General features: G+C 36.9%; 1 long non-coding RNA gene across 1 annotated transcript; it reads right to left on the bottom strand.

The window, feature by feature from the left end:
- Positions 1-17,166: 17,166 nt before the first annotated feature.
- LOC103099041 (uncharacterized) lies at positions 17,167-43,944 on the bottom strand. Its single transcript, XR_470506.3, has 3 exons — positions 43,746-43,944; positions 42,385-42,473; positions 17,167-17,848 (listed from the first exon to the last, which is right to left on the bottom strand). It is a non-coding gene; the product is annotated as an uncharacterized LOC103099041 (long non-coding RNA).
- Positions 43,945-72,089: the final 28,145 nt, after the last annotated feature.

The raw sequence follows: 72,089 nt of genomic DNA, 5'->3' as shown, positions 1-72,089 counted from the left end.
GCAAGTACTGTGGAGCACCTAGAGCTTAGTCAGACATCAAAGATGCATTAGATAATCTTGGCCTGCTAGTCATCTTGACTTTTGTCCTACAACTGAACTTAAATAACTCTGGAGGAGAGAGTGAAGCTGAAGACTTTGCAAAACTCTGCCTCACTTAAATTCAACAAGCTAGCAAGTTAAAACATCACTCTCATCACTCTCATGTCAATGGTTCCCTTCAGAATCAAAGGATGAACAATGACAGTTTCCTAATGGATAAATGAGAATGAAAATGCTTCCACTATCTACTTCTTCAGGTTTTTGAGGCTTTGTAAAGTTCAACCAATCATAGAAATATGAGGTGTTATTTCCCTACCCTTACCACTCTGATAGTGTCTCCTTCTGTGTACAAAAATATTCTCCTTCATTTCCCAGGAGCCTGCATTCTATCTCTCAGAGGACACACCTCAAGTACCATCTCCCATGCAAGAAAGACCTTTTCAGATTTCCTTGGTAACTAATGTTATCTTTCTCTCCATATTATTTCCTGTTTAAATATTTTATCTTCCCCCAATAGAATTGGAACTCTTTGAAAGCAGAAAATGGTTTGTTTGGGGGCTTGCTCTTGTGGTTGTTGCCATTGTTATCTATTCTCCATTACTAGGTTAGTTGGTTTGGGTTTTATTGTTGTTGGTTGATTTTGGAGGTGGTGATGGTATTGGTAGTGGTTGGTTATCGGTTGTTGAGTGTTGGTGGTTGGTGGTTGTTGGTGGTTGTTATTTTCTCATTTATTCCCTTTACATAGAACAAAGTCGAATATGCCCTGAATGCTGCCCCAAACAGGTTAAAATGCAAATGGGAAGTATAAAAATACAATTAGCATAGATAATGTTAATTTTTATTTTTAAATTAATATGTAGTTCTGAGAGATCTGTTTCTTTCTGAGTTTGATGGTATTGCCCTAGAAAAGTATTTTTTCAAATCCTTCATCTAATGTTTCCCAAATGTGATTATAGATAAGTGACTTAACCTTTCTGGTCCCAGCTTCCTAATCTGTAAAATGGGGATAATAGTGCTTTTAGTGTCTACACTACACTAGATTGCTATGAAAAATCCATAGAGATAATGTACATGAAGTGCTATGGGAACATTAAGAAGCCACATAAATATCAGCTTTTATTATTACAATGCTCTATTTTATTATTATTATTATTATACTCCATTGCATATTTATAGAATATAATTTTTAAATCCTCTTTCACAATTCATTGGCCAAAACTCAAAGCAATGTTCTGTAGTCAGCAGTTCATATGGCAATCTATTAAGGCCTTCTGTTTGACAACTCTGTTTTCCCTGGCAGTAACCCAATGAGCATTTTCTAAAGCTACACCAACTCTTCTACCAGGGAAGAGAGTTAAAAATGTACATCTTGCTCCCATGGTGAAGGGCACCTGCCAAACTTTGGTGCCATATTCTAAATATTGATTTTCTGTGATGTGCTCCCAGCTAGGACTCAGCACTCTCAATCCCTCCATGTGCTCAGCAATATGTGTGCTGTTCCTGTGTATCAAGCAGCAATCAATCAATAGGTCCTTTTCTTCCTGTATAATTCAAAGATCAAAATCTACAAGGACTAGCCAAGCACGGAGAAACAAACTGGTTGCCTGACATCTGTATAAGCTAGATGGGTAATCTATTGTTCTGCAAGACAGAAAATTAACCCCTGCCCTGTTTCAAGCTCAAGTTTGGTGATATTAATAAAACTCAATGGTCTTTATTAGGCTCTAATCAGGAAGATGACCTAATGCACAGTCAAACCTCATTAAGCTAATAGCAATTTATTCAAAAAAGCACAGAGTTCAACACAACTGCTCTTTCCCAGAGCTGACTGATATCCAAGTCTCTCTGGAGAATTTGATGGGACATTTCTCCAGCATAACTGGCTAGGATTGGCTGGAGGTGGGAGTGGGGGATGAGGAAGTTGGATGTTAGTCTACAGGCATGAAAATTTTTTCTCATGACAAAAATACCTAGACTGTGTGGGGATTGAATCTGTGGTTTTCTGCTATGTTAGTAAAAGGAAATGAGAAAGTGGCTTAGACCTGTTTCATTCTGTATATTCTTCATTATCAAACATAATCATATTATAGGCATTTACTAAATTCAATGAATTAATGTTTTGATTAAACATGAAAATCCTATGCTCTAAACCCATGTTGCCAAACCTATGGCACATTGCCAGAGGGAACTGCTCCCTTTCCCCCTCTCCACTATGCCTGAAGACATGTTTTAAATGACCCACCCCTCTGCCCAGCAGCACAATGGGAGCACTTCCTCCCTCCTCTGTCTGGAATAAGGAGACAGCTCACATGCAGCATGAGGGTACAGTTTTGGCACTCAATCTCTAAAAGGTTCACCATCACTACTCTAAACCATATTATCCTAAGGTATGCAGTAGGTAACTTCTTATATCAAATATGAATTAAAGGTATTTAGGATCTCATTCTCTTTCCACTAAATTGTTTTCCCTCGTACTTTTGAATAGTCGATGAATGTGGTTTACCAATACACTTCCCAAACATATTTAGAGAATCACAGATTTAGCTAGAAATGAAAAGGATCTTTGAGATCATCTAGATCAATTTCCTCATTTTACATATTAAGAAACTGAGGTCTAAAAATATTAACTACTTTGCCTAAGGTTTAACAGCACCAGAGCCAGAGTTACCCAAGTTGTCTGACTTTCAGGGAAGTGTTGCTTCCTCATTTTCTCAACTAATAGCAGAAAGCTTGATTAAAATCACTTGGGGGAAAAACATGTGTCAGCAAAACTCTTGTGAGGCCAAGCATGTGCTGATTAAGCAGCCAGTCTCATGCAGAAGAGACCTCATTATCTTCAGACTGAAGCTGACTCTCTTCTGTGTCATGAATAATAGTTTTACTCTCCTTGGATGAATTTTTATGGGTTTTCAGAAAACTCTTCTAATTGCTTAATGAATGGCAGGAAGGGTACTGGAACAATGAATTGTCTTCATTTCATTTGGGAGAAATTGTGATTTTATGCTTCAACTAAAACATAACAGACCATGACATGAATGTGACATTTTGTGTCTTCCTCAAGTTCTATTGGCAAACTACAGACACAGGTTGGGTCAAAGACCTTTAAGGCTCATGTAAAATCTGAAACAAAATCATAGAATATTTTAGAGTTCACATGACTTCATCAGTCATATAGTCTAAGCCATGCCTGAAAAAAAAAATCCCCACTCCAGTATATCCAACAAATAGTCATCAAATCTCTCATTGAATAATCTAGGGATATGGAAACTCAGTACTTTCCAAGGTAGCCTTTTCCACTTATAAATATCAAAGTTTTTCCTGACATTTGAGCAAAATGTTCAACTTGCACCCATTGTTCCTGATTCTGACTTTTAAGGCAAGTCAAAACAAGTCTGATCCCTCTTCCATGATAACCCTTCAAATAACTGAAGAAACCTATCTAGCCCCTCTGAATCTTCTTCCCAAACTAAACAACTATATTTCTTTCAACCAGTTCCCATATGAGATGGACTCATGGTCTTTACTATCCTGGCTGCCCTCTTCTGAATTCTATCCAGTTTTTCTATATTCTTTCTAAATTATGGTGTCCAGAATTTAATATATTTTGTATGTTTTCTAACCAAAGCAGAATGTCACTTTTTCTATTCCTAGATTCTATTCTCAATAAAACCCAAGATCATGTTAGTTTTTCTTTAAATTGTCCCAATATTGACTCAAATTTGGATTGCAATCCACTAAAGCTCTCCAAAACCTGTATACATTTAATATCACAAATTCCTTTTTTCATATCCTGACCCCAGAGATACTTTCACTTGTCCCACAGAGAGGCACAGAAAAAGTCCTTTCTTTGATGGTGCAAACAAAACATGGACCACTCTAATGAGCAGCACCAAGAAAAAGACATTGGCATAGATGGACTCCTCATTACAATAAAAATATTAAAGGCTGGCTACCAAACAAGGTCAGGTAAAGATTTCCAGAAAGCATCAGTCATCTGCTTCTAGCCAATGCACTCAGAATCTTCTCTGGGAAGTCTTCTTGCATTACAGGAGCATGGTCAATATCAAGATAATCAATGAAACTCCCTGCTCTTCTTTGATTTTTATAGCTATGACTATATGCCAGATCTTAAAGAAAGTACTACAGTGATAACTTTGTCACCTTGACTGCATTAGAATAATTTCAGGATCTGCACAGCACCTTTTGGCTCTGCCTGAACTGATATGGCAGAACCTTACTTTGAATCCAATAAAGGATGCTTACCTATGACACTGCACATTAAAATAAGGACTGTTCTGCTTGACACTAAAGTGCAATTGTTCTTAGGTCACCCTGCCATTAATTTTAAAAAAGGATTAATATTGTTTCATGACTCATCTAATTAATATGGAAAATATATTTAACCAAAGTACAGGGACTCATTTTAAAATGCAACTTTAATTAATACTCTGCAAATACTGCATATTAACCTTTCCAATGACTTTTAGAACTTAACCAGCAATGAAAATTCTTTTTAACCTACAGAATTTGCCATCATCATTTACCCTAGTTTTCTTAAATCAATAACACCTCCTCTTCTAATATCTGGGTATACAGATATAAGATAGATAGCATTATAAATTAAGTGCTATTCTATTATTATATCATGTCATTTCATATTGTTAAGTTGTGTTATGCTATATTATATTTTGTTATTATGATTATTAACAACTGGAATGAAATTTAGTGATCATTTAATCCAACCTCTTCATTTTACAAATGAAAAAATTAAGTTTAGAAAAGGGAAATTATTTGCCTCAGACCACAAAACTTGGACCAGAACTTGAAAGTCTTTTGACTTCAAACCCATTGCCTCTTCCACTCTACCACAAGGTCTTCCACTAAATAGTTGCCTATAACAGAGATGATCATAGATTAAGTCACAAGAAAATCAAAATGCAAAGGAAAGACTGAATATGTTTGACAGTTGAATTAATTGAGATGAAATTATATATAATAATGAAAAGAACTTGGATTGGGAGCTGAGACCTGGATCTAGTCCCAACTCTGCCATTAACTAGCCATGTGACCTTGGAAAGTTCCCTTTATCTATGTGGGGTTGGCTTCAATTTCTTCATCCATGAACTGAGAGTGGAATACTACCTCCCAGGATTTTTGATAATGAAGAACTTTTTACACCTTAAAATTTTCTAGAAGTCGGAGTTGTTTCTAGTTCTGAAATCCAATGAATCTAACCAAGACCTCCTATCTAATTTCCGTTAGGCTCCCACTTTTAGGTCTTTAGATATAGAAGTATATAATTGAATAGTCACATTAAAAACTATCACTCTACTAAGAGAAACAGAGGCAGACCTACTTTCACAGAGCCCTGACTTAACAAATGCCTCTGCTCTATCGCCTCACCTCTTCTCCACCTCCTGCAATCACACTGCATACCATTTCTGGCCCCCTCTAGATGCCCAGGGAAATCCCCTGTCACTGCCCCCATAGAAGATATTGCCAATGGGGAGATGTTTCTTTCCAACAGACCAAGAATATGTATACATTAGGGAAGAATTTTCATCTTCTGAAACATTCCCTTTTTCATTATCAAGTTAATTTTTCAGTAAGCAATGTTTTTAGTAAGTAATCTGAATTATGTCACTATATCAAGTGTATGTGATTTCATTAGTGAAACACCATTCAAATCACAACCCATCTAGCACTAAGTGCATAATTCTCAGAGTTGCTGAAGACTCAGAGGGGTTAAGCTAATGAATGTCAACTTGTGTCACAGCAAGGATCTGAATCCAGATTTTCTTGATGCCAAGCCCAGCCATTCTGCTAGGCTACTCTCTCTGAGTTATTGCTGAAAAATAAGCCTATAGATGAATATTTCATATGCAATTCAGTGAATAACAAGTAAATCCATATTTACTCCAAATGACAAGAAATGAGTGTAAATTTACATAAGCCTATCATTAGATTCTTCATGAAGATGAGGTTTAAATCAAGTAGGTGAGGGGAAAAAGAAGAACATTTCATGCTTTAAACAAATTACATGTTTTTATTAATTAAGAAATATTTTATTTCATTACTATCACATGGAGCATAAATATATTTTCAAGTCTTCATAAGAGTTATTGAATGAAGTTTTCATCCTTTCATCTTCACTAATTTTCTTAAAGCTATCTTTTAAGTCCATTATGATAGATTGGAAATAGATATCAATGCCTTATTATCAGTTCCATAAGAGGCATCATGGCACAGTGAATAGGGGTTCAACCTTGTGCTTCTGGAACCTACTAGCTGGGTAACTTGGGCAAGTCCTTTAACTTCTCCAGAACCTGGGCAACTCTTTAAGTCTATTCATTACAATTGTAATGGTAGACATAAGAAGCAATGATACCAAGTCTTAGCTCAAATTTAACCTTCTGCTTCAAGATTTTCCTGTTTTCATCTCTTCTTATAGTTCCTCCTCCACTTCCTTCTCTCTGAGATTACCTTTTATCTACATTGTTTATATCTTGAATAATGGAGTCTTTTTACATAGTCTCCCCATTAGATCAGGAACTCCTTTAAAAAAAATTTTAGCCCTACCTTCTCTTAGTATCAATTCTAAGACAAAAAAGCAGCAAAGGCTAGATAATCAGGATTAATTGACTTGCCCAGGATCACAGAGCTAGGAAGTTTCTGAGGCCACATTGGAACCCAGGACCTCCCAAATTGAAGCCTAGTACTCTATCCACTGTTCTACCTAGCTGCCCCTTAACTCCTTAAATGTGCAGACCATGTTTTTGCCTTTCTTACCATTTAGTAGAGTGTCCAGAATATAGAGCTTAAAAACTCCTATTGACTGACCAAAAAAAAAAATCAGTTCTATATATAAGCCTGTTACAGTATAAAAGGTCCTGGAATTAGTGTCAGAGAACCTGCACTCAAATCCTGCCTGTGCTACTTAACCAACCATGTGACTTTGATGAAGATATTAACTTCCCTTGGCCCTAGATTTCTCATCTGGAAATGAGAGGCTAGGACTAGATAGTCTTTAAGATTCCTTACAATTATAACTTTGTGATCCTGTGATAATGTAATCATATTTTCTAAATAAAAACTACTTCTTCATAATTACACCTATCCTAAAGTGGAATAGGCTGCCTTTTGGGAGATAATGATTTCCCTACCATGAATATGTATACCAGCACAAGGCATCTTCCTCCTCCTGCTGCCAGTCCAGTTCCTAACTGGGCTGTGAACTTCCAGTGCAAGAAGATCAACTCTCTCTTGGACTTCAAGCCTCCTATCTCCTGCAGAGCCTGTCCTTTGAGAAGAGAGGAGTGGTCGTTCTCCATTCATTGATGGACATTTTCACACTGGGTCATACTCTTTACATCCCAAAACTCCTACTCTCCAAACCCTAGTCCTCTCCCCCTACCACTTAATTCCTCATTCCCATCCCCTTCAACCATCCCATCCCAGATAGCATCCTAACTTTACCCAAACCTTCCACTGTCCCTTCCAGAATGCCTATTCCATAGGCACCAAACTTCCTTTCATCTGAAATCTTTTCCTCTCCCATTCCATCTATCTACTAGCTCTTCTTGAAACCTCACTTCCCCTGATGACACAACTTCCTTGGCCATCCTTTCCAGTACTGGCCGCATCTTCACTCATTCTCCTCAGATGACTGGAAGGGGATTGAATACTCAGTACTCCCCATTGCTACTTCCAGGATCTCCTCCTTCCTCCATTACTTAATAACTCTCTTCCTTTGAAGTTCATGCTCTTTATATCTACCACCCAATCAAAACCCAGGAGTAGCTATTGTCTACAGATTCCCTGTCTTCCTTCCTTCTTCAATGACTTTAATATCTTACTTAAAATTTTTACAACTCCCCAAATCCCTCACTCACTAGGGAGACTTCCCAAATCCTGTACTTACTAGGGAAACTTCAACATACATTTTGATTCTCCCTCCATTATACTAACCATTCAGTTTCTAAAATGATTCACCTTGGAACTACTCTTCCACCCCACCTCAGTTGGATGCAAAGATGAAACATATGGGTTCTATTCCTTTTTCCCCTGCTCTCCTTGGGAAACAGAGCCGGCAGTAGTATTGCTGGATCTAAGGGTATACACAGTTTCATAATTCTCTGGGTTTAATTCCAAATTGCTCTCTAAAATGTCTAAAAAATCAGTTCACAGATACACCAGCAGAGTATTAGTGTCCCCATTTTCCCACATCCTTTCCAATATTTGTCATTTTAGTCAATCTGAAGTGTATATAAGGGAAAAAATGAAAAGTGTATGTGGTTATATCACAGAGCTATATTGTTTGGCATGTCTCGAATCAGTAGTGATTTGGAGCATTTTTTTCATGTATATGGCTTTGATTTCTTTGTCTGAAAATTATCCATTCCTATCTTGTACCTATTTATCAGCTGGGGCATGGCTCTTATTCTTATAAATGGACAAAGTTCCCATATATTTTAGATATGAGACTTCTGAGAAGATGTCTATAAAAATTTTTTTCCACTTTTTCTGTACCTTGACTTATATTTTTCATAAAAAAAAGTGAAGCCATTCACCATGAATTCCTTCTTCCCTCTTTCTCATCTCTAATCTTTCAAGTGCTTTCTGCCACTTTAATCTTACATCTATTTGTTCAAGTTCTCCCATTGCCTCCCAACTCTTTCATCAGATGACCTCCTCTGCGATCCCCACTCTTCCACTTATTTTCAATCTCTCCCTCTCTAATGGCTCATTGCCTACTGCCTCCATACATCCCCATGTCTCCCCTATCCAGAAAAAACCCTCACTTGATCCTTCCTTACCCATTAATAAGAGTTCTATATCTCTTCTTCCCTTTGCAGCTAAACTCCTCAAAAAAGAGTCATCATTTATAATAGATGCCTCCACTTTTTCTCCTCTCTCTATGTAACCTCTTACAATCTGACTTCCAACCTTATTGATCCACTAAAACTGCTCTTTCCAAAGTACTAATTATCTCTTGGTTGCCAGATCCAGTTGCCTTTTCTCAGTCTTCATTCTCCTTGCACTCTCTGCAACATTTGGCACTGCTGGTCATTTTCTCTTCCTTGATACTCCAAGTTGTGGGGCACCACTTTCTCCTCATTTTCCTCCTAACTATCTAACTCCTTCTCTATTTCCTTTGTTGGAGCATCCAGATAAAGCCCTCTAACAGTTAAGTGTTCCTCAGAGATCTGCTCTGGGCTCTCATCTCTTTTCAATCTATACTAGTCAACTTGATTATTTCATGAGTCCCCACAGATTTAATTAATATCGCTATGCCAGTGATTCACAAATCTACCTTTCCTGCTCCAATCTCTCTCCTAATCTCCAGTCTCACATCTCCAACTGCCTTCAGATACCTCAAACTGGATTCCAATAAACATCTAAACACAACATATCCAAAACAGAATTCATTATCTTTCTCCAAGCCCCTCCTCCACTCCTAAATTTCAGATTATTATAGAGAATAACACCATCCTCTTAGTCCTTCAGGTTCACAATCTTAACAGTCATCCTGGATTCCTCACAATCTCACATATCCATGTTCATATCCCCCCATATCCAAGCTGCTGTCTAGATTTTTTTTTTACCTTTCCAACATCTCCCAAATTTGATCCCTTCTTATCTCTAACCCTACCATCACCCTAGTGGAATCCCTCATGCCGTGATTATTTCAATAGCCAGTTGATAGGTCAGCCTACCCTGACTGCCCCCTCTCCAAACTACCCTCCAGATAACTATGAGTTATTTTCCTAAAACACAGGTCCAATCACGTCACCCTCAATAAATTCCAATGGTTTCCTATTGCCTACAGTAATAAATAAAATTCTCTGTTTGGCATTCAAAGCCTTTCATACCCTGCCCTCCTCCTACCTTTCTTCTACCAGGATTCTTATATCTTACTCTCCAACACATACCCTTTGGTCCAGTGACATTACTCTCCTGACTTTTCCACAAACATCTCTTAGCTCCAGACATTCTCTCTGGCAATCTGCCATGGCTGAAATATTCTCCCTCTTCTGCTCTAACTACTGACCCCTCTGACTTCCTTTAAGTCCCTGCTTTTGACAGGAAATATATTCTGTTCTTGGAGCCTCAATCTGGCCACTTTTTCTGAGATATACCCTTAACTTCCTAGTAAGAAGGAGACTCCTTACCGGGGTAACTTAGACTGGGGCATGTGGGATTTTTCTGTAGGTCAGTCAGTGTTTCTTTAACTACATAAGCAATAAGGTCTCAATAAAGTGTTTCTGGAAGTAGGGATTTCCTACCAAAAAATATCCCCACCAAGGAAGCCTTCCCCAAGCTCTCAGCTCCAGTGCCATCCCCAGAAATTATTTTCTATTTTTCCTGTATATAGTTTATTTTGTATATATTTGCTTGCAGTGTCTCTGTCATTAGATGGTGTGCTCCTTCAGGGCAGAAACTCTTTTACCTCTTTCTATATCCCAAGTACTTAGCACTATCCCTGGCAAATTGTAGGCAATTCATAAATGTTTATCAATTGATTGACTATCTGCAGTGCCATAGAAAGGATTCCTGGTCAGGTTCAAAGTTGAGTTAATGGCCTCTAAAATCCCTTCCAGCTCTGTGCAATGCTGATAATAAATGCTGATAATAAAATTGATGTCCAGGAAAAATCTCAGAGGAGCACGACAGGACAGCTTTGAAAGAAAAGAGTGGTCCTAAAGAAGGGGTTTTCAACAAGGAGTCTCCTGCTGTGGAGAAGTTGAGGAGGGGCAGGGACATGCAGAGAAAATAGTGGGAATTATTACAACTGAAACAAAGGAATTGTAAATTCTCTGATACCAAAGACTGTTTGCCAGTTCATTTTTGTAGCCCTAGCACTGAAGTTAGACATACAGTAGGTACTTAATAGACATTTGTTGAATTGACTTGAGTTATTATACAGAGTTAGGAGCCATACTAATTTGAGCTTCCTGTGGAAAACATAGAAGGAAGTTGAGTCCAAAAAAATTAGTCTTCAAGCCCATTTAAAGAGCACTATGGTCTCCACGTTGGAGCAGCTAGATGGGGCAGTAGATAGAGTACTAGGCTTGGAATTAGGAAGACTCTGGGACTCTGGACAAATCACTTAACCCTATTTGCCTCAGTTTTCCTCATCTGTAAAATACGCTGGAAAAGGAAATGGTCAACTATTCCAGTATCATTGCCAAGAAACCAAAAAATCGGGTCACAAAGAGTCAGACAACTAAAACAATTAAGCAGCAACAAATACTCTCTACCTTACTGCTGCTTCATGTTTTCTCACTTTGATGCCTCCATTTTAAAGGCAAATAAATTTTCCTCTACAGTGCCTGAGTCATTTGCAAAAAGAAAAAAATGCCTGAGGATGTTCTATCACATCAAGTGGCTTTCCAGCTAGTGGCATTTGGATTGTCAAAAAAGGTACTTCCTTCAAAGGAAGAAGAAAGAAAAGGTATAAAAGGGCATGAATGAGAGCTAAAAATTCAGGTGAACAGGATTGGACTCAGGAAGCCAATTCTTGTTATGACCAATGCAGGAAATGCCCATAAATGGCTTGTCCTGAATTGGCAATTATTGTAACCATTATCTCCCAGCAACCGCAGGGAAGTTGTTTGCTACTTTTTGAAAGCAACAACAATAATTTGTGGCTCAAATATGACATAAAGTTAATAAAGTGTTTTGAAGGAAAAATCAATAGGGGGGGAAAGCCAGCAATACCAGGGCTTCTCAAGGGGTACCAGGACCCTGCAGAGCTAACTATTTCCACAGGAAATAAAAGCTCATTTATCTTTCCATTGAGACGAGAATAAAAATCAATTGCATGGCAAACTCTTGCAAGGAAAGAAATGGCCAGCAGAGGCAAGAGCACATGGGGATTCCTAGGCAATGATTTCCTTTCACCCAGTATATTCTGCTGGAGGCACAGGCACGGACTGAAAATGAGAAAGGATGTGTTCATAAAAAGGCACTTCTCAGTTGAGCTAGTGATAACTCATGTTCTACCGACACCATGCCAAGAGAAGGGAAAATGAAATATCTATGTTGGGAAAGGATATTTTTGAAGTGCTACATTAATCAAAAGGAAAGAGGCAAAGAGGCAGGAGGTGCATTTCCCCAATATTGCCCAAAGTGGATTTTCTTTGGGCTTGTGGTTTTGTGTGTGTGTGTGTGTGTGTGTGTGTGTGTGTGTGTGTGTGTGTGTGTGTGTGTGCTTGTCAGATTATTCAGCAAGGCTCATAACAGCCATTTTTGGCTATGACGTGCAATCAATGAACTCTAAGTCATGTCTGCAGGACACATTAAACACTGAAGTTATTCAGAAGAGGAACCAGGAGAATGAAGTGAATCATCAACCATGAGATACTGATCATTTTGTTCGTGAGCTTTGACTGCCATTGGGAGGATTCTTATAGATATTAATGTTGGTGTATTGATTTAGTTATAAGAATCCTTGGGGAGTGATCTTGCCTCACTCCTTTCCTCTGGCAGGATTACAGACTGTGACTAAGCCATTCAGAACTGATGGCTACCTGTCCAAATCTTGATGATATCCAGGGATAAAGCTTTCCTAATCCTCCTTGGTTGCTCAATCCCTGTGATTTAAACACCTTTCTGTGAGTATCAGGCTCAGAGAAAAATAAAGGGTCTTGACAGAGAAGGGATCTCTTTTTGTTACTTCCACCTAAGGATTTAGTCAAGTTCCACTTGAATTATTTCTTATAATTATAGCCAGGCCCCCTAGAAAACATTTATAGAGGACATAATCAGAAATACTCTGCCATTTATTAGTTCTTTCAAAGGAATAAGAATTAGACCCGTGATTTCATTGGTATAAGGAACTCACAGGTGAGGAAATTCCCCTACCACTATACACTGGGGCTTACAGTCCTGGAGTGTTGCCTAGAGAGCTGAGGAATAAGAAAATTACTTTCCCAGGATAACATAACCAGTATGCTTCAGAAGTAGGACCTGAACCCAGAACCTCCTGACTTTAAGGCTATTCATTATACCACAACATTTCTTTCCTTTGAAAATGAAGTTAAATTTTATTTTTTTTAATCAATAAAAATCTGCCTTCTCTTCATCCCATCTTCCCCCATTTGAGAAACCCCAGTTATAAACATGTAGTCAAGCCAAAAAAAAAAGTCCTCATTGGCAATGTCCAAAACAATATATATCCATTTGTATTCTGAGTCCATCATCTCTCAGAGGAAAGAAGTAGCAGGTTTCATCATAGAATCATAGTAGGTCATTCCATTGATTAGAGTTCTTGTTTCTTAATGTTACTTATCTTTGTAATATTGCTTTCACTCTATGAACCATTCTGTTTCTTTTTACTTCACTTGCTCAACTCATACAAGATCTTCCCCAGGCTTCTTTGAAACCATCACTTTTACCTCTTCTTACGGCACAGTTGTATTCCATCATATTTATATATCACCTTATTTAGTCATCCCCAATTGGTGGCTACCCCTCAGTTTCCAATTCTTTACCACAGTAAAAAGAACTACTATAAATATTTTTGTGCATCTGTGATTAGATTATTTTACTGAGAATGATTCCCTCCATTAATCTACCTTCTCTCTAATTTCCCTCTCTCCTCTTTTCCTTCTATTTATTTCCCTGTTGGGTAAGATGTATTCTGTAACCAACTGTATGTATCAATCAGTCAGGGAGGCAATAAGCATTTATTAAGCTCCTACTACTATTGTCAGGCACTGTGACAAATTCTGGAGATACAAATAAAATATATTTTCTTTTCTTCCCTTAATCAGTTCAGATGAGAGCAAGGTTCAAGTAGAAATTGTTCCCCACAGTCCTTCCTTCTTGTTTTTATACACTCCATCTTGTGCACCCAGATAATATAATTTGTTTCTATCCTCATTCTCTTTTCTAGTTCTCCTTTGTGTATTCATCTTCCCTTCTCTTTCTTTTTTTAAAGGATCATCAAAATATAACAGAATTACTCCCAAATGCTCTGTCTAATAATATCCCCTCTATGATCCCTGATGATAGAGTCCAAAGAAGGTACATTTATCATCTCTCTATCAGAATGTAAATAGCTTAGCCTTGATAAAGTCCTTTATGGTTGATTATGCATATCCTTCTATGTTTTTCTTACTGCTGTGTATAAATTTCAAAGTTCCTATGAAGTTCAAGTCTTTTTATCAGTTGCTTAGAGGTCCTCTACTTCATTTAAGGTTCATTTTTCCTATATTAGATTATACTCCCTTTTGCTGAATTAATTATTGTTGGTTGTAAGCCTATATATTACCTTCTGAAATATCATATTCCAAGTTCCCCATTCCTCCATAGTGATGGCTGCTAAATTGTATGCAGTACTGATTGTAGCTTCTCAGTACTTGGATTCTTTCTTTCTGTATGCCTGAAATATATTTCTTTTGACCTTAAAGGTATGGATTTTGGCTATGATGTTCCTCTGAGTGTTCCTTTTAGTATTTCTTTTAAGAGGTGACCAATTGATTCAATTTCTACTTTGTCCTCTGGTTCTAATAAATCTGGACGATTTTCCTTCAAGATTTTTTTTTTTAATTTTCATTTTCAGTTCAAAATTTTCTCTCTTCCTCTACTCTGTTAGAATTATTTAATTGGTTTGACTATAAATATTAATTTGGTGGTCACCAGGGATTTAATTTCTAAATTCTAAAACAAATTACTCAAGTAAATGGAATTATGTTAGTTTATTTTACAATAGAGGGAAGATATTAAGGAAGAGATAAAAGGGGAGAGAGAGAGGGAGAGAGAGCTCTGGCTCCCTCAGAGCCAGGTAGAAATTCTAAGCCACAGCCAGGGAAAAGGAGTCTCAAGATGATGGGCCTTTCTTGGAGCTTCACACCTCCATAAAGGCAAGGAAACTAAGTCAGCCTTTACACTCACCACGGTGACCATTTAAAAGGAAAGCAGTCTGAGATCTCCTGCATGAGCTCCTCCAGGGGTCCAGTTCCACAACCAAGTGTCTTCACTCCAAGTCTGAGTGTCTGTCTTCCAGTCCTACTTTGAGCAACTGATTGAAGTCTCTCCTCTGACTTTTCTTCACTCCAAATCCAAGTGACTCATCACTTCCAGTCCAACTCCAAGTGACTGAATCTATGGATTGATTCATCATTGTGTGCCTCTGTTTCCTCTATTTGAAGACTTTTTTCTCTTGTGTCACCTCCCCTAAATTTTTACATCTACCAATCACAGCAGATGCTCCTTTCCAGGACTGCCCACTCAATATATGAAATGGCTGTTCACACCTTTTGTAGCTAGTTAACACCTTTTTGTGGTTAGTTAACACATTTTTGGTTAGTTAACACTTTTTGTAGTTAAAATGGGTAGATCTACTTTAAATACTGACTTAACACTTTGGGTATTAAAATTTAAAAATAGAAAGGGGATTACAATTCAATCTTCCCAATAAAGGAAGAGCTAAGTACCTTCATTGTTACAATCAGGAGACAGTTAAATCCAATCTTCACAACCCCTTCCCCCATCTCATTGAGAAAGTAGGATATATGTTACCTTTCATACATATGGAATCATGTAGAATGTATTTCCACATTAATCATGTTGTTTTTAGAATTCTCCTGAACTTTATCTCTAAATGTCAAATTTTCTATTCATCTCTAGTTTTTTTTTTCATCAAGAATATTTAAAAGTCTTCTATTTCATTAAATATCCATTTTTCTCTTGTAAGATTATACTCAGTTTTTATGGGTAGATTATTCTTGGTTGTAATCTTAACTCCTTGACATTTCAGAATATCATATTCAAAGCTCTCCACTTTCTTAGTGGTAGCTGCTAAATCAAGTATGATTCTTCCTATGGCTCCATGGTGTAAAGATTAAAATTTAGGGGAGATGGGGAGACTGAGGCAGGTAGAAATTAGTTTCTCTCTGCAAGGAGTATTATATTTTTTAGAGGTTTATTAAAGGCTAAAGATTAAAGAATATACAAGTAAGAAACATGTGCCTAGGCCAGAGGCCTAGACAAAATAACCTCACATCACGCAAGAGACTGCCTGCTCCAAAACGGAAGTCCAAAAGAGCCGAGAGTCCGCTCAAAAGCCTTTGAATCAGCTTAAATACCTTCTTGATCTCGGCCCAGGTGAGATTACAAGGCATTCTGGGGAAGTGTAGCAAAGGCTCATGGGGATTGTAGTCCTGTATTCGAGTCTATTTTTTACAATGGTGTTGCCATTATTTCTTTCTGGCTACCTTTAGATGTTTTACCTTGACCTGGGAGCTCTAGATTTTGGCTGTATTTCTGGGAGTTTTTATTTTTGGGTTTCTTTCAGAAGATTATTCTTTCAATTTCTACTTTCCCCTCTAATTCTAAGATAACTATGTAGTTTTCCTTTATAATTTCTTTCTTTTTTAAACACTTACTTCCTGGCTTAATAGTAACTCTGAGCCAGAAGGGCAGGGGTAAGGCAAATAGGATTAAGTGACTTTTCCAATGGTTAGATAGATAGAAAATATTTGAGAAGAGACTTGAACTCAGGTTCTGGTACTCTATCCCCTTAGCTACTTAGTTGCCCCTTGTAATTTCTTGAAAGAGATGTCTACTATGTTTTTTTTTTTTATCAGAGCTTTCTAATAGTCTGGTGGTTCTTTTTTTTAACCCTTACTTTTTGTCTTAGAATTAATATTAAGTACTGATTCCAATGTAGAAAGAGGTAAGAACTAGACAATAGTAATTAAGTGACTTGTCTGGGATTACATAACTAAGAAGTTTCCAAGGCCAGATAGTTCAATAAATCTTAAATTATTTCTCCTCAATTTATTTTCCAAATTAGTAATTTACCTTATATTTCATATTTTCTTCTATTTTTTCAATCTTTTGACTTTGTTTTGTTTCCTGATGTCTCTGAGTCATTAGCATCCACTTGACCCATTCAGTTTTTTTAAACCCTTACCTTCCATCTTAGAATCATATTTAAATTTTATGTATTGGTTCTAAGGCAGAAGAGCAATAAGAGCCAGGCAATGGGGGTTAAGTGACTTGCCCAGGGCCACATAACTAGGAAGTATCTGAAGCCAGATTTGAACCTAGGACCTCCCATCTCTAGTCCTGGCTCTCAAACTACTGAGCTACTCAGGTGCTTCCCCCCCCCCCCCATTCATATTTTTAAGAAGTTATTTTCTTCAGTTTTTCATGCTCTTTTACCAAGCTATTAATTCTCTTTTCATAATTTTCTTTCATGGCTCTTATTTCTTTTCTCAATTTTTCCTCTACCCCTCTTCTTTGGTTTTTAGAATCTTTTGGAAGAAGGAAGCTCTTTTTAAAAAAACTCTTCTTTCAGCTTTTCTGAAAATTCTTGAATTTGTGTTAAATCTTCATTTTTTCTTTATGGCTTTGCTTTTAGATATTTTCAAGCCAGTGTCTTTTTCTGAGTTTGTGTCTTGAGCTTCCCTTTCAACCTTGTAGCTTTTTAATGTTTTTCAGCTCAGTTGTTTTATACCAAGAGATACCTTATATTTTCTTCTCTTTTTTTCAATCTTTTGATGTTGTTTTACTGCTTCTTATATTGTTTTGGAGACATTAGTTTCTATTTGGTTCATTCTTAGTTTTAGGGAATTTGTTTCTTGGACAAGTCACAACATCTAAATTTAGGCATGTTTTTCTCATCTCCAAAATGAAAGCTTTTAGCCCCTTTGAACTCTGTCTATGGAGCATTATGCCATCTTACCTTTGCCACTAGTCCCACTAATAACAGGCACAAGGCCAATGACAAAAAATCCATGGTTCTGCTTTCATTACCATTTTACTTCTGGTCTCAGGCTCTAGCCATTCTCCCAGTCTAGAAAAAAAAATGGACTGAAATTATTTCTCTATTCAGAAAAAAGGTTGAACTTATCATATTTAGATAGATTATGTTGTGATCTAGAGTTGTTTAAGGTGGGGAAAGGCAGAATTGTTTGATTTAACGTGGACAGCACTAATTGGGGGGGGTCCAATTTAGATTCACTAAACAGCCTTGAGATCTTGGCTTACATCATTAACTAGGCTTAGTCAAATCACTTAGTAAAGACTTGCTCTCAGAATGGTTTCAGTAAACCTGGGAAGATCTATATGAATTGATGCAGAGTGAAGTAAGAAGAACTAGATCATGGTACACAGTAACATCAATATTGTAATAATCATCAACTGTGAAAAATTTAACTACACTGATCAGTACAATGATCCAAAACAATTCCCAGGAGCTCATGATGAAAAAAGCTGATCATCTTCAGAGAAAAAACTAATGAACTCTGAATGTGAATTGAAGTAAATTTTTTTCATTTTATTTTTCTTGCTTTGAGGGACAACATGGGTAATTTGAAAATAATTTTCGCATGATTTTTACATATGTAATTGATATAATATTGATTGATTTATATGTGTAATTGATATCATTGCTTGCCTCTCAGTGATAGGGAAAGGATAGAGAGGATATGGAATTCAATTTTTTTAAAATAAAGAAAAAGAGTGGTTAAAATAAATAATATATTTGAAGGAGAAAAAATAATTGGGGTCTAAGACAGCCTCAATTTATTCACATGGAAAATTATATGTATCAACTAATTTTTAAGGTCTCTTCACAATCTAGGTTCTATTGCTTTCCATTCTAACCAAGAGTGAATTACTATTGGATACAATTCTAACTATGAAGAGCTTCCAGAATGCTCCTAAGAAAGGCTGCCCTGGAACCAAGCACACTTTCTCTCCCCAAATTTTCCAAGTCAACTCATCTTCCCAGTTCCATTGTGCCTTGTACATAATGGCAGAACTATAGCTAGGAATTTTATACTTGAGGCAAATACCATAATCAGGACAACTGGTATGAAATAGAGCTTCAATTGAAAGTAGAGAAATGTGGAATAACAGAGAGCCTGAAAAACCAGCATGAAACCCCTGTGAGGATGCTACCATTGATGGTGAGAGCAGAGGAAGAGCTCATCTCAGTTCCATCTGTTAGCTTCCTACTTTAACTACTTTTGCTAAGAAATGTCTTATTGTTTCTGTATTGCACTGAAAATTCTATCAGCATCCTCTAAATTCAATACCCTGTGGCAGAGTCCTAAGCATCCCACTCTAGTTATAGCTCCACATTATCAAAGCTGAATAAATATTTGTGGAATTGCTTTGAACCTAATTGTTATGTAAATGAATTACTATATTAATTGTTGCTTTATACAGAATTTTGTAGAAATGTTTTCTAATCCAAGATACCTCTATGTCTATATCTATCTGTCTTTCCAAAGCAGTTTTTCAATGTAAGCCACAATGCTATGATAATGAGGCATGCTTATAGATTTAAACACATCATGACCTCTGCATGTTACTAACAATTACATTCTGGAATATTTTTTACTTAGCTGTGGGTCTTTGTCAACAGCTGGGAACAAAATCCTCTCCCAGGCACAGGTATGTTTACTTCTTTGTTAATTGTTGTTATGTGACTTTAAAACTCTTTAACTGAAAGCTATTATCCATGGAAGCAATAAATAGTACTGTCACCATTATTTATTCAGGAGAACACTGTTTGACTAGTTTATTTAGCTAAGAAAAGTGTCAAAAAGAATTCATAGTAGCAAAGAAAATAAAAATTTATTAGGGAAGATATAAGAAAATTATGTCCTAAAAACTGACTTTATGTAATGGAAAAAGAATTTCAGTATAAATGAGTTGGTTAAGGGAGGAAACATAAAAGTACAACCCCCAATTTAAGCAAAACTGATATATTAAAACCTGGTTCCACCATAAAAAGGAAAATGTCAAATGATTCTTCACCTTACAGAAGGATTTTCATAGAACTTCTTTTTTAAAAACCCTTACATTCTGTCTTGGAATCAATATTGTGTTATGTACAGTAAGCACTAGGCAGTGAGTGTTAAGTGACTTGTGCAGGGTCACACAGCTAAGAAATATCTGAGTCCAGATTTAAACCAAGGATCTCTCATCTCTAGGCCTGGCTCTCAATCCAATGAGCCACCAAACTATTCCCAGATTTTCACAGAATTTCAGATTTGGAAGGAAGGTATGTATCCCTGCTAGACTTTTCAGGGCCACATCTATTATATAAAACAGGATACACTTAACTAAGTCAGAGGCAAAGAGAAAAAGCATCAGTCCCTTTTACATCAACATCCAGATTTGAACCTAATTGTTATGTAAACAAATTACTACATTAATTGTTGTTTTATACAGAATTCTCCTAAAAAAGAGTATCATAGATATTGCTAAATATTTCATATGCTTTCAGACACCAACCCTAACAAACAATGATAAAAAAATGTATTTAATAAGAAATTTGTTCTTATGTTGCTAACTTAAGGTCTTTTGGATTTTTAACTAAGTAATCAAATATAACTCCATGCTGAATTTCTAGGTACTAGGCTAATATTACTATGTAGTAGATCACAAGATCACATACACAAAACACTAAAAATAACTTGTGCCTATTGGAATCCTGAAGACTGTGAGTTTTGTTCTCTATTTTTTTTATTTTTCTGCTAGCAAAAATATAGCTCTAAAATAGTTAGGATTTGCTGGTTATATATATGACAAAAGCAAGAATTCAAACTATGTGGGTAGGGAACAATAGCCTTTCCTTTTTAGTTTATCTTTGTTCTGGCTCAGATTCATTTGCATGCTAAACCATAGAAGATTTGGGTACTAACCCTAAAAAATAGTTACCTATAAAATAGAACTTTGATCTCTACCTAGATTTAGGGGTTGAAAAGAAACAGCTTACTCTGTCTGGATATTTTTAAGTGGGAGTAATGGCTATAACTAAAGAATATCAAAATGCCCTAATCAAGAAGATGTTCTAGCCACTATACCCTCTGAGATGGCCTGAGTGGTCCTGAAAAGATGCACCACAAATTAGTAGTAACAACCAGTAGAAATTAAATACCTAGCAGTCACCAGAGTAACATGTTAAAAATCACCAGGTGACCACTGAAAATCAGCAGAATAACATGACCAACAAAGATAGCAAGATGCATTACCCAGCAGAGAGAAGGTCCAATTAGACCCAACATTTTTACATCAACTGAAAACACTGGTGATCCTACAACACCATTGGTGCAAGTTACTCATCTGAGTTCTTCATATGTAAATCCTCTGTATGTCCATTCCATTCACTGAGAGTGTGTAATGAGAGTTCACAGGGAGGCAATTCTTTATTGAATGGTCTTGCTAGGTTTTTTCATGAAATGTCATTGCTTTGAATTAATTGTGTCCTTTGGCTACCTAGAGAAGTTAATATATGGGAGAGGACCTAAAGCCAAAGTTTTGAATGGACATAGATTCAAAGAACACCTTGAATCTAGAACTGTTGTACATGAGAGAAGGGGATTCCAAGAGCTACTTGCAAATTTTCTATTGTATCAACACGTCCCTTGTGCCAGAGTTAGCATCTAAGAAAAAGGGGTCCCAGTGTATTGTGACAAAGAAAGAAGTTTTACCCATCATAGGGTATTCTGAGCTGGTTTCTAAACCAGCTTATAGACCTTCTTAACAAGATTGACAAGAGGGCCTTTAACATGGACAAATTGGAGGGAGTCACTTTGGATTAGATACTTGGAGAAGAGACCCCTATTTGGAAACTATCAGCTATTTAACATAGAGATCCTAGTTATTTTGGAGTATTCCCTTCAGAATGATGATCATAATGCTGAGATCCAGGTCAGGGTTAATTTGTATAAAAGAGAAAAATTTAGGTCTGAAAAAGAGGCTATGCTGATGGAGGTTTTTTTGAAAGGAATTGAGCAATAACCTAAAAAGACATTAGGCAGTATGTCCTCTTCCTGGATACCTCACAACCTTAATGGGTCCAATTAAGAAGTTCTGATTTCTTATCCTAAATCTGCTACTTACTATTTATGTGAACCTGTAGGCAGGGGAAATCATATGCAAAATGAAGGTTAGATGATATGACCTCTGAGGTCACTGCCATCTCTAAATCTATGATCCTATGTTTTGACACCTAGAGGACAAGAAGGGGGAAGGGCCAAGACCTGGAAAGACTACAGGAAGCCATCAGTATTACACAGGATCCCACAGAGTTAGGAGTTAGCAAGAGATTATAGTTCCCTAAGACATATGCATGGTCTGTGCTTCCAGTGTGTAGACTCTAATTCAGCAGTAAATTTAGCATGAGACCCAGTGAGGAAAGTGCTTAAAAGAATACAAAGAGGACTTAAGGCTGGACAAGGAGAAGTTTGTCAGAGACTATAGTCTTCTAACAAGGTATATTCCTAATGGGTTCATCATATCTGGTAAAAGGGTTAAATTTAATGGTTGGATGATAATTTTATGAAATTATGTGGTCACCAATATTTATTTATCTTCCATCAGAAATTTATTAACATATATATACATATATATATATATATATATAGAGAGAGAGAGAGAGAGAGAGAAGAAACAATAAAGAAGAAAAATGTGAGGGGGTTAGAGAGATTATCTATCCTATCTTAATCCAGGCAGAGATTAATTAGCTCTCAACCAGGATGGCCAGAAGTGAGTAACCACGAGGCCTCCTCCAAGATGGAAGTTAGTCTCTCCAGATACTAGGAAAGGAGTCAGTCTTTCACTCACCCCACAAAGTACTTTGTTTTTCTGCTAGCAAAAATATAGCTCTAAAATAGTTGAGATTTGCTGGTTATATGTGTGACAAAAAGCAAGAATTCAAACTATGTAGGTAGGTAACAATAGCCTTTCCTCTTTAGTCCATGTTGAAGCCGAGCTCCAAGTCCAAGATCCAAGCCATAGTCTCCAGCAAAGCTCCCTTTAAGACTCTCTCCAGTCGGGAGACTATCTCCACAAGACTGACTCAAGTTGAAGGATTCATGGCATTTATGTTGCTAACACTGCCCAGGGGCAGTGTTTTTGGGAACCAGTTCTCACCTTCTGGAGGGGTGAATTCTTATCAAAGATCTCTGAAGGTGTCAACTCTGACCATAGGATTCACAAGTTTCTGGAGTTGTCACCCATTGTAGTAAATGACTTACAAACTCTTCCACCTAGTCCAAGCTTTTGTTGGTTCAATCCAAAAGTGGACAAAGGAGAGTTGATCCTGTCTTCACGATCTAGTGAGGTACTAAGTAGGTGTACTTAAGTTATTGTTTAGCCAAGTGTTAACTCAGAATAGACAAAGGAAATAAAGAATTCTCTTTTACAAGTGTAAACTCAGAAAAGAGAACAAAGAATTCCCTTTCACACTGGTACTACCAATGCAGGGGACAAGAAGACCTGAGGTATGCCAAGTCCCAGGAATAAGAGGAAGGCATTCTTTGCTGGTTGAATTAAAGAGATTGTGCCCCTAGGGATAGAGGCCAGGTCAGACTCAATCGCCATTAGTCATGAACCATTCTAGAGTTTCAGGGAATTATTTGCTCATAGGTAAATGTTTAGGAGGGGCATGACATTCTGAATGAAGGTTGTCATTGAGGGAATCATAATGGCTGAAGGCAGACTCTTGAGGGGGAATTATATGACAAGAAACCATCCCTCTGAGCTAGTCAACAAAAGGTCACTCAGATATGGTCGTTTAAACAGTTGACCATATGGACTTCATAGGGAAAATACTTGTACTTCAATGGATCTCATGTCTTAGTTGGAATTAGGCCAATGTACCTTCTATGATCCTGGAATACAGGGACAGGTCTTCAATGCTCTCCCATGATGCTACTCTAATAGCTAGAGTCTTGAATCAAGATAATCCAGAAAGACAGGAGTTAATCTACATCTGCTCCACCATAAGCATTATGCTAAGACCTTTATAAAATTGTCTAATTTTATCCTTAAAACAACCCTGGGAATTAAATGCTATTATTATTCCCATATTAGAGACAAGGAAACTGAGGTACACAGAAATTTAAGTAAATTTACCAAGGCCACACAGCTAGTAAGTGTCTGAGACAGGATTTAAACTCAGATCTTTATATCTCCACGTCCAGCACTCTATCCACCATGCCGCCTAACTGCCTAACACATAAAAGGCAGCTCTCTATAAATGCTAACTACTGTTGATATTATTATCTATTATTAGAGTCTTTAAGTTCAAGTCTCTATCTGAAGTAAATCTCCACCCCTATCCATAAGGAGGTTCAAAATCTGGCCATTTACCCCTTTTGGCAGACAGATGGAGTTTAAAAAGAATGGAAATACTAGAAGGGACTATCAGCATAATTCTTTCTTGGAGGATCACAAGGAGGAAACCTAATCAAAAGAAAAGGTAGAAAATGTTCTATAAAGCAGGAACTGAAGCAGCTCATTAATGATAATCCCTGGCTCAGGAGAAGGAACCATTTACCTGCTGTCCTGGCCCTAGGAACACTCCAACAGCTGGATGATGCTAATTTTGTATCACAAAATCAGATATAGTTACATCCTTGGCACCAGCTTCTGAGTCCTTCTCTATTCTCTTACACTTGTGAGGTCAAGGGATTTCAGCAGGTAGAGGTCAGAGAAACCTGACAATATGGTCTACTTAATCATTTTGAAATGCCTCCAAACAGTAAAAGCACATTTCTAGGACCATTTACCACATGAAAACAAATTAATTGGAAAATATTTGGTGGTTATTTTCAGGGTGCTGAAAAGATGTAAAAACTATGAAATGAAAAAAATTCCTCAAAATCACTTGACATTGCCTTTTCTGATAGCTATTAAATATTCTGTGCCTGATTTGAAAGATAAAAGCAACTTGTTATTGAAGAGTGTAACAGCCCTTTAAAATTGGTTGGAAATGGATTCTAAGCTCCGAGAATCCGGGACTAATATGATCATGATTCATTCCCAGCACTCAGGCAAAGTCGTTATTTAAATCCTCAAGAACTGCATTAAAATCTGGTGTTAATTAATAACCACTTGTAACTTCAAAGTTGTTCAGTGGGAGTGGTTTCCAACAAGGGAGAGAAGAGGCTTTTATGTTTTTAGTGGAGAGAAAGGAAGTAGAAACCAAGAGGGAATAGAGAAGGAAAGATTTCTACAAATGGCTTTGACTCCTCATGGGAAAGCTTTGTTTTTGCCAGTTAGGGTCTATTGTGGTCCCAGATTAGCTTTCAAGATCACAGAACTTTCCAAAATCCCTCTCCTTTGCACTGAAGTGCTTTGGTCTTACATTAGGGAAGAAAGCACAAAGGTGAGAGGATACGATTCACAGTTACAACCCAACCTATTCAATTTTTGTTAAATTCAGTATTTGTTAAAGCTGAAAAGGGGGGAAAATAAGAAAAAGATAGTAAAAGACTTTTAGTATTTCCTACAGATGTTGAAATCAAATAGATGAATCCTTGTTAGTGACATTTGCCCTTCATTTCCAAATAAGACCAATGACATCCTGGGGTGACGTCTTGAGTTGCCTGTGAGTTGGATTTAAGGGAGGCAGAGTTGCACAGTCATAAGCCTCACTTTCCCTTCCTGAGTCATCTTATTCCAGTAGTAGTAGGACAAAAGTCAAGATGAATGGCAATGGCCCACCTTCAATATCCTTGAAACAAATTGTTCTTATCTACCAGTCTACCAATGGGGAAGTCTTCATAAACTTGGAGTAGACATTCCTGTAATACTGAAGGGTTCAATGCCTGGTGGTTCAGTCTCAACGTGGTTCAGCCCAGTTATACAGATGGTTTTACTGGGGTATACTGAATATACTACATACTGCAGATGCTACAACTACATGTGTGATGTTTAAATCTTCATCTTGCTTGGTCTAGCACCCAAAATTGTACACACCCATGCTACACGGGCATGTGCTAGGCAATGGCAAATTAGAAATAACTGACTGCCCACTTGGGCTGTACTAAGCCAAGCTAGAGTCACCATTAGCTAACTGTAGATCCACACTGGAACCCCAGTGTTGCACAAGATCACACAAAACGAGCCATGGCCAGAGAAGCATTATTAAGAGCCATGAGAGATTGCTCTGATAGACCTGAAACATAGGAAAAATTTGAACTGTCCCAATAGGAAATTGTCCACTTTATGGACAGACTTATTGACATAGGAAATACATATATGGACCTTGATTTGACCAGAGAAAAGGACATTAAATATATACACAGACAATTCGTTAAGAATTGTTGTTCAGTAGTAAAAAACTACTTTGAAACTAGCTGTCCCAACTGGGACTCTATGGACCTCGAAGAACTGAGGAAAGTAGCAACCTATGTGTATAAGAGTCATACAAAAAAAACCTGAGACACACAATACATCAGTGGCAGACTTAAAAAAAGAAATTGAAAGGATGATACTAGAACAATTGAAAAATAAGGGAGAGACCATGGCCCCTTTGCAGGAATACACAGATAAATCTTTAATATGCCTTTTCTGTGGGAAGAGAGGCCATGCAATGATGGTCTGTAGGAGCTGGCTACGGGAAAAAAGAAATAATAACAGCTTTAGGAATAATAACTATAGGAACCACAATGCCAATCAAAATAATGACAGTGCTCCAAATGCAGAAAATGATAATACCCAACATAATGCCCAACAACAATATATAAGAAATGGAGCTCAACCACACTACACTCAGGGTAAACACCCCCAACAGCGTGGAAGGTCCCAAAAAACTGCCCAAGCACCTTTATGAAGGTGTGAAGGAGGGGTGAGGGCCTTGGAATCAAAGAATGAAACCTTTGATTTTCCAGACCCTGATATTTTAATGCCAATAATCCCTATACATATCCCCCCAAACAGTAAGGAATCTCATGTCATTTTAAAGGTAGGAAATTCATACTATGACTGTCTTTTGGACACTGGAGCATCTAGGTCAGTTTTAGTAAGCAAACCAGATGGAAAGTGTGATTCTATTGGCTCCCTAAATGTAGTAGGTGTATCAGGAAAACCATTAAAGGTCCCAAAACTTTCTCCTCACATGGTACGCGTGGGACCCCTAACTGTTGAACATTCTTTTCTTTTAATGACTGGATCTCCCACAAACTTACTGGGGAGAGATCTACTATGCAAATTACAAGCCACAATAATGTGCACCCCAGGTGGCTCTCTCTCCTTAGAAGTGCCCGAGGAATCCTTAAATTTACTCCCTGTACTTCTCTCAGGGAGCCAGGAGGCAAAAGAGCATCCTACCTTTGAAATACCTACAGATATACCGGAGTCTCTTTGGGCCACATCTTCTACTGATGTAGGCTTACTTAAATCAGTTGTTCCTGTGCAAATAAAAACTAAATCCAGCCTACCTCCTTGCATTCCTCAGTAACCTCTCTCCAAGGAGGCAATAGAGGGAATTACCCCAATAATAAACTCATTAATTGAACAGGGAATAATTTTCCCTTGTAAATTTAAATACAACACACCCATCCTGCCCATTAAAAAACCAAAAAGGGGGCCCGATAGCAAATACCTCTATAGATTCTTATAGGGCTATGAACAATCACATTATAAAGAGGCACTCTGTAGTTTCCAACATCAATACTGTTATTTCCTCTATTCCTAGCACAGCTGCATACTTTACAGTAGTGGACTTGTGCTCAACCTTCCTTTCCATACCCATATATGAGAACTCCAGGCATATTTTTGCCTTCACCTGGAATAGCTCCCAATTCTCCTGGTCCAGACTACCACAGGGTTATGTAGAGAGCTCAAGCTTATTTGCACAAATTTTGAGCCAAGATACGGATAATATAAAATTTAAAAATAGCAAATTAATAAAATATGTAGATGATCTGTTCTTGGCATCCATAGATGCAGAAGCATGTCAGGAAGATAGTAAACAACTTCTTTTGGAATTTCACAAAAGAGGGCATAAGATCTCGAAGGATAAAGTTCAGTGGTGTCTCCCCAAAGTAGAATACTTGGGGTTCATTCTGACAGCTGTAGCCCTTCTATTTCTCCCAAGCAAATTGAGAATATTCAAAAATTGAGTGCTCCTACCACTAAAAAACAATTAAGGGCAATTCTGGGAGCAACAGGGTTTTGCAGACAATGGATTCCTTGCTATGGAGAAATTACTAAACTCCTTATAGCACTAACAAAGGATTCGATTCCTGAACCCCTCAAATTATAGCCTGAATGCTTGTCAGCCCTATCAGAGCTAAAAAAGGCTATCCTGTCTGCCCCTGGTCTAGGCATCCCGGATTACAAGCCATTTATTTTGTGTGTACATAAGCAAAGAGGAGTAGCTTCAGGTGTTTTAACTCAGACTTTGGGACCTTCTCAGTGCCTAGTTGTTTATTATTCAGCCCAGCTGGACCCAATAGCATCAGGAGCACCACAATGTCTTAGAGGGGTAGCTGCTACAGCCTTACTAGTGACAAAAACTGTTGATCTAGTATTGGGATGCCCATTAACAACTATGTGCCCACATGAGGTAGAAGCATTGTTGCTAAGACATAGAACACAGGCATTTTCTGATCAGCGAATTACAAGGTATGAAATAACCTTGTTAAACAATGAAAACATTACCTTGAAGTGCTGTTCAACACTTAACTCTGCCACCTTGCTTCCAGATTTACCTACTTCAGGAGAACCATTACACAGCTGTGAAACACTAGTGTCCATAGGAGAAAAGCCTCAGGATGATCTCTTGGACACTCCCTTAAAAAACTCAGACCTGATCTTATTTACCGATGGTTCCTCTTTTATGAGGGATGGCATACGTTACACTGGAGCTGCTGTAGTCACAGAATTTGCCACTGAGTGGTGAGCTTCACTCCCCTCTAACATTAGTACTCAAGGGGCAGAACTCATAGCTCTGAAACATGCCTGTATAATTTCCAAGGGTAAAAAGGCCACAATTTATACGGATTCTAGATATGCTTTTGGCATTTGTCACTCAGTCGGAATGCTATGGCTCCAGAGAGGATTTTTAACCTCAGCTGGAAAATCCATAGCTTATGCAGAAATTATTAATGAAGTTCTTTCTGCTCTTAAACTGCCTGAAGCCCTAGCTGTAATTCATTGCTCTGCCCATACAGGTGGCACTGACCCTGTCTCTAGGGGAAATGACTGAGCAGATGCTGCTGCAAAGCTAGCAGCCATAGAAGGGCCTGAATTACTTTTGACATTACAACCACTGATGACTTAAATTTATTACTTTCCTATAATGAAAAGGAAGTGGAAAAATGGAAACAAAAATTCAAAGCAAAACAGATCAATGGAGTTTGGGTGTCACCTGAAGGAAAACCCCTGCTCCCTAGAAGTTTCTATCACCAAATTTGCCAATCTGTTCATAAAAATGGTCACTTTGGTACCCAGGGCATCGTAGACTCTGTTAAGAGAGTATGGATAGCCCCTGGTATAACTACCATAGCCTCTAAAGTGTGTTCAGCCTGCTCTACCTGCCAGGCATATAACCAAAATGCCTTTCGTGGCAAAGCCTTTGGTGGGCGTCCTCTGGCTTACACACCTTTTGAGCACCTGCAGATAGATTTCATAACAATGGCAAAGACCGGACAATATAAATTTTGTCTGGTCATAGTAGACCAACTGACCAGATGGCCAGAAGCATTTCCTACAGCCCGAGCCACAGCAGATTTTGTTGCTAAGGTGCTTTTAAAAGAAATTATTTCTCGCTTTGGCCTGCCAGCACATATTGATTCTGATAGGGGGAGTCATTTTACTGATTCTGTTCTAAACCAGATATATTCTTGCTTGGGGATAACTCCAAAATTCCATGTTCCATATCATCCCCAGAGTTCATGCCAAGTTGAAAGGATGAATAAAGAACTTAAAACTATGATTGGAAAATTATGCACTGAGACCCATTTAAAATGGCCTGAATTTCTCCCTCTGGCCCTACTCTATCTTAGAAGCAGGCCTAGAGGAGATTTACACATCTCACCATTTGAGATGCTTTTTGGACATCCGCCTATACAGGCTAAGCCTTTCTCCCTGGCTTATACATCGCTATTAGGGGCAGATACTACTATTGCTTCCTATATACAGGAATTGCAGTGCAAACTGCATGAGCTACATGAATCTGGAGCTGCAGTACATTCCGGACCACTAGACTTCTCACTTCATGACCTGAACCCAGGAGACAACATGAATATAAAGAACTTCCAGCGTACAGGAACAACCCAGCCTTCCTGGGAAGGACCATTCCAAATATTGTTGACTACTCCAACATCTATAAAGGTTGGAGAAAAGGACTCTTGGATTCACTGCTCACATGTAAAGAGAGTATCTTCTATTGAGATTGATTGACTATATCCTATATATGCTTTGGAGATAACTATCCATTGACAAGTGGAACTGTTTTATTTTGTTTTTAACACATTGAATTCCTGAATTTATTTTTTTCTTTTTTCCTTTTTCTCTTTTCCTTATTATATTATTATTTTTCTTTTATTAAAATATTTTATTTTTTCCCTTTTCTATTTTCTATGTACTCAAAGTACATATAATCAATATTAACTTTATTCTACAATAATAATAGTTTAAATATATATATACTTGTTATATTATTAATACATACCCAAACAGCTTTAGACTATGGGAACCTGCCATTTGTTGATAATTGTTGTGGGACTATGATTAATGTTTGTGTCTGATTCTAGGTATGGGCTCAAAAAAGGAGCACAGAGATAACCTGGATAATGCCAAAAGAGCTCACAAGTCTAAAAATCAAAGACCAATTCAGGTAGGATTGATGCACTTCTAAGCCAATAATAAGGACTTGAACCTAGTGTGAGACTCGGGGTTGCGACACTTGCCATACATTAAGATGTAGGCCTTCCTTGTATCCACACTCTTCGTAAAAATACCTACAGGCAAGTACCAAAGTTGGCTACCATCCTGGCTCCCTCCATCCCTGAGAATGAAGGTAAAATCAGACGAGGGAATGACACTTCCCTATAAAAATAAGAATCTGGTCCTTTTTTCTCTCCTATAGTATGGCAACTTCCTGTAGCCTTGGCTGCAAATGGGTATGTGAAATTTGCTGCATTCTGTCCACAAACTTGTGGGATTATAAATTATTTAACTGGACCCTAATATAGGGGCCTGTGAGAAATTTTATTCTTGCTTTCTCAAAATTTTGTATACATAGATTTTTGATATTTTGATACTGATTTTGAATTCTTCTTTAATATAAATATATGTATATATAAAGGGTTTTTTTCTTTTATTTTTTTATATTCTTATTTTTATATTATATTTATATTATATAAGGGAATTATATATATTATATTTTTATATTATATAAGGGAATTATTATATTCCCTTATATTTTTCCCTTAATTTTTTCCCTTTTTTCTTTTTTTAAATTTTTTTGTTTTCATTTTTGTTTTTGTTTTCCTTTTTAATTAACTCACACACCTCCATAACTAAATTTTCATAAAATCCAAGATTTAAATTTTGTTCGAGATAGATCTTAAGAGAAGAAGCTTGCTAACTGATTGAATCCAGAGAATGAACTGTTTTCAGAAAGATATCTAAACACTTTCACTACAGGAAGATCCAGAATGAACCTTGGGGTGCAGTTGATTGAACATTTTTTTGAATGTACACTCTTCTGCCAAAGGGGACTGACCCCTAATTGGCTTTTGTCAATGCACCCAGCAAAACATTGGTTTTGCTGTCTCTCTCTCCTATTTCCCCTAATCTACAACTATTGTAGTTTTCCTCTTAGAGGGTAGAAATTTTGTATGCACTTGCAGTCAGAATTTTTGGGGGTGCAGGATGCTTATGGTAATTGATCAATTGGGGAGACTGTCCCCCAATCATTATCAGGGGGGATTGTGATTTTTAAATCTCCATCTTGCTTGGTCTAGCACCCAAAATTGTGCATACCCATGCTACACGGGCATGTGCTAGGCAATAGCAAATCAGAAATAACTGACTGTCCACCTGGGCTGTCCTAAGCCAAGCTATAGCCACCATTGGCACTGGTGAGGCACAGGAAGTGAGGTAGAGAACAGCCTCTGGGGTTCGCTCACTTCCTGTGGACAGGGCTAGGAGCCAGTTCATTCTAGGAGCTCAATCAGGGAGGAGGCCCGCAGAAAGCTTTCCTTCAGATCAGTCACGTGAGTCAAGGGACTGATTCTCCTTTCTACCTTGGCCTTCGGGCCTTGTAAAAATGGAGACTTGAACTCTGGACTCCAATTCCCAGGAGTCCTTGCTAACTCCCAGATTGCCCTCTAATCTCACTGAGATTTCCACCTGATCAAGGACAAGAATTTCTATTTAACCTGCCTGTAAAGGCTACTGGAGCTCTTCCCTACTTCCACTCCAGAGCACACGCGGCTCTCCACCTAGCAGCAAGATGTGAGTGGTCGTGAATAGGCTCTTTGAGCCTAGACATGTGCCTTTCTTACTTGCATTTTCTTTATATTTTAATTTTCAATAAACCTCTAAAAATATAATACTCCTTACAGAGAGAAACTAATTTCTACCTGCCTCAGTTTCCCCCAAATTTTAACTTTTACAGTCTAAACTCTATCTGGCTCTGCCAGAAGGTTGAGTTAACCTTTTCCTTTTCCCTCTTTTTCCTTCTTTCCTTCTCCTTCTTTCTTACTCCCATTGTAATTAAACCACCATAAAACTCCACTCTGACTTGAGTGTTTCATTCAGGAATTTCATAAGTAAATTCCTTGGTGACCATGAATTAATATTATATCAGTCTTTAAAAGTGATTTAAATATCACACATGGTGCCACAGGTGAATGCTGGGTGAGAGGTGGACACCAAAGGTGGATGAGCAAACCTGAAAAAGGCTCAGCAAACCCACACGTCAGAGGTGCTAATCCTCCCTGAACATCCCATACGCGCCACCAGTAGATGAATCACTATAACAAGGAAATCCATAGAGCCCAGAAATTGCCTCAGGAAGTAAACACTTGAGTGCTTTCTTGAACAGAGCAACATTGTTAGCCAAGAATTATATTCTTGGATGGTAGAAGATTATGAGATTATATAGTTTTCCTTCTCAAGGGTTTGGAATATGTGGGGAGGGGAGGGAGAGAATTTGGAACTTGAAGTTTTTTAATGAATACTTAAAAATTTTGATGTGATTGGGAAATATTTAACAAATTAAATAAAATATTTTATTAAATTATGAGCAGTCTCACCTCTTAAGAAGAGAAGAAAGGAAAAGCATGTTTGCAGAAATTTTAGCATGAAACCTAGTTAAAACAGATCATGCCATGACCATGTAAAGATAAAATTAAGAGAAGCATAAGAAATGAAAAGAATAAATTTCTTATTTCTTTAAAAAATAATTTGCCTCATCAATTAATATGGATGTGTATTACTTATATTTGAACATCTCAATCCATGCTTTTTTTGATAAGGGAGGGAGAATGTTACTAAGGGAGACAAAATCAGGAAGAGTAACTGGATAAAATCAAGAGTATAAAAACCAGGGTCACACAGCTGGAAAGTGTCTGAGGCTAAATTTGGACTCTGAAAGATGAGTCTTTCTGACTCTGGGCCTATTCACTGTACAACCTAGCTGCCCCAGTGAAAATAATGATGCAATTTTTTCCTGTCAAAGTTTGCAAGTCCTCTGAAATCTAACTAGACACTAAGCTAAGAATCTTTGGCAGGGGAAATCTGTACTGGAGTTAGTATGATTTTAAGGATAAGGAAGGATAACTTCTCAAGATATCTGAAAGGAGAAAAACATCAAAGATTGCAAAAACTATGGAGCATCATTAAGAAAAAAAGGTAATTGATGAAAGAATCCACAAATCACCTCCTGTACTTAATCCCAAACTGACAAAACCGAGGAATGTTATAGCCAAATTCAAGAACTATCAGACCAAAGAAAAGATATTACAAGCTGCCAAGAAGAAGTCATTCAGATACCACGGAACCACAGTGAGTATAAAGCAGGATCTGGTGGCATCCACACTGAAGGACCGAAAGGCATGGAATATAATATTCTGGAAAGCAAGGGAACTAGGTCTACAACCAAGAATCAACTACCCAGCAAAACTGACTATATTCTTACAGGGGAAAGTATGGTCATTCAACAAAATAGAAGAATTCCAAGAATTTGTAAAGAAAAGACCAGACCTGAACAAAGAATTTGATGTCCAAACACAGAACTCAAGAGAATCATCAAAAGGTAATTTAAAAAGAGGGGAAAAACAGAAACAAAACAAAAGAACACACACAAAAAAAAATTTTTAAGAGACTCAATAAGTTAAAATTATAAATATCCCTATAAGAAAAGAGGTCATTGGTAACTCTTAAAAACTGTTGTTATTACCTGGGCAGCTAAAAGAAGTACACTTAAGAGGGAACAGTAAAAAACTGTATAGGATGAAAGGACAAGACATAAATAGGTATATAGATATATGCATGCATAAATACATACACATGTGTATGCATACATATATATAACTTGAGCTAAAAATAGGTTAATATTAAAAGAAATGGGAAAAGAAACAAATGGGAGTAAATTTCTATGTCACAAAGAAGTTCGTGGTGGGAGGGGGGAGAACATCAATACACTGGAAGGGTAAAGAGATCAGAGATAGGAAATACTCAACTCTTACATGCTTGGAAATTGACCCAAAGAGGGGAAAAAATCCAATCCATTGGGGCAGAGAATAGATTTGTGCCCTATAGGGGAGTAGAAGGGTAACAAACAGACTGGTGGGGAGGGAAGCAGTACAAGAGAGGCAGGGGGTGAGGGAGTAATTTTAGAAAGACTACAAGGGAAAATAAGGGAGAGGATAAGAAAGGAGGAGGGTAGAAAAGGAAGTAAAATAAGGGTGGGAACTAGGGGCACTGATTAAAAACAAACATTGATGTAGAAGTAAAAGGAAGGAAATAGTGAAAGAAGAAAAGGCAGGACCAGGAGTAGAAATCAAAATGCTGGGAAATACACAGCTAGTAATAATAACTCTGAATGTGAATGGAATGAACTCACCCATAAAACGCAAGCAAATAGCAGAGTGGTTTAGAATCCAAAACCCTACCATATGCTATCTACAAGAAACACACATGAGGAAAGTAGATACACATAGGGTGAAAGTAAGAGGATGGAGTCAAATCTATTGGGCATCAACTGATAAAAAGAAGGCAGGAGTCGCAATCATGATATCCGACAAAGCCAAAGTAAAAATAAATCTAGTTAAAAGAGATAGGGAAGGTAATTACATCTTGATAAAAGGCAGTATAGACAATGAGGAAATATCAGTACTCAACATGTATGCACCAAATGGCATAGCATCCAAATTTCTAAAGAAGAAACTAGAGGAGGTCAAGGATGAAATAGATAGAAAAACTATACTAGTGGGAGACCTGAACCTTCCTCTATCCAAACTAGATAAATCTAATCAAAAAATAAATAAGAAAGAGGTACGAGAAGTGAATGAAATCTTAGAAAAATTAGAGTTAGTAGCCATGTGGAGAAAAATAAATATGGACAAAAAGGAATATACCTTCTTTTCAGCAGCACGTGGTACATTCACAAAAATTGACCATGTATTAGGGCATAAAAACATTGCAAACAAGTGCAAAAGAGCAGAAATAATGAATACAACTTTCTCAGATCACAATGCAATGAAAATAATAATTAGTAAGGGAACATGGAGAGGTAAATCAAAAATTAATTGGAAATTAAACAATACGGCTCTCCAAAACGGGTTAAACAACAAATCGTAGAAACAATTAATAACTTCATTGAAGAAAATTACAATGATGAGACATCCTTTCAAAACCTATGGGATGCAGTCAAAGCAGTATTCAGGGGGAAATTTATATCCTTGAGTTCATATATTAACAAATTAAGAAGGGCAGAGGTCAATGAATTGGGCATGCAAATTAAAAAAATAGAAAGCAAACAAATTAAAAAATCCTCAGATGAAGACTAAATTAGAGAACTTAAAACTCAAAGGAGAAATTAATAAAATTGAAAGTCAAAGAACTATTGATTTAATATATAAGACTAGAAGCTGGTACTTTGAAAAAAACAAATAAAATAGACAAAGTACTAGTCAGTCTAATTAAAAAAAAGGAAAGAAAAAAATCAAATTGACAGTATCCAAGATGAAAAGGGAGACCTCACCTCTAATGAAGATGAAATTAAGGCAATCATTAAAAACTACTATGCCCAATTATATGGCAACAAATATGCCAATCTAGGTGATATGGATGAATACTTACAAAAATATAAATTGCCTAGATTAACAGAGGAAGAAATAAATTACCTAAATAACCCCATATCAGAAAAAGAAATTGAACAAGCCATCAAAGAACTCCCTAAGAAAAAATACCTAGGTCCAGATAGATTCACAAATGAATTCTATCAAATATTCAGAGAACAGTTAATCCCAATATTATACAAACTATTTGACAGAATAAGCAAAGAAAGAGTTCTACCAAATTCATTTTACGACACAAATATGGTACTGATCCCAAAGTCAGGCAGGTCAAAATCAGAGAAAGAAAACTATAGACCAATCTCCCTAATGAATATAGATGCTAAAATCTTAAATAGGATACTAGCAGAAAGACTCCAGCAAGTGATCAGAAGGGTTATTCACTATGACCAGGCAGGATTCATACCAGGAATGCAAGGGTGGTTCAATATTAGGAAAACCATCCACATAATTGATCACATTAACAAGCAAACTGACAAAAATCACATGATTATCTCAATATATGCAGAAAAAGCCTTTGACAAAATACAACACCCATTCCTATTGAAAACACTAGAAAGCATAGGAATAGAAGGGCCTTTCCTAAAAATAATAGTCAGTATATATCTAAAACCATTATCAAACATTATCTGCAATAGGGATAAACTAGAAGCCTTCCCAATAAGATCAGGAGTAAAACAAGGATGTCCATTATCACCTCTATTATTTAACATTGTACTAGAAACATTAGCAGTAGCAATTAGAGAAGAAAAAGAAATTGAAGATATTAAAATTGGCAATGAGGAGACCAAGCTATCACTCTTTGTGGATGATATGATGGTCTACTTAAGGAATCCTAGAGAATCAACCAAAAAGTTACTCAAAATAATCAGCAACTTTAGCAAAGTTGCAGGATACAAAATAAACCCACATAAATCATCAGCATTTCTATATATCTCTAACCCATTTCAGCAACAAGAATTAGAAAGAGAAATACCATTTAAAATCACCCTAGACAATATATAATACTTAGGAATCTACCTGCCAAGACAAACACAGGAACTATATGAACACAACTACAAAACACTCTCCACATAGTTAAAACTAGATTTAAACAACTGGAAAAACATTGATTGCTCATGGGTGGTACGAGCTAACATAATAAAAATGACAATCCTACCCAAATTAATTTACTTATTTAGTGCCATACCCATTGAACTACCAAAAACTTCTTTACTGAATTAGAAAAAAAACATAACTAAGTTCATTTGGAAGAACAAAAGGTCAAGGATATCCAGGGAAATCATGAAAAAAAAAATGCAAAGGAAGGAGGACTTGCAGTCCCAGATCTCAAACTATACTATAAAGTAGTGGTCATCAAAACAATTTGTTACTGGCTAAGAGACAGAAAGGAGGATCAGTGGAATAGACTTGGGGTAAGTGACCTCAGCAAGACAGTCTATAGTATGGGAGAGATTAGGTTTGGATCAACACCTCATACCCTACACCAAGATAAACACAGAATGGGTGAATGACTTGAACATAAAGAAGGAAACTATAAGTAAATTAGGTGAACACAGAATAGTATACATGTCAGACCTTTGGGAAGGGAAAGATTTTTAAAACTAAGCAAGACTTGGAAAGAGTCATAAAATGTAAAATAAATAATTTTGATTACCAAATAAAATAATGTAAAAAAAGCCTTTCCCAATAAAAAAATAAAAATAAAATAAAATAAAAAAGGTAATTGAAAAGACATCAGTAACTACCAACACATATCCCTTTTTTTTCCTATTAAAATCTTTGTATTTGAGACATACATGAAGGAAAGGTAGCCTCTATAAAAATGTGAATTCCTGCATATTTTCTTCTCATTAGCTATATTCTTCAGTAGACCAAATATTTAGTCAAATGATTGACACAAAGGGAAAGAAACTGCACATACTGATTGTTTGCTGATGACAGAAAAGCATTTGATTTAGTAAAGCAAAAGGCAGCTTTAAAAGCTCTCCTCCAACTGGATGCCTTCCATGAATATGTTGAGATTATATGAGACTCTTTTGGGGGGAAAAAAAAGCTTTTTTCCTTCTTAGAATCAATACTGTTTAACTGGCTGCTAAGCATAAGAGTGGTAAGGACTAGGTAATGGGGTGACTTAACCAGGGTCACACACCTAGCATCTGACATTTACTAGCTGTATGATCCTGAACAAGTCATTTAAGTTTGCCTCAGTTTCCTTATCTATTAAATGAGCTGGAGAAGGAAATGGTAACCACTCCAATATCTCTGCAAAGAAAATTCCAAAATGCAGTTACAGTCACACACAACTAAAACAATAAAAAGTATATACATACATGTAATCTTTCACAGTGGAATGTAAAATCTTTGAGGTCAGGGACTATCTCTGAAGGTAGGGACTCTCTTTGTATACCTAGCACCTAACACAGTTCAGAGCCCATAAATGCTTGGAAATTGATCAACTGAATAAATTAATGATATACCCTTAATCCTCTCAAATGTTTGCATTTTTAAAAGAATCACCCCAAATGAATCCCTACTCTCTAATAAGTGAGGATTTCTGACAGTATAAAAAAGTGAAAAGAAAAAAATATGAAGCCATGAGAAGAAAAAAAAAGTAGGACCAAGTCTTTACCTTCTTTGAAAACTAATGCTTCCTGCCCCTGTTGCCATTCAGGACCCTGGCTTTGTAGTTTTGTTCCTTTCTCTACTTAACACATAGCTTCTCTAAAATCATTTTCAAATTGAATATGAGGCATACATAGGGGTTTGCTGGGGCTAGTTCCTACTGGCTCTGGAGTGTTGGTTGTTAAATTCTCAATGAGAGCATGTACACTTCCGAAGTCAGCAAATACTACAAATCAGGGCTTGATTTATTCTTTGGTTGAAGACTTAAGAAAGTGATGGAGAAAATATCAATTATACAGATTCAGTTTTCAGAAAAACCTGAGAAGACATACAAACTGATGCAAAGTAAAGTGAACAGAACCAGAAGAACAATGTATACAGGAACTGCAATATTGTGACGAGCAAATGTGAAAGATTCAGCTAGCATGATTAATACGGTGATCCCAGGCAATTTCAAAGGACCTATGATGAAAAATGCTATGACAGAAACAGCAGTGATGAACTCTGAGTTTGAAGTATATTTCTTTATTTTCTTTAATTGTCTTGGTTTTGTGTTTTGCAACATGGCTAATTTGGAAATATGTTTTGCATCACTTCTTCTGTATAATCAACATCGTATTGTTTGCCTTCCGAAGGGGTGAGGGAAGAATGGAAATGAATAACTAATTATTTTAAGAAGTGTTAAATGTAATTGAGAAATAGCTAACAAAATAAATTAAAAGATATTTCTTTTAAAAGATATACATGTGGTAACCAGTGGAATCGTGCATCGGCTATGGGAGAGGGAAAGGTGGTGGGAGAGGAGGGGAGGAAAAGAAAATGATCTTTGTTTCCAGTGAATAATGTTTGGAAATGACCAAATAAAATGTTAAAAAAAAGATATATAATGAAGATTAAATTTAAAAGTATGTCTTATTGACATTTTTTCTGAGTTGTTTAAACATTTACCAATATGCTTCTGGGTATATAACAATATAATTTATACAGGTCCATGTCTAACCGCAGAAAAATCCAGTGAAATTGCTTCAACACTGTTGTCACAACAAATTAAAACTGTCAAGGATGCCCTGCATTAAAGTCCCTGATGGCACTAAAAGGACTCAACAGTGTTTACAAAAAACCTATAGCTTCTTCCTACTAACAATAGGAACCAGAAATAATACCTCTCTAGAGAATTATAATCACTAATATAGATAGACCCTTTCAAATTTGATAGAACTTTACATACATCATCTCATTTGATCCTCAAACAGTTTTGTAAGATTGTGACTTGTATTATTATTCCCATTTTACAACAGAGAAAATAGACCTCATTGAGGGGCACAGGACACTAAGTGGATCAGTGAATAGGGCATTAGAGTCAAGAATTCATTGGTCAGTCATTTTTCAGTCAAATCCAACTATTCCTGACCCCCTTTGGGATTTTCTTGGAAAAAATAACAGTTCACTATTTCTTTCCCTAGGAGCTAGGAGGACGTGGTCTCAAATCCAGAATCAGAGGTTAGTTGATGACCCTAGGAAAGTTATTTAACTTCTGCCTGCCTCAGTTTCCTCAACTAGAAAGAGAGGATAATATTCACAGCTACCACCCAGAGTTGTGAGGGTCAAATGAGATAAAATTTGTAAAGTAACTGCAAACTTTGAAGTATTATATAAATACTAGCTCGTAATGTTATAATGTAGATTTTTTTAAGTATAGTCAGAATCTATTAAATAGACAATTGTCTTACTATGAGAAGGAATATAGAGGGGGTGATAGAAAAACAAATGATTGGCCACAATAATGAATGTTGAAAGAAGGGGGAAAATAAAATGCAAAGGGGAAAAGAAGAAATGCAGATGAGGAGAAAAAGAAGAGATTATTAATATTGTTAATAATTAATTGTTCATTGATCATCAATAATAATTTTTTAAACTATGAATTAAATGTTTTGCATAGTTACAGTTGTTTACAATTAACAACCTGCTTTCATGTACATTTATTCATTTCATACTAACAACATGCACTGAGGGAAGCAATACAAGTAGTCTTATATCCATTTAAAAAATAAATAAAATTTTTAAAATGAAAAAAGTAAATGTACATTTTTAATTTTTAAAGAAACTTGAGGCCAAAAGAGGGGAAGTAATTTGCTCCAAGGTGCAGAGCAGTAAATGTCAGAGAGCTGAGAACTGAATACAGATCTCCTGACTCCAAATTCAGAGTCCTATTATGCCCAAAGAAAAGGTTGACTGGAGAAAGAAGAGAAGAAAGACCAGAGGAAGCTTAGGCAAGGAAAAGAAGTGAGATGGGGAAAAGGGGGAAAAGAGAAAATAGAGAGGAAAAAAGGAAAGAAAAGATGATGAAGAAGAGAAAATTAAAGAAGCAACCCTTGCCATCTAGCCCAATCCAATTCCTTCTATTTCCCTACTGTAATGATCCACTCAAGCCTCAGCCCCCATTTTAAACATGATCTTCCCCTCACTTCTCCTCTTTAAACACATTCTTTTCTGTGTCCCACTTGTTATGAACTAAGAGATATTTTTAAGGAAAAAATGAAAAAAAACAACAAAACTGATCAATACATCAAAATAATACCCAAAAATATGAACAATGTACCACACTCATGGACCTCTTCCTTCTGCCAAGAGGAAGGTGAGAAATCTTCTCATACCTCTTCTTTGGAACCAGGTTGGGTTCCATGCCCTCATTTAGAGTGAGAACTAAGGCATGGGCAGAAGAATAAAACCAGGAATCCATAAATATCTGCAAAATTAGAATAAAGGAGTTTGTAACTCTAGCTATGGGTATATGAAGACATGGCTCTAGAAAATGGACTTGAGACCAGAAGGAGATCAATCCCAGGGGAAAGGACAGGCAGGGTACCAGTAGAAACAGAGTCTAAGGCCTGGGGTTTTAATCCAGGCAGAAACTTAGAGACAATGCCAGTAAACCAGGTGCAGGACCAGAAGTTTGGCACGAATAGCCCAGTGTTAGTCCAAATGGGCCCTCAGATGAAAGACCCAAATGGGAAGATGGATGGCAAAAGCCCAAATCAGCAGGCCTTTGATATAGGTTCAGATGGACAGGCATGTTCATGGAGTTATAAAAATAGGAGTTGGCAAGAAGAAGTTCTAGTAACATGTGTCAGGGACCCTGCCACGAGAATCTGGGAGCCACTGATATGAGACAATAAGGCAGCAGGAAACTGGCACACAATGGATGTCATAGATTCTGCCATAGAGGAGGGACTGGATCCCCAATGCCAGAAACTCACCTATTATGAAAAGTTCCAAAGTCGTGTCACTGAGATAGAGAAAAAGTCATCAAGGTCAGGCCATGACCCTTGTGGAAAAGGCAGTTTAAGTTTTTTTTTTTAAGTGAGGAAAAAAATAAAATAAAATAAAATCCTACTAAAGAAGGCAAAGACTTCTCATCACAATGAGAGAACAAGAAAGGAAAGAGAAGGAAGAGACACCATAATTGAGGTAGTATGCCAGGGTGGGAAAAGTGCTGAATGTGGCATGAAAGAGGACCTGCATTTGAATCCTGACTTTAAATTTTATCACCTGTATGATCTTGGCCAAGTTACTTAATAAGTTTTTGCTTCCACACCTGGGCATTAATAAAATGGGGAAAAGGAAAGGAAAATGGGAAACTCACTGTAATTGTATCATCATTAATTATTATAAGTACTAGAGAACTTGGAGTTTCCAGATCTTGTTATATCCTTCGTCAATCTGTTGCAGAAACTGGGAGAAGAAAAGGCAATTAATAAACTCTATTCCCACATCCTTCCAAATTCATTTATTAATGAGACTGCCCAATTTTTTTTCTACCAGTTATCTGACAGTCCTCATCATTCCATCAGAAACTGGTACCAAGATGAAAACACCCAAATCTGTTAAGGGTTAGTCTTGTTTCACTACAAGACATTATTCCTAGTAATTAAAAACCTCACTAAATAAACAATGTTTTGTTAGGAAAAGATTAAACTTATTTAATGTGGATAGTCAGGAACATGGATTTTTATAGACTTTCAGGGGCTCATAGTTGAATATAAGTAGTCATGATACAAGACAGTTCTTAAGGGCTTGTTAAGAAAAATGCTACCCACTCCAGAGAAATAACTGATGGAGTCTAAATATAAATCAAAGCATTCTTTTATTTACTTTATTGTTCTTGTTTTTTTCTTTCCTTTCTTTCTTCCTTCTTTTCCTTCCTTCCTTCCTCCCTCCCTTCATTCCTCCCTCTTGCTTGTCTTTCTTTCCTTCATTCTTTCTTTTTCTTCCTTTCTTTCTTTCTCTTTCTTTCTAGCTATGTTCTCTTTTGCAACATGGCTAATGCAGAAATATCTGTGACATGACTGCACATGTATAATCTATATCAAAGTGCTTGCATTCTCAAGGATCAGGGAGGGAAGAGAGGGGATTTGGAACTCAAAATTTATGATGTTAAAATGTGCCTTTATATGTAATTGAGAAAAATAAGATAAAAACATTGTTTTTAAAAGAATAGAAACAACTGTGCAGCCTTTATAAGCTCTAGAAGGACTTGTCTAAATGTATATTCACACTGAGGAGTCAGGTCCTAGCTACATCTCTCTCTCTCTCTCTCTCTCTCTCTCTCTCTCTCTCTCTCTCTCTCTCTCTCTCTCTCTCTCTCTCTCTCTCAGGGTTCAAGGGCATACATACTCTGAGGGACAAGGGAGTTCTTTTCTATTCTATCAGCTTGAGCTCCCATTACGATGTGTTCTCCCAAATATCAGTCACTAATGAATAGAGTCCCAATTTCAATTAACCAATTAATATCAATTAGCTTTTAGGGCTGGATATGTACTGAGAAGATAGAACAAGAAGAGAAGTACAAACCACAAATACATACCCTGAAACCAAGAACACATTCACTTCTATCTAACCTCCATCCCTGAGAAGAATTAGCTCAAATTTAAATCAGTTGCTACAAAGGATTAGCTCCACCAAGTTCGCTCCAATTATGACATAGCCAATGGACAAATCACTCACTTGCATGTAGGATTCAACAGTTTGGCTGTAGAGATCAGTGTACTCCCGGATTGGATCATGGTCACTTCCCAAGGCTCTGCCGGTGGACCAGAGACAGTTGACTGAAAAATCTGACCTGGATTTTGACATATGGACCTCTGCTGGCTCTATTAATCTTTGAAAGATTGCTATCCCTGGTTAGACTGTTTCATCTTCAATACTCCATCTAAAAAAAGAGGACATCGACACAACCATTTTGGCAATCTAGTGAAGTCAATGAATGTCTTCTCAGAATAATTTTTAAAAGCATAAAATAAAATATGTATAATTGCAAAGGAAACAAATTATAATGAAATATAGCTGCCAATAAGAAGAAAATATCTACACACCAAAACATTTATAGCAGCATTTTCTTTGTGATGCCAAAGAATCAGATACCCATCAATTAGGAAACAGCTAAGCAAATGGCATTAAATGTTTGTAATGAAATATTAACTCATAAGAAATTATAGATGTTAATACAGAAAAGCATGAAAATATTTACATGAACTGATAAATTAAGCAGAATCAAGAAAACAATATACATAATGACTGTAATGTAAAATGAAAGAACAACAACAACAAAATTAAAAGTAATTGCTGCAAAATTACCAATATGAGCTTGGTTCCAAAGAAGAAATATGAGAAGTCCCCACCCTAACCTACCCCTTTCCTGAGGTAGGAAGTTTATGGATTTGAAATATTGCATATACTTTTACATTTTTCCAATGCATTGATTAGTTTTATTCATTTTTCTTTTCTTTTTCATTTTTTCTTCAGAAATATTATTAATTATATAAGTTGGCTTTTGGGGAGGGGGAGAAGGAGGAAGAGTAATCTTGGCAGAAATTTTGGTGATATAAAGAAAAAGATATCAATAAAAATTTATTTGAGAAAAGAAATAGAACTATCAGTTTTTTTAAACCAGTTTATAGACTCCTGGTTAAGAACCTTTGCAGTAAGCAATAATGTATAAAAAGAACTCATCAAAGATGTTCCACCCTCCCTTCTTTTCTACAGCAGGGGGTTAATGTATTGGTTGGTTTTACTAAACTACTTTTTATTTTTCTCTCCATCTCTCTGGACAGGAGGATACATTTGAAAGAGGTGATTCTATAAAAACAAAAGATATCAATAATTTTTAATGAAGAATCTCTCATCAAAATAATGCCCAGAAGTAGCTAAATTCCTTTATTAATTATGCTACTTACCTAGGGATTAGGTCTAAAGCTCTGCATTAACTTCTATCAAGAATAGCCAGTATGTATGAGGAGAAGGATGTATATCCAAGTTTTCTTGGTTTCAAGAACCACTCACTCTCTGCAACATCAAACTGCCTCTTCTCCTTGCAGGGGTAATTAGTGTTTACCCACATACTTCACAATCAAAAGAATGTAGTCATTTATGAAATTAAATTCTAATGTTGATTAGTCAGATAGAAATAACATTGTTCAAGGCAAGGAATGAATGAATGAATGAGACCCAGTTGAACCAGATGTTGTGCAGCTGACAGCTAATTCATCTTAGATTTGGCAAATCTCTTTCAATCATAGGCCTAAATTCTAGTTATTGCCATATGAAGGCAAGATTCCATTGTCATTTCGCAATCATTTTCCCTTTAACAACTTCTCTGAGACCATATGTAAGGTAGTTATACTCCATAGGTTGCCTACACACTTAAATCTAGAATATCAGTTTAAATTCATTTATGCTTCTTCTTAAATGACCGATGAGGTAGCCCAATAGTAAATAGGAGAGTGGAATGGACTACCTTTGGGAAACTGAGTCATCCTTATCATCATCATCATCATAACTAGAATTTATATAGTGCATTAAGGTTTACAAAGCACTTTATAAATATTTCATTTTAACCCCACAACAACTCTAGGAGGTAGATGCTATTATTAAACATTCCCATTTTACAGATAAAGAAACTAAGGCTGAGAGAGGCTGAGTAACTTGCCCAGGGTCACACAAGCTAGTCAATGTTCAAGACTGGATTTAAACTTACATTTTCCTAACCCAACTCTGGGGTTCCAGATCCTTCCACTTCCTCTTAGCAAAGGCAAAGGCATATATTTTTTAAATAATGTTCTTCCAGGGATGTGGCATAGTGATACATCCCAGAATATCATCATCTCTGAAGAAGTGAAGGAGCTATTGTTTCATTGTTTCAGTCATGTCTGACTCTTCATGGCTCCATTTGGTGTTTTTTTTTTGGCAAAGGTATTAGAATGGCTTGCCATTTTCTTCACCAGGTCATTTTACAGATGAGGAAACCAAGGCAAACAGGATTAAGTGACTTACCCAGTCATGCCGCTAGTAAGTATCTGAGGCCAGATCTGAACTCAGAAAGATGAGCCTTCCCAAACTCCAGACCTGACACAATCCACTGTACTACCTATCTGCCCCATGAAGAGAATTACTCAAATGTGGACAGAGAAGCTCACATTAGAGTGAACAGTTCACAACACATTCCAAATAAAGCAACAGAAAGATTTCACAGAAGAAATGGACTGATCAAGTAGCAAGAATTGAAGTTACATTAGTAGTATGTGTTCTCTACCAATATCAATGTCGAGAGAGCTAGAGGTAGCCCCTCCACCTCGACCACTAAGTGAATTTGAAAGGGCTTCCACAAGTTGAAAAAGAAAGAATGAATTATGACAGTAGAGGACAGTAAACCAGTCTGAATATATGTATTTAAACAAACATATATATTAATCATGGGAAAGCCTTCATAATGATGAGTGTGATGCTCTAAAGAGGATTTACGGAATGACTTGGTGGTAGGATAATCCTGAAATACTAATGGCAGGGAATTCTATCCACCTCCAGAAAAAGAACTGTTGGAGTCATCTTTCACATCAGTGTATTTAAGATATTATTTTGGGGTTTGGTTATGTATGTGCACTCTTACAACAGTAAACAATGAAAGTGTATTTTGTGTGACTATAAAAATAAATTTTTTTAATAAAAAAAAAAGAATGGCTTAGTGGTTAATCTCACAAAATAGGAAATCATGAATAATCTATAAATGTACCAGTGGCAGGAAACACCCACATCAACCTGAATCCATCAAAGCGTAGAGTCAAAATCTTGTTATATTGTCCCATGGGAACACATCTGAAATGGCACAGTTCTGTGGTAAAATGGGATTTCCACTTCCTCTTTCATATCTTTGCCCAGATGGTCCTCCTTAACTGAGCCCTGAAGAATCCCTAAGCTCCTTCCCATCACAGCTCAAACATCGCTTCCTTCATTAGAGCTCTTCGGATTTTCCCCTCCAGTTATTAATGTTCTCTCCCTCGTGATATTACTTTGTATCTATATATCTTTTACCCTGTGTGCATGTTGCACCTCCCCAACAGAATGCAAGCTACTTGAGTGAGGTGAGGGACTGTTTCATTTTTATCTTTCCAACCCCAATTTCTAGTAAATTACTTTGAACAAAGTAGGACAATAATATTCTATATAAAGAACATACCTTGTCCAACCCTAAACAAATGTTCATTGAATGGATTCACAGACATTTACTTTATAGTCAACTTTTCAGAAATGTATTTAATCTCTAAAGCAAGAGTTCTTAAACTTTTTTTGTGCCATCAACCGCTCTGGCAATCTGGTGGAAAAAAAACTATGGACCCATTCTCAGAATAAGGTTTTCAAATGAATGAAATAAAATGCATAGGATTGCAAAGGAAACCAGTGAGTTTGAAAAATAGTTATTGTTCAAGTGTGGTGACCTTACCTGTGATTCCTGCTGTGTCGAGGGAAGTTCATTCCCTTCCCTTTGTAGTAAGCAAAGGAAGAATGTAAAAGGGTTTTGCAAAATGAACTTCATTTGATTGACAGAGACATGTGACAGAATCACATGGGAGCCTGAGTCAAGATTCTAAGGTCCCAACTGAAAAAAACAGTCTCCTGGAGGAAGCTTTTGGAGATAGGGGAGATATCCATCTTTCTACAAGGTTTCTGGCCCTTTGTAAGATACCAGTTCTAGAGGAGAAAAACATGTTTTTACTGGCTGTTGGCAGCTGGACAGAAAACCAAAGAAGAATCACTTCTCAGCTGGACCTACTTTGGACATTTCCTCTGGGATTTTGGCTCATTTACTAGACTCTGTTTTGAGTTTCTCTTTGGGGGGAACTTAACTTATTTAGCCTAGATAAATTAGCCATTAGGATATTATTAAGGGAATTTAGGTAATGGAATTAGATTAGGTACTTCCTTCTCCCTTGTTATCCTCCTTCCTCTCCCTTTCCCATCAATAAATTTAAATATTTATGTTTCCTCCTGTCTCCTTCCCCCTTTTGCAATCCCACCTTAACACCCTCCTGGAAGGCTGACCTCTTGATCAACATTCTTGACATACCAGAGTTGCTTCTGTGAACTTCCGTGAATGTCCATGAATGTCAATAAAAGAGAGTGGCAGAGCCCACCTGGGTCTTTTGGCAGGGAAGCTGGGCTGGAGGAGAGAGGTGAGGAGAGAGAGGGATTCTTGGAGAATAGGCCACAGGTGGTCAGAACTTAGAGTAAGGAAGAGACTTTAACTCTATGCTTATCTACCTTTTCTATCTCAAGTGATTATTAATAAACCTTGTGAAAAATAATAATGGATAGATATATTAATTTTAAATATAACACTGCTGAATGGAAGCTTCAGCTGGTGGACCACTTGCTCTTAGAAGTTCTGAGCTACCAGAAGACTAAAGCCAATCAATGTAACAGCACTAAGTCTACCATCAGCAATGGTGTGCCCTGGGAGTAGAAGACCACTATGCTGCCTTAAAAGGAGTGAAAACACCCAGGTTGGAAAAAGAACAAAGTTTCTAGGTTGGCAATCAGTGAGGTTGGGCCTTTGAGTAGCCACTGCACTTCTAGCTTTTGAGGGATAAGGAGATAGGAGAAAAAGCAGGACAGGAAGGGAAAATGAAAAGGGGGAAACAAGAGAGGAGGAAAGAGAAGGGAAGAGTGAAGGATAAGTTAGGACATGGAACCAGAGAAATATTATTTAATTTTTTTCTTAATGTTTACAGTCACCAAGTTAAGAATCCTGCTCTCAGATATATGATGCTTCATTTTTTGTGTTCAGAAGCAAATAAAATAAATTAAGTCTGCATGCTGTGGTGCATGATAAATTCTTTTAAGAATTTCAACAAAGCTGAAAAGTTCCACCTTTTGCAAAGATCCTGTACAGAAAGAGCTGAATCTTGCAAGTCTATGCAATGAGCTGTTTCTTCCCAAGGCATCCAATGAGGTAGTAGGAGGAGTATGTTATATGGTGAGATCCAGCTTCTACAATGTGATTCAAAGTAAAGGGTTTTCCAAATTGCTTGGTTTCTTTCCTGTCAATGACAATATCATTCATCGGTTTTTTGACAACAACTCCTACGCCTTGTGGGCTGAATTGTCAGAAGCTAAAATGACTAAAGACACTTTAACAATAGAGGGGGAAATTATTCCTACATCTGCATTCTGGCTTTCAGTGACTTTAGTGCTCCTTAAAGAGACCATTTTGATAAAGCAGCTGAGAGAACAAGCAGAAACAAGATAAACTGTCCCTCCCTGCCCTCCTCTCACGTCCTTCAGTCTGCCTCAGACACTGCTCTTGGTTGATTACCTAGAGTGGGAACATGAACCATCTCCCATCTTTCTCAAGGCACTAACCAGCCTGGTCCATTCATTTATGTGGTATTTATTGGTAAGACTACATAAAACCCTGCTCTATTCCCTTACCTGGTATGGGAGTGACCCCAGCTGTCAAAAGTATACAACTTCTGATAGATCCCACAAGGACAGAAAGGCTTCAGCTCTAAACTTAAGTATTTCTCTCATCTGAGGATGAGACTGACATGGGCACTGTACCCCCAGAAACCCAGGGAACTATTAGCAGGGAAACTCCCTGGTCCCTCATGACTCTGAACTTAGAAACACCCAATGACCCGCCTAGGGTCCTGAGATGTTTATCCTCTTTTATAGTCCTCTAGATTTAAGATGGACAAAGAGATGAATCTTTATGCCTCCAGGCAGACCTCAGTCACCACCCCACCCCACCCCACCAAATGCCTGAGGGACTAACACTCTAGGTCATGTCCACACCATGACATAGCATCTCTTGTAAAGAGTATAAAATCCCCAGAACTGATGTCGTCTGGAGGACAGCCTTTCCATCCATGCTGTCCTCATGGGGAACAGCCATTCCATTCATGCTGTCCTTCCAGGGAACTGCTCCCCATCTTGCTGTTCCACCTTGCTCTCCTCCTGGCCATTCTCAACATTACTCCTTAAACTAATAAATTTCTCTTTTTGTTTTTAAGCTAAGTTTTGGAGTCTTGCATTCTTGCAAAAAGTATCCTTCCCGTGTTAGGGTCTGGGTTGTCACCCACCACCACGGAAGACCAATAGACAGTGCAATCAGGCAAAGGGTCGTTTATTAGTCTGGTACATACCAGGGGACTCAGCATAGAGTTCCCCCTGTAGCTCGTGAATCCAGAGGTTTATATACCTACTACCCACCAGCATGTATGGCCCTTAAGTCCTTATCTGGTATATACTATTGTCGGAACCTTGACATGTTTATGTTTTCTGCTGGGGGTCTGCTTGGCCCCTAAGTTCTTATCTGGTACATACTGCTATTGGGACCTTGATATGTTTATGTCTGCCTATGGATGTTCTGAACTTCCATGGCTGGGCAGTTTCCTGCTCAGGCCTCCCTCACCTGAACCCCAGGGGTACACACCTGAACCCCATAACAAGACTAAGTTTGGAGAATTCATCAATAGAGTAACCATGGAGTAATGAATTTTCAGCAATAGCAGCCATCCAAAACCATCTACTTAATTATAAAGGGAGAAGGAATACTACCTCTAATGAAATCATAGATCCTGAAGAATTGTTCTTAGAAACTTGATGGGAACCACTGACTGATTTTAAACTCACACATGCAGGCACGCACACACACACACACACACACACACACACACACACACACACCACCCTGAACATAATTCTCAGTCACTACTATCAAATGTTAGAATGAAATTAGCAACCTAGTAACAGAAGATAACATATATCCTTTATTTTTTCCCTTTATAATCCCAATAGTCTATTTTAGTTACATCTATGATTTATACTCATCTGTTATACAACGCTATATCCTCATTAAAGGCTTTGGTTAAATATATGTTTCTGAACACTGACCTGTTGGCAGGCTTTAAGAGTTATTATGAATGAAAAGTCTTCAAGGACAAAGGAGTTCATTGATAATGGTAGCTGCCTCCAGGATACAATGCATTTGAAGTCACTTAGCTGCTTTCTGCAAGATGGAAAATAACACTGCATTTAGAAGCATAATAATCAGATATAGTTTCAATGAATGTATATGTTTTCAGGAGCAATGGAGAGATGCACAGTGGGTGGAGGGAGGTGACAACTTATCACCAGGTAAGAATTGCACAAAGGAAATGACAGAAAGTGCATTGTCAGAGAGATGTGTGACCAAAAAAGGCAAAGGGTCAGTCATAAAGATTGAACAGGAACAAGCAATAGATAATCTGTGTTCTGTCAGTATCCACATAATGTCAAGAGATCCAGAGGAAGAACAACCCCCAACCAAACACACTGGGTGGATCTCATAGGAAAATTCAAGGACAATATAGACAAGAGTCACAGAATAAGAATACATACATGAATTGCCATCTGTACTGCCTCATAGAGAATGCCTATAATAATGCACTCATAGACCAAGTTATATTTTGAATACTGCATGATCTCTGGTCTTCATCATTTAAAGTAGTGATAAGTCAGTCACTTCCTCTCCGAAGACAAAAATGAGAAAGTGCATTGATAAGAGCTTTCATCATTATTATTTTATGGCATATAAACTCAAATGGAAGTCTTTTTGATTAAGGACCTAAGTCTCATATTCATCATTTTCTCCAACATCACAAAAATAAGTAGAAGAGCTAGTACCTAGAATCTATAACTTAAGTGCCAGTATCTTTTCTGACTTAAGGGGAATCACAAATCTAAATATCTTCTTCAGTTGGGTTAGAGTTTGAAGGATACCCATAAAGATCACATACACTTGAGCCAGGACCTGTCAGAGTATTGGGTCTGTTTAGAATGGCAACTGCAAAACAGACATCGTTATGTTGCCAATGTAATCAATAGTTTCCATGACCATATGGGTCATTCTGCTGTAAAAAATGTGGTATACCCAGAAACAGGCGATGATAGCCACAATCACAGTTCCACAAATAATTTGTCTGAACATTGTTTCTTTCTTTACTACTCTGACTGTCTATGGATTGTGGCATTCAGTCAGACTTCAAGGTGCCAATTGTATTAAAGTGATAATCTGTGGGGAACTATTTCTGGTCACAATGATTGGAATATACTCTGGCAGACCTAGAGAGCTGCTAGGGGGAACCTTCAGGATGCCTATTTGTTATGGAGATAGAAGTATTTCTGAGAGATAGAGAGAGAGAGATGCTGCTAGAGAGGGTACTCTGGGTTTGTCTATTGATTACTGCTGATAGCTAATTGATTAATATTTTTCCTACCACTCTTCCTCTCACATTCCCTCCCTTTTCCACTTCTCCCTCCTGCCTCACTTCCCCTCCCCCCTGTTAGTCAGTCACCTTTCTATATAACTCAAAGGTGAACTGAGAGGTTTAGAGAAGACTCTCTTGTTCTCTTTCTCAGGTAAGGAGATTTATTGGTAAAGATAGGACAGGATGGAAATTGAGGTGAGAGGGATGAGGCTTGTCCCTAATCTACAAGGAAGGATTATGAGGATTTTAGGAAAAGTCAGTCCTGTCACAGCTGAGAGATGGAGGACAACTGTTAAATCTTCTTTCTTCTTCCAATTACACAAAGCCATCAACAAAAGTAAATTTCTTCTCAGATTAATTCCAGAAGCCCCCCCCCAGGTTCCTTCAGCCTAGGACAGATGAAGCCAGTCTCCCCTTGATCAGAAACTCCCCAGAGAAAAAAATCTCAGTTCATCTCCTCTGGCCAACTCCAATTGCCTTTCCTGGGAACATTCTATTTTGGAATGAACACCTTGTTTGACAGATCAGGTCCCCAGCTTTCTTTTGCAAGCATGAAATTCTCTCTTTCTTCATGCCTCTTCCACAATGCTTAGTTTTATCAACTAGTCTATGCTCTTTACTAAGTAAGAATGATGATGTTAGAATACTATTGCTGAAAGGTATGATGAACTGCTTGATTTCTATATGAATTAGAAAGATCTCCAAGAACTGATGCAGAGCAAAAGGAGCAGAACCAGGAAAACATTGTACCCAGAGACTGATACATTATGGCACAATCAAACATAATATACTTTTCTATGAGCAACAATGCAATGATCCAGGACAATCCAGAGGAACTTATGAGAAAGAATGCTATCCACATCCAGAGCAAAGAACTGTGGGAGTAGAAACACAGAAGAAAAACAAATGGTGGATCATGTAGTTCAATATGGATATGATATGGGTTTTTATGTTAAAAGATCACTACTGCAAATATGAATAATTTGGAAATAGGTTTTGAACAATGATACATGTATAACCCAGTGGAACTGCTGTCAGCTCGAGGAGTGGGGAGGAAAAGGGGGTGGGAGTAATCATGAATCATGTAACCATGGAAAAATATTCTAAAAAGAAAAAGAAAGGAAAGGAAAAAAAGAATGGTCGTGATCTTACATCTACTGAGTATTAAAGGTTTAAGCCAGTCAATGTGTTATGCCTCAAAAAAAATTAAATGCCATTTATAAGTTTAATTATTTCAGTATTTAACCATCTATAAGGGACCAGCAAAGAAATGAAGTTGAGGGGCCAGTGCCATCAGATCCAATTTATCAAAAGCCAACTAAAAGATGTCAATACCCACAAATACCAATCAGTTCTAAATTCACCTCTGACTTCTTTGCTCACCTCTCATTATCTTTTATGTGTATATACATTTTAATTAACTTAATTTTAATTTCATTTATGAAAATATGCATCTCCAGACCTCGATTTTAACTCTAAAATGAGAAGTTTGTATTGGGTGATGTTTAATTTCACTTCCCACTCTAGGTCCAATAAATTCCATGGTCTACTCCTTGAAGGCAGGAAGAATGTCCTATATATCTTTGTATCCCTCTCTATTACTGCCAAGGCTACCACTTTGCATATGGTAGATGCTAAATGAGCACTTACAGATTTGATTTGTTGAAGAGACTAATGCAAAGCAAAAATCAATGAAAATCAGGATAATGAGCAATTTTTCACCTGGCTTCATGCCCCACATAGGTAATTCAAACAGAAAAGGCAATGGGATCCTCACAGAGATAAATGTTCAATGGCACAGAGAAGAAGGAGCAGTAAGTCTAGAATTATGCTAGGAAATATATGTCAAGCTCTCTATGAATGCAGAGTTAGCAAACTGCTTTTGTTCAGTGCTAGTTATTTCTGGATAGAAGGATAATTAGTTGTAGAAAACCACATTGCACTTTTGACAGAATAGGATAGGGAGTGCCAAGTGTCCAATTCAATGCCCACTTCAAGTTAACTTTGGGCTTGCTGCTTAACCTGTGTGTGCGAAATCTAGGCCATTTTTAAATAATGATTTGAAAATACCCTCACTTGGAAGATATTAATGTTAAAAAAAAGATGAGTATTGCATCAATGAGCAGTTCAGTAAGACTGAAAATAATTCAGTCCAATATGATCTCTTCCTCTTCAATTCTGAGTCCAGCTCATGTCTATCTTCCCAAGGTTTTATGCATGTTTTAAACTTAATAACCATTAACCATTGAGAAGCAAGGTAAAATTATTGATAGTCAAATTCAAATTCAAGTCCTGCTTCTGTTACCCATATGCTATGTGACCTTAGTCTAATCAGTCTCTGAAAGCCCAAGTAATTCTCAATCAATGAGTATTTATTAAGTACCTACTAAGTGTCAGGCACTGTGCTAGACTAGATGCTGTTGGTATAAGTACAGAGAATAAAACAGTCCCTATTCACAATGGACTTATATTCCAATAGGAGAGAGCAAGTATGCATATGTGTATAAAGCATTAAGTTAATAAATATAAATATAAACAAAAGAGTTCATAATGGGGTACTTTTGGAGAGAGGGCACTGGCAGCTTGGCGGGTGGACAGGAGGGAGCTTGTGAAAGGCTTCATGCAAAGGTTGGTTCTGAAGCTGCATCATAAAGGAAGAAAGGGGCTCTATGAGGCAGAAGGAAGGAGAGAGGGAGTTATAAATGTGGAAGACAACCACTGCAAAGAGACTTGACTAAGTGAATTAATAGATGGATGATGAATAACCAGGAGTTGCCTACACAGATGAAATCGAATGTTTGGTTTTATTTTTTTAAGTCATCAACAGAAACCATCAAATGCATGTACAGAATAGGGGAACAAATTCTTCCCCTAAGCCCTCAACCTTTCACAAAGCAGAACTAAGCACATTAACATGTAAAGGAAATGCCTCTGTGTTCCCTCTCAAGCTTCCACCACTAACTTTAGCTCTCTTTTCCTACATTCTTTCCTTTCCACTCCATTTATATTATTTTTAGATAATATGAGATAACATCTCATATGATCTAGTTTTAACTTTATACCAATTTTACTTTGCCTCACCTTGTTGTTCTCCCTGTATTTCCCTATATGCATCAGATTTGTTTTTTCATAGCCATCACAATATCTTATATTTCTGTCCCAGATGTATGATTTTATTGATATAGCTAACTAACTCCCAGTACAGAAAGACTCTACCAATGGAGACAGAAAACTCTGCTGCAATTTACAGTATCAGGGAGTTACCTGAAGCACTGCAAGGTAGCTCATCCATTATCCCATAGATAGTGTATGTCAGAAGTAGGACTTCAAGTTAGGTCTTCCTGACTCCAAAGCTAGCCCTCTCTCTACCAAGCAACACTTCCTCTTTCATTAAATTAATGGACTCTAATTTACATTGCCATTCTCCAGTTGTTGGAAAGACAAGTTTTCCCCATTTGTTCCTATTCCTATTTCCCCATTGTTCCTAAAGCAGCTATGAATATTTTGTGCTGAGGTTATTTTTCCCTTTTTATGATATTCCTAAAAATGGAATCCCTAAGTCAAAAGGTATGCTCAGATCTTTGATGTTACATAATGGATAGGAGGCCAGTCCTGGAGTCAGGAAGACCTCCTGTAAGTTCTGCCTCTGATACTTACTGGCCTGTGGCCACCACCTCCCATTTGTACAAGTCAGAGGTTGAAGATTTGCCCAAGCCTTGCATTTTTAGTGACTTGGCACTGTCTATGAACTCAGGCAGTTTTGCCTAGAGGAAATTGCCCAGATACACAAAGATCCCCTTGCCTGTTCTTTTGGGTAACTTAAAAATACAGATTATTAATTTTTTTAATCAACACCAGAAGATTCTCTCACATACCTATGGCTTGCCAGTCCTCCAGAGAAGCTTCTAATGTTTAGGCAGATAAGTAGATCTCTGACCTTTTAAAATTCTCTATATTTAAGATAGCTTTTAGCACAGGCACAAGCATTTACAGTCTCTACCTTAGATTAAAGGCATGAAATAATTAAAATTAAAAGTAGTCTCTTTCCCTAGGGAAAATCAATTTTGAAATGCTAATTAAATCAGCAAATAACATTTAAAATGAATAGAAAAATTTGGATTTAAATATCTGTCCTTTCAGATGGAAAGGAAGACAGAGGAAAAAGGAGAAGGAAGCATTTCACAAGCCTCCTGGATTTCTGGCCTGGGAAATCTCCCTATCCATCAGCCATTCCCTGTGTTAATCATCTCCATCTTGTGGTGGCCACTCTGATGAAGTCCTAGTATACTTCCTGGTATCCTCAACTAGTATCCTCCACTTCTACCAACCCATTTATGCATCTGTGTCTATCTAGAGGCAGTCTCCTGAATAGTGATTTAAAACCTTGGAATGAAAACTCCAGCTCAGAAATCCCTCTAGATGCATAGTTTCTTCCTTTGAGAAGGGAAGATGCTCCTCCATCCAAAGCTACAACCACCAAGGTTCCTAGAGAGCTTCTAGGCATTTCTCACTGCATGAATAGTCAAGCCTTCTCAAAGACACTGTAATCTACATACATAAATAAATACACATATATATACATTTTAATTTGGTTGTAAAATTTGTCTATATCTCCTTTTGTACTTCCTTTTCTTCTGCATATTGAGTGTTTTTGATGCTCTTTTCAGGTGTATCTATCTTTAAACTGCTAACTTACCCCCCATCTGCATTTTACCACAACTTTGTATTTCAAGTGTGGGTGGATAAATCACTTTGGTTTTAATTATTATGCATTTCACTGGGGTAGCTTTGTGGCATTTCAGAATTTAGCACAAATACTACAATATGTCATTCAAGCATTAAGAACAGTGATTTTCCCAGGATGCCTCATATTGCCCACCCCACAAGATTCCACATTAGCTTGCTCCTGTCTCCAGCTGAAGGTTCCTCCCTATTCTTCCACAATAACAGTTCTATCCATGGTGGCACAAAGCCGCCGCCACCACTGTGAAGCCTGGGCAAGGAAAGAAGATGGAGAAGGACTAGGAAGAGGTAAGAGAAGTAGAAGATTCCAAAAAGACAGGTAATGGGATCTGGAAACCGAACTGCCTAGGATCCCTTCTTTGTTGTCAGTTTACATTATATTTTACTGTGATTATTCATAGCAAAAAATACCTATGCTGGGAGAAAGAAAAGTTTGAGAATCACTGATTTAGAAACCCTCATCATCAGTAGCTCCTAAAAATATGATTGGGCAGCCAATCACTGTGTTACTTCACAGGTGAAGTCCCAAGAGTTCACCTTCATGGCCATCTGTGAGATTAAAAGCTGGATTAGGTCATGCCTTCTACTAAAAGCTCAATCATGGTACTAGGTCCCCCATCTACCACAGAAACATAGAAAAGGAGAGCCATTCAGTGAAAGAACATTCTAGAAGCCTAAAAAAATTCACCACTGAACCAGCTGCCATGCCTAGTTCAAAAAAGATTGCACTGGAGCCATCTTGGTAAATTACCCTATAACTTTCATAACCAAGAAAGTGAACCTTCTTAAAGGTTAAAAACCATTAAAGTATTTACTGAACCCTGAGGCCTTTAGATGAGAACTATGTGTTAAAATGCATTACATTTTATTACTTCTAATTTAATGAGCTTTCATTTTATGTTTTAAGTGACCTCTATTTACTTTTTAGATATGAATTACTTCTACCACCCTAAAGCTAATACATAGTTAATTGAATACTTACCTAAATTTCAAATGTAGAATCCCTGATTAAGGAATAAAAAGAAAGGTCAACACAGCTTGATTGGGAAGTCCCATCCTGAGTTTACAAGTCAACTGTTGATTTACTAAGAGCCATTAAAAGGTTCACTTGTGTGTAATGAGTGTCTTAGATGAACTTACCAAAATGACCCCAAATGCAACCACTTTGGATATAGATTAGACTATGAGTGGGTAGACCTTTAGACTTTTTTTTTTAATATATTTTATTTGATCATTTCCAAGCATTATTCATTAAAGACATAGATCATTTTCTTTTCCTCCCCCCCACCCCCCATAGCCGACGCGTAAGTCCACTGGGCATTAGATGTTTTCTTGATTTGAACCCATTGCTTTGTTGGTAATATTTGCATTAGAGTGTTCATTTAGAGTCTATCCTCTGTCATGTCCCCTCAACCGCTGTATTCAGGCAGTTGCTTTTCCTCGGTGTTTCCACTCCCATAGTTTATCCTTTGCTTATGAATGGTGTTTTTTTCTCCTGGTTCCCTGCAAGTTGTTCAGGGACATTACACCGCCACTAATGGAGAAGTCCATTACGTTCGATTATACCACAGTGTATTAGTCTCTGTGTACAATGTTCTCCTGGTTCTGCTCCTCTCGCTCTGCATCACTTCCTAGAGGTTGTTCCAGTCTCCATGGAACTCCTCCACTTTATTATTCCTTTTAGCACAATAGTATTCCATCACCAACATATACCACAGTTTGTTCAGCCATTCCCCAATTGATGGGCATCCCCTCGTTTTCCAGTTTTGGGCCACCACAAAGAGCGCAGCTATGAATATTTTTGTACAAGTCTTTGTGTCCATTATCTCTTTGGGGTACAGACCCAGCAGTGCTATGGCTGGGTCAAAGGGTAGATATTCTTTTGTCACCCTTTGGGCATACTTCCAAATTGCCCTCCAGAATGGTTGGATCAGTTCACAGCTCCACCAGCAATGAATTAATGTCCCTACTTTGCCACATCCCCTCCAGCATTCATTACTTTCCTTTGCTGTTATGTTAGCCAATCTGCTAGGTGTGAGGTGATACCTCAGAGTGGTTTTGATTTGCATCTCTCTGATTATAAGAGATGTAGAGCACTTCTTCATGTGCTTGTTAATAGTTTTGATTTCTTTATCTGAGAACTGCCTATCCATGTCCCTTGCCCATTTATCAATTGGAGAATGGCTTGATTTTTTGTACAATTGATTTAGCTCATTATAAATATGAGTAATTAAACCTTTGTCAGAGGTTTCTATGAAGATTTTTTCCCAATTTGTTGTTTCCCTTCTGATTTTAGTTATATTGGTTTTGTTTGTACAAAAGCTTTTTAGTTTGATGTAGTCAAAATTATTTATTTTACATTTTGTGATTCTTTCTATATCTTGCTTGGTTTTAAAGCCTTTCCCCTCCCAAAGGTCTGACATGTATACTATTCTGTGTTTACCCAATTTACTTATGGTTTCCTTCTTTATGCTTAAGTCACTCACCCATTTTGAATTTATCTTGGTGTAGGATGTGAGGTGTTGATCTATTCCTAGTCTCTCCCACACTGTCTTCCAATTTTCCCAGCAGTTTTTATCGAATAGTGGATTTTTGTCCCAAAAGCTGGGATCTTTGGGTTTATCATATACTGTCTTGCTGAGGTCGCTTTCCCCCAGTCTATTCCACTGATCTTCCTTTCTGTTTCTTAGCCAGTACCAAATTGTTTTGATGACTGCTGCTTTGTAATATAGTTTTAGGTCAGGGACTGCAAGGCCCCCATCATATGTGTTTTTTTTCATTATTTCCCTGGATATTCTTGATCTTTTGTTCTTCCAAATGAACTTTGTTATAGTTTTTTCTAAATCAGTGAAGAAGTATTTTGGTAGTTCAATGGGTATGGCACTAAATAGATAAATAAGTTTGGGTAGGATGGTCATTTTTATTATATTGGCTCGTCCTATCCATGAGCAGTTAATGTTTTTCCATTTGTTCAAGTCTAGTTTTAGTTGTGTGGCGAGTGTTTTGTAGTTGTGTTCATATAGTTCCTGTGTTTGTCTTGGGAGGTAGATTCCTAGGTATTTTATTTTGTCTAAGGTGATTTTGAATGGGATTTCTCTTTCTAGTTCTTGCTGCTGAGCTGTGTTGGAGACATATAGAAAAGCTGATGATTTATGTGGGTTTATTTTGTATCCTGCAACTTTGCTAAAGTTGTTGATTATTTCAATTAGCTTTTTGGTTGAATCTCTAGGATTCTTTAAGTAGACCATCATGTCATCCGCAAAGAGTGATAACTTGGTCTCCTCCTTGCCTATTTTGATGCCTTCAATTCCTTTATCTTCTCTAATTGCTACTGCTAGTGTTTCTAGTACAATGTCAAATAGTAGAGGTGATAATGGGCATCCTTGTTTCACTCCTGATCTTATTGGGAATGCATCTAGTTTATCCCCATTGCAGATGATATTAGCTGTTGGTTTTAGATATATACTGTTTATTATTTTTAGGAATGACCCTTCTATTCCTATGCTTTCTAGTGTTTTTAATAGGAATGGGTGTTGTATTTTATCAAAGGCTTTTTCTGCATCTATTGAGATAATCATGTGGTTCTTGCTAGTTTGCTTGTTGATGTGGTCAATTATGTGGATGGTTTTCCTAATGTTGAACCAGCCCTGCATCCCTGGTATGAATCCTACTTGATCATGGTGAATGATCCTTCTGATCACTTGCTGGAGTCTTTTTGCTAGTATCCTATTTAAGATTTTTGCATCTATATTCATTAGGGAGATTGGCCTATAGTTTTCTTTCTCTGTTTTTGACCTGCCTGGTTTTGGAATCAGTACCATGTTTGTGTCGTAAAAGGAGTTTGGTAGAACTCCCTCTTTGCTTATTATGTCAAATAGTTTGTATAGTATTGGGATTAACTGTTCTCTGAATGTTTGATAGAATTCACAGGTGAATCCATCAGGCCCTGGGGATTTTTTCTTAGGAAGTTCTTTGATGGCTTGTTGGATTTCAATTTCTGATATGGAATTATTTAAGAATTCTATTTCCTCTTCTGTTAGTCTAGGCAGTTTGTATTTTTGTATATATTCATCCATTTCTCCTAAATTGGTGTATTTATTGCCATATAATTGGTCAAAGTAATTTCTAATGATTGCCTTAATTTCATCTTCATCGGAGGTGCTGTCCCCCTTTTCATCTTTAATGCTATGAATTTGCTTTTCTTCCTTCCTTTTTTTAATTAGATTGACCAGTACTTTGTCTATTTTGTTTGTTTTTTCAAAGTACCAGCTTCTTGTCTTATTTATTAAATCAATAGTTCTATCACTTTCGATTTTATTAATTTCTCCCTTAATTTTTAGGATTTCTAATTTGGTTTTCTGCTGGGGGGTTTTAATTTGATCGCTTTCGAGTTTTTTCATTTGCATTTCCAATTGATTGATCTCTGCTCTCCCTTGTTTGTTAATATAAGCATTCAGGGATATGAATTTACCTCTGATTACCACTTTGGCTGCATCCCAAAAGGTTTGAAAGGATGTTTCACCATTGTCATTTTCCTCGATGAAATTATTAATTGTTTCTATGATTTCTTCTTTAACTAAACGGTTTTGGAGTATCATATTGTTTAATTTCCAATTGGTTTTAGATTTGGTTTTCCATGTACCATTATTAATCATTATTTTTATTGCCTTGTGATCTGAGAAGGCTGCATTCATTATTTCTGCTTTTTTTGCATTTGTGTGCTATGTTTCTGTGACCTAATGTATGGTCAATTTTTGTGAATGTGCCATGTGGTGCTGAGAAGAAGGTGTATTCCTTTTTATCCCTATTTATTTTTCTCCATATGTCTATTAATTCTAATTTTTCTAAGATTTCATTCACTTCTTTTACCTCTTTCTTATTTATTTTTTGATTTGATTTATCTAAATTTGATAATGGTTGGTTTAAGTCTCCCACTAGTATGGTTTTATTGTCTATTTCTTCTCCATTAGAAATTTGGGTGCTATATTATTTGGTGCATACATGTTGATTAATGATATTTCCTCATTTTCTAGAGTCCCTTTTAACAAAATATAATTACCTTCCCTATCCCTTTTGATCAGGTCTATTTTTGCATTGGCTTTATCAGATATCATGATTACCACTCCTGCCTTCTTTCTATCAGTTGAGGCCCAGAAGGTCTTACTCCATCCTTTAATTCTGACCTTGTGGGTGTCAACCCGCCTCATGTGTGTTTCTTGAAGACAACATATGGTAGGGTTTTGGATTCTAATCCATTCTGCTATTCATCTACGTTTTATGGGTGAGTTCATCCCATTCACATTCAAAGTTATGATTGTCATTTGTGGACTCCCTGGCATTTTGATTGCCTTCCCTAATTCTAACCTTTTCTTCTTCGGCTCTACCTTTTAGTCCAGTGATTTACTTTGAATCAGTCCCCCTTGTCCCCTCCCTTGATGTTTCCCTTTTTAGTCCCTCCTTTTTTCTTCCCTCCCCCTCCTCCCTCCCTTTCCCTCCCTTTTTGTTCTCCCTCTCCCCCTCCCCCCTTTGGTTTTCCCTTCTCCTTACCCTTGTTGGGTAAGATAGAATTCAAGATCCCAATGGATCTGGATGTTTTTCCCTCTCAGAGTTGATTTCCCTGAGATTGAGGTTTAAGTAAACCCCCCCCCCCCTCTTCCTCTCCTTCTTATAGGAGTTTTCTTCCCCTCCCCTTCCCATGTGAATCTTTGTGTGAGAACGATTATTCTATTTGGTCTTTCTTTACCCCCTATTTATACATTACATTTTCCCCACATATTAGTATACATAGATTGATATAAATGTAGTCCTTATAGAAGAGAGTTTGAGTAAAAGAAGAAGATAACATTTTTCCCCTTTCCTTAATATTTACCTTTTCAGGTATTCTTTGCTCTTTGATTTTCGGTATCAAACTTTCCACAGAGCTCTAGTCTTTTCTTTGCAAAAAGTTGGAAGTCTTCTATTTTGTTGAATGCCCATACTTTCCCTTGGAAGTATATAGTCAGTTTTGCTGGGTAGCTGATTCTTGGTTGGAGACCCAGCTCTCTTGCCTTTCTGAAGATCATGTTCCATGCCTTACGATCATTCAGAGTAGAACTTGCAAGGTCTTGTGTGACCGTGATTGGCATTCCTTTATATCTAAATTGTCTTTTTCTGGCTTCCTGTAGGATTTTTTCTTTTGTTTGATAGCTTTGGAATTTGGCAATTACATTCCTGGGAGTTGTCTTTTGGGGGTTTAGTGTAGAAGGTGTTCTGTGAGCTCTGTCAGTGGCTGTATTGCCCCCTTGTTCTAGAATCTCTGGGCAATTTTCTTTGATTATATCTTGTATCACCATGTCCAGTTTGGTGTTTATTTCTGGCTTTTCTGGGAGTCCAATTATTCTTAAATTATCTCTTCTCCCTCTATTTTCCAGATCTATCACCTTGTCGGCGAGATATTTTATGTTCTCTTCTAATTTCTTGGTGTTTTGGCTTTGCTTTATTAGTTCTTGCTTTAAAGCCTGGTTTTCTTTTACAGTTTGGTCAAACTGGTTTTGTAGATGTGTGAATTTCTTTTGCATTATTTCCCACTTTTCCTCCCAGAAGGCTTCCATCTTTTTGGTCATTTCTGATTCAAATTCTTCATGGGTTTGTGGAGAGTTTCCATTTCCTTTGGAAGATTTTGGAGCATTTTCTTGTATATCTTCTTCTACCTGCTCTTTATTTTGTATTTTGGCTCCATAGAATGTGTCCAAAGTCGCCCCTTTCTTCTTATTTTTCTTGGTATTTTGGGGCTTCCGTGCTTCTGTGGAGTTTGCCATCTCTGAATGTGGAGGATTAGCTTTTCTTATCTCTGTCTGGTGTTCAGAGGCTTTAGTCCTGGGCAGATTGTCGGTTCTATGAGCTTTCCCTGGGTTAAACTGAATATGCCTCACTGGAACTGGAATGGAAGGGTCGGACCACGCGGCCACATCTCCCCCCGGCTCTCTGGGTCCGGTTGCTTTCCGAAAGTTGCCTTCAGAATAGCTGGCCATGAGGCTGTTTCGTCGGCCTGCAGGGGGATGGGCTGCAGCTTCCCCAAGCTCCGAGGACAGGGACTTTCACTGAGACTTGGATAGCAGGATCCAGCCCGTGAGGCTGTCTTGCCCACCCTGAGGGTTGTTGTTCCGAGGACCCTGCTCTCTGAGCCGGCCGGGCTGCAGCTTCCCGGAGCCTTGGACTCTGCACTCCTATCCCTTAGGTCCAAGTGATCTCGGGTTCTGGCTTTTGAGTGGGAGCCGTACCTTTTGTTCCGGGTCCAGGTCCAAGAGGAGGGTTCCCGGGGTCTGTGCTGTTCATCATTTTGAATTTCGGCGCCTTAGGAGCTTATAGTTTGAGATCGGTCGGGAAGGGTTTTCCGGAGATCTGAACTTTAGCTTTCTCTAAGCCGCCATCTTAACCGGAAGTTCGACCTTTAGACTTTTAAAGAAAATTTATAAAGAAAAATTTAAACATTTTTTAAAAGCTTCAAAGGTACTTAAAAATGTTTTGACCAAAACTATACCAGATAAGGCATTTTCACACATAATCCTCCTTTAGGGGTGCCTAATTTTATTATGGAAACATCCTAGAGGGGCCTTTTTTAAGCATGGTGGCCTAAAATGGAGCCCACTGTGTCCCCTACCTTCTGAGTGGAAATAGTCTCCTTTGATTTGCTACCTACATCTTTTCAAACTAGGGCACTGAGTTCACTTTTTTCATGCCCTTTTTTTAAGCCAGGCCCTTTTCTATCACTCCTTTTGCTGGCACTGTGAAAGGAACCTCTCTTTTACTAAAACCCTAAGAAATGGATCTGGTTTATTGTCAATTTTAAGAAGTCCAAACCATGGTGATGTTGGAGCCAGGATTGCAGGTAAGGTGGTACAGGTACAGCCAGCCTATCATAGAACCACCAAAGCGTCACAGTGCCTGGAACTTGAGCCTAAGCAGACTTCAGACTTGAAATTGGGAATGTGTTCTATAGGAACCAAGCTAAGCTATGAACCTAAGCTTCTTCCTCTCCCCAGAGACTCAGAGGGCTCAAAAGGAGAACTGTTTTGCCTCCCATGTACTGGGGGAGCAAGTTTGTATCTTTGTTACTTTAAAGTACAATATGATATTTTAAGGGAGTAGGAAAAAAATTAGACATATAAAAATAAACAGTTTTATCATGTCAAATTATATATATACAAATACAAATATATGCTACATATATACTTCTTTAAAACATACATAAAATTCAGTTTCTTACATATGCTTTTTTCTTATTTTTATATATTTAAATTTTGATTTTTTGAGTATTGCTAAATTAAAAAATTAAAAAAGAATTTTTAAAAAGAAATGCAGCTGAGATTTGAAGGACTATATTGGACAGGAGCACCAGTAGGAGAAAGTAAATGATGCACTGGTTGGAAGAAGAGGTGAGTTTCAGGAGGCAAACAATATAGCATGGAAGGGAGCACCAGTGCAGGAAAGAAAAATCCAACTGTGCCCAAAGATTTGACCATTTATCTATTGAGGAATGGCTATTAGTTATATATATGTATGCATATATATATATGTCTATACATAACATCTTCATATTTCAATACTTGTGAGCCTATGTGCTTGTAAGAGGAACTGGTGGCAATTATGAAGTGTCAGATTTAGCATTCTCATAGCTGAGGAGAGGCAATGAGCTACAGAAGTGAGAAGACATTCAAAATATTTCCTAGAAAAGAGCCTCTGACACATGGGTTACACAGCATTAGTCAATTATTCTAGGCAGCACAGTTGAGTGGAATAAACTTTAATTGCATGAGATGAAATACCTAAGAGTGAGTATTGAGAAATCAGATTAAATTTGAAGTCAAAGTCCTCAGCTCTACCATTTACCTATGTGACCTTGGATGAGTAACTTTACTTCTATCAGAGGGCTAGACTATTCACATCTAAGGTTCCAACTAGGGCTAAGTCTGGCAACTATACTAGTTCTGTGGCTAGGATTTTAACATTGCTTGACTTCAGATTTTCAAATATATAAAATGGTCATTATGATCCATCCACAACTCTCAAAGTGTGTTTTTATTAAATAAATAAAAAATGAAGGGATTTGAGAAATAAAAAGTACAAATGCAAGACATAGCTGAATCTATTAAAGGTAACTATGCTCTCCAGTGAGCAAGCAACCCTTTCTCAGAAGCTGTACATTATTTACGATACTATATTGGCCTGTTTATCATGTACTGGAAGAATGTCTATCAATCTTCTTCATTTTTTGGCAAGAAAGTAATAGTCTTTCTATAATAGCTGCCTTAGAATGATAGAGTAATTTGTTTCATTAATATCATGTATATATTTTTCACTAAAGGTAGGCACCAACAAGAGACAGAGGTAATTACAAAAGATAAAATGGATAATGTTGATTGCAGGAACTGAAAAGCTTCTGTGCTGACAGAATTAATGCACTTGGGATAAGAAAGGAATTGGAAGAACAGAGAATAAAATTACATTATATTTCTCTGACAAGGGATTATTATTCAAGATATATAAATAATAAAAATTATATATGCATATATATGTATAGATATATACATATATAACTAATAGCCATTCCTCAATAGATAAATGGTCAAACGATATGAACAACCAGTTCTCAAAAGGAGAAATGCAAAATATTCATAGCCACATCAAATGATCAAATGAGTTATTGTATGTAAAAAAAAATATTGGTTAGCACAGTGCCTGGTACTTAGTGTTACCTAAATACTTAATTCCTTTCTTTTTCCCTACATGAAAAAATATATGAAATCACTAATAATAAGAGAGATATACATCAAAATAACCCGGAAGTTTCACCTCATACACTGCAAATTGGTAAAGATGACACAAATAGCAATAGTAAATGTTGGAGAACTCATGGAATGATAGGCATACTAATACACTGTTTGTGGAGCTGTGATATAATACAATCATTTTGAAAAACAACTTGAAATTACACAAATAAAGTGAAAAAAAATGTCCAAAGCCTTTGACCTAGAGATTCTGTCACTAAGTCTATATCCAAAGAAAGCCATTGATAAAAAGAAAGTCCCCAATATATCAAAATATTTATAATGGCACTCTTTATGATAGCAAAGAATTGAGAGGAAAAAAGAAGATGCCTGCCAATTAGGGAGTGGTTAAATAAATTATGGGACATCAACATAATGGAAAGTTACTGTACTGTAAGAAATTATATATGTGATAAATACAGAGAAGCATGTGGAAGGTCTAAATAAACTGATGCAATTACATAAGCAGGACCAAGAAAATAATATATATAATAACTACAATGAAAATGGAAAGAGCAACCACACACACACAAAAAAAAACAAAAGTAATTTTAACAATACTATAAAAATCAATATGACGAATAAAGAGATATGAGGACACTCCCAATTTACCCCTTTTTGGAATTAAAAGTAATTTTAACAATATTCTAAAAATCAACATGACTTGAATAAAGAGATATGAGAAGACACTCCCAATTTACCCCTTTTGGGAATTTGGAAATACCACAGTTTCTGCACATTGCACATGTTTTAGTATTTTTTTAACACATTGGTTGGTTGTAGTTATTTTTCTCTTCTTACTTTCTTTAAAAAATACTTTGGGTTATATATGATAGTTCTCTGGGAGAGAAAGAGGAAAAGATCTCAGGTAAAACTATGCTGATATAAAAAACAAAAAACTTAAATAAAATATATTTTTAAAATATATGAGTTTTTGTTATGAAACTTTCCGAATATATTCTAGATGATTTTACAGTTCCAAAAGCTCATATTGTCTGGTATTATAGGGATATTAATTACTTTAAACGTATCCTTCCCATTCAGTTTGGTCGTTAGGACCCTGGCAAGTCACTAAATATAGTTAATCACAGCTTCTCCTTGCTATGGTATGCTTGAGAGTCTTGCCTGGGGGAAGCCAAGGTACATCTAAATATTCGTTTGATTTGTTGGTTCAATGTGACCTTCTAATTTCAATTCAATGCAATTAATAACTTTTAAATACCCAGTAGGTGCCAAACACTTTGCTGAGCATTGAGGAAACAAGTATGAAAAAGAAAGACAAACTCTGGCTTCAAGGAGCTTACAATCTAATTGGGGAAAACAACACAGAAAAGATAGCCGCCAGCTGGTACTTGGTGCAGAGGCAGGATGTTCTGTGGAGTTGAAACCAAGCAGAGATACTGATGGAAAATGTTACCTGAAAGTTTTGGAAAGTTCTGAGCCCTCTCTAAAGGAATGCTTTGAGAGGAGTTTATTGTTTCACACTCCAACTCTCAAATCAGAGGAGGGAGACTGACTGAGACTGAGGGAGTTGAGGAGATGTTGAGTATCAAAAAATAAGTCAGCAAACATGATGATCAGATTTTAGGTGATCAGGTTATCTTGGAAGAGGTATATTATTAATTAAAGCTCAGAGACTTCAGCTCTACCTTTCCTTGATATGGATTAAGAATCCTGTACCTTTCAAATCCAAATGACTTTTTTTTTTAATTGGTGAAAGATCCCTTTAGAATGATGCATATGTTTAATAAATTTTTCCCTGGAGGCTATTATAGCTTAATGCTATCTATATAAAACAAGTAATTAACAAGATGTTTTGATTCTCCCTCTTTAAAGCCATGCTTAGTTCTATTTTTAAAAGATGATTATGGATTTAAGGCTAAGCAGCACCATTATCATAGCCAGCATTTATATAGCATTTTAAAGTTAGCAAATTTATCTCATTTTGTCCTCACAACAACACCAAAAAGTAAGCATTATTATTATACCCATTTTGCAGATGAGGAAACTGAGACAGACCTAAACTTAAATGACAATCAGGGTCACACAGCAGCTAAGTATCTGAGACTGGATTTGAATAAAGGTATTCCTAACCCCAGGTCCAATGTTCTATCCAGTGTGTCACTTACGTGTCTCGAACAAACTTAAATAGTTTCCCAGGAAAATGCTATATTTCATATCAGCAGTTCCTAACATTATTGGTGACGTGTTTTAAATAAACATTTTTCAACATGAACATCAAATATTTTAATTATACATAGGTCTACTTTATATAATTTTCAATGGGTAAAAAAAGCCCTGAGTATTGAACTAAGTCAGACATTGCAGAATAAATATTATGGTTCTTTCATTTGGTTTGTTAAATAATTACTAAATCAATAATAAATCTCTCTTTATATTCCTGAACATTTTTGACATATTCTTTTTTCTCAACTAATATGTATATTTTCCTGTATGTATTTGTCGATTTTGTATAACATTATCTGTGAATGATTTAAATAAAGTATATAAACATGCAATTGACCTTTATTTGGAGGGATCATTAATGTCCTCATCTTTTGGTAGTAAATATGTGAAACCTTCTATTAGGAATGATGGGGTCAAATGTGGGTCTAGCAGGAAGCTGATAAAGTGCCTTACTAGTATTTCTTATGACAATAATAACAATAATGAAAATTATATAGTGTTTATTATTTTCAGAGCACCGTGTTAAGTGCTAAGCAATTATTGTTTTATTTTATACTCACAACCCAGAAAGGTAGATGCTATAATTATCCTCATTTGACAGATAAGGAAACTGAAACAAACAGAGTTTAAGTACCTTGCCAGGGTCACATAGCTACACTTAGTAAATGCCTGAAAGTCACATTTGAACTCAGGTCTTCCTTACTCCAGGACCAGTATTTTCTCCACTGTGCCATCTAGCTGTCCCAAAGTGAAGCACTGAGTCTTTAATCACGAGTCTTTACTGCTTCTGCCATTTTCCAATTTTGCTTAGAAATCAGAGTTTGTCATCTTCTTGTTTTATAATCCATTTTGTATACAGGGTGCAAACTTTCTAATTCTCATTTGCTACAATATTCATTTCTTAATTGCCTTAGATTTTTCATGACTATATAGAAATTTTCAATATCTTCCTTCTTTGGGAAATCTTTCTCTTTTCTTTTTTTTTTGCTTCTAATACATCTATAAAAGAATTTCATAACCCTGGGCCCCTCATATGTCTAAAGAGACCATGGTTAGACCACAGTGTCCAAAAACTTGGATGCCAAAGAAATTACATCTTTATTTTCACTGGGCTCAGCGTGGTAGCACAATAGATAAAGCAGTCAGTCTGAAGTCAGCAGAAGCTGAATTCCTATCTAGCCTCAGACACTTAACTAGCTATATGCCCCTCTAGACAAGTCACTTAACCTCTGACTGCCTTGGTTTCCTCATCTGTAAAATGAAGATAATAATAGTGCTTACTTCTTAGGGCAATTGTGACAATAAAATGAGAATAGCTTTAAAGCATTAGATTAATCCTAACTATTGTTATTAATATTAGTCTCTAATGGAAATTTAGCATTTTTATAATAATTTTAAAACATTATTGATAGAAGGAACCCACAGGATTTACCTGTCTGCCAAAAAAAGTGCATACTACAAAAAACTTTAAGAATGTTTGCTCTTAATAAAGTTTTTATTTGTTTATTTTGTTCTTTCCATTCCTTTTATGTCTCATATCATCTTAACCATTTGGTTTTTGTTTTTGATGGTTAATTAAGAGAATTCACATTTTTATTTCCCAGATTTTGTCCCTCATGTTTCTTTTTTGTTGCCTTTAATTAGGCAATATGGCATTCAAGTTTTCTACTGTGTGGAACAGCTAGATATCAGTGGAATCTTTCAATGCCTTTCCACAGGTCTTCGTTAGCTCTGTAAGGTCACTACTACCATGATGGTGTTTGATCCCTGTCTTCAGGAACATAGCTCTCTCTTTCCTCCTATGGATCTTAACATGGTAATGTTAAGTCACTCAATGGCTATCACTGAGTATACTATTGTAAGCAAGTCCTAGAATATTTTTACATTTTCTGTCAAATATTGCAGGAGAATTCATTCATTTATGATCATCATAAAAGTGCCAGTTTTTAAAAATTATTCCACTTTGATATAGTTGTTTAGCTAGCTGAATTCATGCTATCAAAACAAAAGAAGATTTTTCAAATTTCCAGTCCAATTATGCCCCTGGCCATTGTAAAAAATCATTTTTAAGTCAATATTTTATGTTTAGTTTTTATTATGTATTAATGCATGTGATTTATGATACTATCAGTATTTATTTTTAAATTGGTATTATTCATCAGTAGAATTTCTGAAATTGGTATTGTAAAGACTTTCTATGGAATTTCTTAACCAATCCCTCATCAAATTTCAGTAGTTTTTTAGTTTCATCCTTTCTTTCATCTAATTTAAATGAGTTCTTTTGTATGATTAGCTTGTAATTTTTCAGCAGTAGTTATCATGTGACTTATCAATGGGGAAACATTGATAAAGTCCTTACCTATAACTAGTAAGATCTGTTTCCAATTTTATCATATCATACTATTGTGATTTTATAATATAAATATTCAAGTCGTTACTATATTTCCTGCATACTCATTATTCGTAAACTTTAGTGGTCAGCTTCACCTCTCCTGTAGCATTTCCAACAAGTGAAATTTCTTCTTTGTTCTAGTTTCTCTTGCCTTTTTATGTACTAGAACCTGGAGGAACACTAGTCACTGATCAACATGGCAATTTCAAGTAGGGCTAGCCTATGACCCTATGATAACTCACCCAATTCTTTGACTCTTGGAAGATGTTGCTTCACAAGGGTCAGAGTGCCAATCCAATCAGCATTATCACTAATGCCCAATTCAGCAGTTTCATGCTTTCTACCAGGCTTTCATAGCTACTAATGATCCCAGAGAATATGAAATCTTCACTATATACAACGTATTTATAAATTACATGTTAATATAAAGATATAAATATCTCTATCTAAAATGTGATACATTGATATATATTCTAAATAATATTTATTTATGAATATTCTAAGTAATAAATAAATACATATATATAAAATCACTCTAGCTGGCAGCAAGGTTTTGCACCAACATGTTTTAGACCTGGAGTTGCTGGTCCTAGAATCTGAAAGATCTGAGTTCAAATCCTACTTCAAATACTTGTTAGCT

Source organism: Monodelphis domestica, chromosome 7, assembly GCF_027887165.1.
Source record: "Monodelphis domestica isolate mMonDom1 chromosome 7, mMonDom1.pri, whole genome shotgun sequence".
NCBI classification, from domain to species: Eukaryota; Metazoa; Chordata; class Mammalia; order Didelphimorphia; family Didelphidae; genus Monodelphis; species Monodelphis domestica.
This window is presented reverse-complemented; position numbering and strand designations above follow the sequence as displayed.